At 56.5% G+C, this 51,649-nt stretch overlaps 1 protein-coding gene and 1 pseudogene across 1 annotated transcript; one reads left to right on the forward strand and one right to left on the reverse strand.

The window, feature by feature from the left end:
• Positions 1 to 7,191: 7,191 nt before the first annotated feature.
• On the forward strand, positions 7,192 to 11,080 carry MAP10 (microtubule associated protein 10). Its single transcript, XM_016163374.2, has one exon. The coding sequence runs from the start codon at positions 7,216 to 7,218 to the stop codon at positions 9,949 to 9,951; it is 2,736 nt and encodes a 911-aa protein (XP_016018860.2). The 5' UTR covers positions 7,192 to 7,215; the 3' UTR covers positions 9,952 to 11,080.
• A 3,284-nt stretch (positions 11,081 to 14,364) lies between these two features.
• LOC118613512 lies at positions 14,365 to 14,483 on the reverse strand (annotated as a pseudogene).
• Between the last annotated feature and the right edge of the window lie 37,166 nt (positions 14,484 to 51,649).

Raw genomic sequence — 51,649 nt, forward strand, 5'->3', positions numbered from 1 at the left:
CTCCCCCTCCCCCTGGGAACCGCCGTGCTGGTTGTGTTTCTATGGATTGGACTCGGGTAGAAACCTCACACACGGGGAGTCGCACAGTGCCCGTCCCTCTGTGACTGGCTTACCCTGCTCAGCATCATGTCCTCGAAGTTCGTCCATGTTGTAGCCTGTGTCAGAACCTCCTCCCTTTGGAAAAGGCTGAGTAACCGTCCTCTGTGTAGATACACCGCATGTTCTTTGCCGGGTCATCTGCCGATGGACACCTGGGGGGGCTCCCACTCTTGGCTCTCGCGAGGAGCACCGGGGCGAACGTGGGCGTGCAAACATCTGTTCGAGACTCGGCTTTCACGGGGGTCGCTAAGCCACATGGTAGTCCCATTTTTAATTTTTTGAGGAACCACCCGTGCTCGTCAGCTGGGACCGACTGGGCGGCTTGGACGACAGAAATTTATTTTCTCACAGTTCCGGACGCCCCGAGGCCAAGGTCAGGGGCCGGCATCCCCGGTTCCCGGCGGGAGGTCTCTCCGCGCTCCGGGTCCCCCTCGGCCTCTTCTCGCGGCCGCCTAATCCCGGTGCTGCTTTTTCTCCTCATGAGGACCCCGGCCCAACTGGATTTTGGCTCCACCTTAATGGCGCCATGTGGCGTTAATTACCTCCTTAAAGGCCCTGTCGCCAACAGTCACATTGGAGGTTAGGGCTGCAGCTAACGCATGTGAGCGGACAGGATTCAGTCCCAAGGGTGCCAGGCCTTCCACGGTGCCAGTGCCATTTCACAGCTCCAGCCAGAGTGCCGGGGCGCCTGAGTCTCCACAGCCTGGCCGGCGCGTGCCATGTCTGACAGCAGCCATCCTCACGGGTGGCCGGTGGCCGGCCCCCACGTGGGGCCTGGGGGCCGTGAGCTGAGGAGCCACGCGTGTGCGTTGGGTCCCCTCTACGGCGAGGCTCCGCGGGCGGGAAGGAGGGGAGCAGAACGGTGACATCGCATGGAGAGGGCAGGATGTGCCGAGGGCCCGCGGGGTCTGTTTGTGGCGGGCTGGGCGGCAGTCTCCTTCAGCCGTCACACGTTACGGGTGACTGGCTCACACTCCCGTGCTCTCGTTCTGCCTCGGCTGTGGCTGCAGCAGGGCACTGAGCAGCCCTCGGCGGCCGTTCACACCTGCCGCCTGACCCAAAGGGACGCTCCGGAGGAGCCGCACCCCGAAACCGCGTGGGGACAGGGGCACTGGATCCTGTTTGTTCGAGTCTCGCTGCCTGGGGCCTTGGGCTTAGTGACCGCGACCTCGGCGTGGAGGCAAAGTGATCGCAGTAGGCTCTCTGAAAGGGCCACACAGTCCACCACGTTGTCCTTGGTTCCTGTAAAGCTCTGTTCCACCCGAAGGACACCGCAAATGGGGGGGAATCAGAGCTCTCTTTAAAAACCCACTTCGTGAATTTTTAGCTCAGGATATTTTCCAAATTCTGCGCTCTGCCAGGCACGTAAAGGATTAGAGTCTTCGTTTATAAATACGTCAAATATATACAAATCCTGTGTGCAGAAACAAGGCACTGTGCTAACTGTCAGGAACATCATCGAGGCGCTTAGAACCAGGCGCAGTAACTTGCGTGCGGAAGAACAAATCTACAAAATTGAAAAACCATTTGCAAGAGATTCAGCGCCACTGGAAATGAAAGGTCCCTTCCACCAGGATGACCAGGAAAGACTTTCAAAAAGGACACGGTATTTCAGTTCGACTTTGAGGAGAGCTCAAGCCGAGACCTGTGGGGAAGAGTATGCTAGGCAGAGGGAAGGCGGAACATAAATAAAAACAGCACCGAGAACAGGACACCGGGTGCGTGAAAGAGGAACTCGACACGGTCCGACTTAGCCGGCAGAAATAAAGGTTGGGATCTGGTCTTGGAGGGTCCTGTGTTGTTATTTGAAACTAGGAAATGTCACTGTGTACTTAAGATTTTATGATGAGAGATAAATATATAAACTATGTAGTACCCACGGAGCCAATTTCCTTTTAAAGTTCCAGTTCCGGACATGATAAACACAAGCATATTAAAAACAACAATAACCTTTCAGGCTAATCGCGCCTGTTGCCCTCACACGGCTGCAGGAAGTGAGAGACGCAAATGAAAAGATCACACACGTACCAAAGGGGCGGCGGGGAGGGGGCTCTGCTTCGCCGTGCAGAACCCCGCTCGCCCCTTCCAGCGGCCACACGGAGACATGAGGCAAGGTCAGAAGGAACTGCACACATTCCTGGCCTTGAGGATCTATAAATAGGGGGCAGGCTATTTATATGTGACCTACTTCCAAATACACTTTATTTTAAGAGGCTGCTGGGGCAGCCACCGGCGCGCCATTCTGGGCGGTGCAGAAGCGCACGGCTCCCAGCGAGGACGCCTGGCCGCCCCGAGCCCGCGGCTCTGCCGTGGCACCGTCTTTATGGCGGACCTGGTACGAAACCTGTGAGACTCGACACACTCGCATTTTCATTGCGACAGGGTGCGAACATACACTAAGTGCAGAAAATAGCACAATGAACATACACTTACCTATTGCGTAGGTCTGGCCATCATCTCTGCCACGTTTGCTTTACCCATTCAATTTTTCGAAGCTCCCGAGGCACCGCGAAGCATTCCAGGCTTTGCCACCCCGTTTCCGCTGCTGTGCTTGGCCTCTTCCGCGCGAGTGAACATTTTCTAAAATAACCTTAATGACAGTGACACCCTCGAGGTTAACAGCGATGCTTCTGTGTCATCTAATTCCCGCTCGTAATCCAATTGCCCCTGTTGTCTTTTTCTTTTCTTTTCTTTTCTTTTCTTTTCTTTTCTTTTCTTTTCTTTTCTTTTCTTTTCTTTTCTTTTCTTTTCTTTTCTTAAGTTGGTTTGTTTGGATAAGAGTCTAAAGAGCCACACTTGACATTTGGCCGCCGTCCCTTTTAAGACTCTTAGCTAGGAGCAGCCCGCTCCCTCCCTCCCCTCTCTCCACGACCTCGACTTACTGAAGCCGGGTCCGTTTTCTCACAGGTCGTACCCCCTTCCGCCTCTTGTAGCTCCTGTGGTGGTATTTAACTGTTCCTCTGTACTGCAAAATACGTTTCTGAATCGAACATTGTCGGCGTTCCGCACATTAATATTCTCCTTGGGCAGAGACAAACAAGCTAAGGGAGTTTATTGGAATAAACACAAGCTTAAAAAAAAAGTTAATGCCAGCTTCGTCACTTATCGTGCTCATATTTGTATCCATCATTTAACTTCTCCAAGTTAGTTTCATTGTGAGCACCCAGTAACGTCCTGGGGTTACTTCCCGTGAGGACTAGGGAACTCGTAAAGGACCAGACGCGGCGACAAGCGCCGGCAGGAGGCTTGGCGGCAACGGCGCTCCGGGGAGAGTGGTCCTAGCACGCGCCCACTCCAGTTTGAGCTCGGAGCCTTCCCCGGGACTGGTGGGTGGGAAGAAGTTATCACGACTTTTGGTGTATTTCCCAGATTTCGAAAGATAGGTATCTCAGTCATGATGAACACAATGGCGGGCTCTTGGCGGAGACTTAGATAGACCGCTGGTCGCTTAAAATAAACCTATTCGTGGAAAAGCCGTCGGCATTAGTCCCGACGAGATGGTCTAGGCCAAAGGCCTAACAGCGTTTCGTTTTGCTCTTCCGCCGGCTTGATGACAATAACTTCCTACTTGTTACAGTTTATGACACCGACATAATGCAGCTGTCGCGATGCACCAGAAATGAGGGGCGGTCCTCAAGGACGAGTGGTGGGGCCCCCTGCATCAGAAGCATCCGGGACACTAGGTAAAATGCACACCTCCGGGCCCCGCTTCAGATCTAGTGAATCGAAATCTCCGGATGCAGAACCCGGGAATCTGCATTTTAACATGCGTGCTGCGGCGTGAGGATCCGTGGGATATTCTGGGAGGACACATCCCAGGGGTGATGAACCTGGCCCAGAGTCGTGCAGTTGTGAAACAGAGAAACCGATGTTTTAATCCTCATTTCTAACTGCCAGTGTGGTCACAGCTCTCATTAACCATGCCTACCAACACCACGCAGCATGCAGCTTACTGGCGAACCCGTCTTTGCAATGCCTTAAGATGCTGCACGATTTCTCTTTTTCATTCTTTTCTGGGAGAGAGATTCATCAGAGCAGGGTTTGGGCTCCTTTCCCCCCTTTACTCACTAGTAGTTCACTCCCCAGCCCCTACGCCCGCCCTATTCTCCGCACCCCCCCCAATGTTTGCCCTTCATAAGTGAAGAAATTTCTAAAATCGAGTCCTGACAAGTTTAAAATGAGAATTGAAAATGCAATGCAGAGCCTTGGTACCAATGTACAGAATTTCTTTAGATTATTTGTACTTACAACAGCTATTTTGTGTCTATGATATGAGAGGTGGTGATCATGGTTCTGATGCTAATTCTCTCCCTGACTTAATGACAGCATTATGCAAAAGCTACGATTCCCCTATGCAGAAATTTAGAAACAGGAGGGGATGAAAAGACTAGAAACAAACCACATACACACGCACACACACACACAGGTGTGGGGGGTGGAAAGAGATCCACATTTAAGCACTGCACGCATTCTGAGGGTTGAAGACATGTCATCGGTTTACGAATGTGTCGAGGTGTGTGCAGTTAAAGGTCTGGCTGTTTCTGGTGTTGAAGTTGTGTGTGAAGTCCAGTGGTAACCCCGTTAGGAGAGAGGAGGGCACTGGCTTAGACTCCAGAAGCCTCTAATGGGTCCTGGGGCAGGGCGCCTGCTTGGCTTTTATCTCATGTCCTGAATGATGATTGTGGGGGGTGAGCTTCTGAGGTCTTCTTGCCTCAAGAATACATGTGTATCTAGCGCCCCGAAGTACAAGCCTTTGGAAGACAACAGGGAGACTGTAAGGGCCAGACAGCTGTATCAGGACCCCCAGCCTGCCTCTCAAGCAATTCTCAGCACTAAGGTCCCGGACTTGCCAGAGGCGCGTTTGCAAGGGGTTTGTGACTACAGTAAGGGCAGAGGGCTTTAACTTGCCCTTTTTACATTTCTGTTCCTTAAGAGTGCAGAGCGTCTTTCCTGTATTTCTTCCATTTTCCTTTTTCTCATTTTAGCTCCTTATTTTTATTAAATCTTCCAGCATTTTGTTATGCTCTTTTTAATAAGCTTTTTTATTTTTTTAAAGCAGTTTTAGGTTCACAGTAACATTGAGCCAAAGGTATAAAAATTTCCCATGTACCCCCAGACCCCACATATGTGCAGCCTCCCCCATTACCAATGCCCCCCACCAGAGCAGTGCGTTTGTCACAGTGGATGAAGTCACATTGACACGTCACCCTCACCTGAAGTCCATAGTTTATGTTAGAGTTCACTCCGGTTTTGTTATTGAGTTCATTGTTGCATTTTTTTTTTAATACACATTTCCCACTTTTTTTCTCTTTGTAGGGAAGCTACTTTAATTAATTAATTAATTTTATGGTGACATTGGTTAATAAAATCCATTTCAGCTATACACTTTAACAGTGAAGCATATATATATTTACACTGTGTTCGCCTCCCATAGTTACATTTCTTTCTGTCACCACGTATTTGACCCTTTCTACCACATCTATCTACCTCCGGCTCCTCCCCTCTCCCCGATGGTAACCACTAGTCTATAGTCCGTGTCCATGAGTCTGTTTATCCTGCTCATTTGTTTTTAGGTTTATATCTCACATATAAGAGATATCATGCAATTTTCAACTTTTTCTGTCTGGCTTATTTCCCTTAGCATGATTATCTTGAGGTCCATCCATGTTGTCGCAAATGGCAGTATTTCGTATCTTCTTAGGGACGAGTAATATTCCATTGTATTTATGTACCACAGCTTCTTTATCCAATCATCTATCGTAGGACACTTTGGTTGCTTCCATGTCCTGACCACTGTGAATAATGCTGCTATGAACATCGCTGTGCAAATATCTTTTTGGATATGGGTTTTCAAGTCTTTGGGGTAAATACCAAGTAGAGGGATTGCTGGATCATATGGTAGATCAATTCTTAGTTTTGAGGAACCTCCATACTGTTTTCCATTATTGTTGCATTTTAAGAGTTCTTTGTATATTTTAATTCGCACGTTTTTATCAGATATGTCTTTTGAAAATATTTTCTCCAAGTATGTGGCTTTTCATTCTCTTGACTATCTTTTTAAAGTCAAATTGATGCCTCTTTAATTCTTCCTCTTTCGGCGGCAAAGTTTTCATCCGTAACTTCTCTCAATCACTAAATTCCAAATTCTGCTATTGCTAATGCCTCTTCTCTTACTTCCTTTTCATCCCCAAGGACCCGGATCACCGTCAGGCCGCAGTCATCTCTTGGACCACTGCACTAGCCTCCTGATAGATTACTCTAGATTCATTTCTTCTTAGAATCCATCCTTTGTATCTGTACGGCTTCATTTCCAAACACGGATATGATCGTACTACGTTCATTCGGAACAACTTATGCAGAGTGAAGCCCAGACTCTAACCCTGACGTTCAAGGCTCCTCGCGTGAGCCTGTTTCAACGCGGAGGACCAGCTCGCTGAGATCGAGTCTGTCTCCTCGAAAGTCGGGGCGCGGGCCGGAAGGTCTGCGCTCCCCACCCCCACCCCACGTGTATGTATTTGCCCCGTGAATGGAGAATGGACGCAGGCGCCTTACCCTCCCGCGTGGAGGCCGCGGGGCTGGCAATGCGGCCACCCTCCCTGCGCCGGGCCGCGCCGCCCTGTCACCACACGGAGGCCCCGGGCCGCCGGGGGCCGTGTCGCCACCTCCCGGGGGGACCCGCCGCCCGAGGGGGACCGCGGCCGGCGAAGCGGCTTCCTGCAGCCCGGATTCTGGGGAGGGCGTCCCGATTTTCAGGGGTCTTCGGAGCGATCTGACCTGACCGCAAAACTGCATGGGATCGGCGGTGATGGCAACACGGGCAAAACCCGAAATAGGATTTAATTTGTGTGCTTATGTACATGCTTCCTTGCCTGACTGACTGACTGATTGCTATTCATAGCGTTCGTGTTGTCATAAGCAACTGCGCTAATACCAGCCGGGGAGGCAAAACGCTTTCGGCAGCCAAGGTGCCCAGAGCCGCGGCGGCGCAGACCTCCAGGGCCGGCCCCTCAAGTATCGCGAGAGCAGGCCGGCGCCGGCTTGCCGCGTCTCTCGCGAGAACGAAGGGTTCGACTTCCGGTCGGGCGCGCCGCTGCGGCGTCTCCTGGGGCAACGGCAATGGCGGCCGCCTCGGCCGAGCGGCTCTTCTCGCTGGAGCTGCTCGTAGACTGGGTGCGCCTGGACGCCGGGCCGCTGCCGCCGCCCGCGGTGGCGGGCGAGGCGGGGGAGGAGGAGGAGGCGGAGGAGGCCTCGCCGCCGCCGCCATCGCGCGTCCTGTGCCCCGCCGTGGCCCTCCGCCTGCTGGACTTCCCCACGCTGCTGGTGTACCCGCCCGGCGGCCCCGCCGCGCCCGCCCCGGAACCCCGGCCCGGCCTGGTCAGCTTCGGTCGCGGCAAGTCGTGCCTCTTCCGCCTGCGCCCCGCCACGCTGCGCCGCCGGCTCCTCGCGAGCCCGCTTCACGCCCTGCTGCTGCAGCTGCCCCCCGGGCGCCCGACCCCCGCGCCGCAGCTGCTGGGCTCCTGCAGCGTGCCGCTGGCCGCCGCGGCCCGCAGGGTCCTGGGGCCCGCCGCCTCCGGCTGCTCCCAGGGTCACCGGGGAACTTTCTCCCTGCATAACCAAGTGGGGCAGCGGATCGGGGACATCGCGCTGGGCTACCGCCTGACTGACCTAGGGAGCAGCGTGCTGGGCCACCTCGAGCTGCCGATCACGTCCACAGGAGGCGGGGTGGACGGCGTGGAGGTGCGGCAGGCGGTTGAGATCAGTCCCCCAGCCCCGCAGGAAACACAGCTGCAGCGGCCAGGCTCGGAGCCAAGCCCAGATGATCGGCCCCCGGTGGGTTTGAAAATCGTGGAGGCACGGAAGGGTTTGAAGGGGGCAGTTTTCCACAGCAAGGCCAGCTCTGGGGACACAGGCCCTCTGGAGAATGGCAACACCAACTCTGTTTGTTCAAATGCCAGCGGCGTGGGAAGGGCCAGCCCCCCAAACCAGGACGTCACAGAGTTGGACATGGAAACTAACACCTTTTGCCCTCCTCCTCTGTATTACACTCATCTGACCCAAGAAAAGAGAACTCCTGCACTGGGTCAAATCACCATTAAGCCTCACATGAATATACCTGAGGAACTGGGTGGTACTCTTCCTGAAGAAAAACTTGTAAATCCCCCAACACGTACCGATTCTCCAAAACACACCAATTCTGCAACAGGTGAGAGTTCTCCAGGGCTTGTTAATCCCCCAAATGCTCAGAAAGTGGGAGCAAGTAATCAAAGTCCATGTCAGCCTGAAACTGAACAAAACAGAATCGATACAATAAGGCAGCTGCCTTTGCTAAACGCTTTGTTGATTGAGCTGTCCTTGTTGAACAACCAGCCGGTGGCAACCCCTGCTCACATACACCCTCACTTGGCCTGGTTATACAGAACCGAGGATGAGAAGGCACCGGAATCTTATGCCAAATCTACATGTCAATCTGAATCTAAGAAAGACAGCCTTCCTATGGGGGAAAATGAAAAGTCAGTGAGTCTTCAGTATAAAAAGAACCAAGTTGAAAATCTTAAGAAAGGCAAACATTTTGAAAAGGACAGTGGTGTTCCCCAAAAAAGAATTCCCAGGGGGAAGCTGCTCTATGGATTAACAAATACACTTAAACTACGTTTAAAGCAAACAAATCCTGGTATGTTGGTAGTACACGAAAAGAGAGAGCAGTATAGAAAAATGCAAGCACAGATGTTGGCTGCAAAATTCAGAATTCCATCATCCAAAGTCAAAGTGTTAAGCTTTGCAGAACATCAGAAGCCATACCAGCTGCCTAAAGATAAGTATTTAGAATCAGGTGCATCTTTTGCTGAAAACAGTGATAGCTTAAAGCAAATCAGTGCAGTTTTTGATGACAGCACAACTAAAGAAACTATGCTGAAGTGCACAACCGAAAAGACAGTTGACTGCGATGAAAATAGAACCAGTAATGGTTCATTGGAAGAAATTTTGAGTCCTGCAAATTCCATTGTTTCAGAAAGGTTTACTAATACAAACGATTTGGGAGGAAAAATGGAAATGAAAGTCCAAAGTCCATTTGTTTTCCAACAGGTTGCAGCTGTTGATAGAGTTGTAGTAGATAAAGCAATGGATGATAGCCGTGTCAAAACCATTGGTAATGACATTCTTACTGCTGATGTGAGTGAAAATAAACCAGGTGAAAAGAGCTGCTCTGAGAGCATCTCGGAACTGAAGTACTCCGATGACTTTACCAGCCCTTGCTATTCTGAAGATTTCTGTACTACTGAGGACACTAATGGAATTTTGCAAGCTCGCGATAAGAGTCCAGGCGCAGAAAATTCAAAACATAGCCAATGTACAAGGAAGTCCAGTGAAACAGGATCAGCCATGAGGAAAAATAGCAGTGAAAAGAGTTCTGTTCTTAGCCCACCTTACTCAGCTGGGTCACCAGTGCACTCGTGTAGAAGATCTCATCTTCCAAAGACTAGGCGTAAAAGTTTGGAGGAAGCATCTACTGTCTCTACCAGTGACTTATCTTCACATTGGACTGACGAGAAAGAAAACCAGAGAGACAAAAATAGTATGCATGGTTCTAAAGTCAGAAAAAGGGGTCAGAATGTCTCTATTAAAACAAGAACTGGTTTCAAGTCTTTAGAAAGAAGCCAGTCACCTCAGACATCTCAAATGAGTTCTTATCTGCCGTCTAATTTGTCAGAACTGGAGCTTAATGTCCTGGAGAACAGTACGCCAGATTACTTTGGAGAAGACAGCGATGAAGTTGGTTCACTGAATATTTCCAAGCAATGCAAAGATATATGTGAATTAGTAATAAATAAACTTCCAGGCTACACGGTGTAAAAACGTGCTTTTAAAAAACATTTAATTTTTTATAACCTGTGTGTGCTGTTAGTGAAACAATTTTAATAACTACATTATTTTTAGTATGTAAATTATGAAGTTTTTTTTTTATGAAATGTCATTTCTTTGCTGTTTAGTGTTCTACCATTAAACCTGACACTATTGATCATGAAATCACCTTATAACGTAGGTAAGATTTAAGATGTTTGATCTTATTAAAATAAAAGTGTCTGTTGGCCTAAATCCTCTCTCTCAAAGTGCCCTATAATATCGATCACCCTCCAGCTGGGTTCATGCACACCATTGAAAAAAGCCAGTTCATGAGGATAGCCTCACATTTTAATGGGAAGAAGTCACTTAAGTATGGAGGGCTTGCTGTGTGAGATGCAGACAGATGCAAAAATAAGTTAGAACCCCCAGTCAGTGCTTTTTACGTGTTATTTGTTTCTTTGTGTGATTTATGTGATTAATGTTTATCTTCTGTTAGGCCTGACTTGTGTGATGGGAGGGGCCGATGTCTTCTGCCCTTGGTACCTCTCACCTAGGTGTGCTCAGGGTGCAATAAAAGCAGTTGTTGAACAAGTTAATGAAGGCTATGCATTTAAAATACCTAACAGGAGGGAACAGAATTAAGCAGTAAAACCCAGCAGAAAGCCTAAAAACGAACTGCTGAAAATCTTTATTGGAGATATGGTTATTCACTGTGATATTTTTGTTTGCCTGGATATAAACAGCCCTCGGGTGGTCTCTGAAGTGTTTGGAGAAAGCTAAAAATGGCGTCTTCCTATACAATTCAGTTTATTGTCGTTTTAAGTTGTTCGGTAGTAATTTTTAATGTATGAAAGTTCGTTTTTATGAAGTCTAGTCATAATTTCATTAATTGTACACTCACAGCTTATTCTGTGTTCAAATATTTACATGTGTTTTATATTTTGATTTTTACACTCCTTACTATATCTAACTTTTTGGATGCCTGAAGTGAGGCCCTAATTTTCCTCTCTTATTAGGTAATTAATTATGCAGGCATCATCTTTGGAATGATCATAATAATCGATAGAATTTAGAGGATGTAAGAGATGAAAATGTTATATTTTGAAGAACAGTATGAATAAAAGGATAATGATGGGAATGAGCTCGACATTCATGGGATTGTGACTGGAATGGTAAAAAGGGAATTTGTTGAGTTCGAATAACATCTACTCAGTGTATAAATTGTTAGCAATTTCTCATTACCATGGAGGAGACAAAAAATAGAAGCAATTACCTCAGATTCACCTGACAAATTCCTTAAAAACCAACTGTTTTACTTATTTGAGAGTAAGTCATCGCCTGTGATGAGAGGTGAGGAAAGTGAAGAATTCAACGTGTCTGAGATACAACAAAGACTTAAGAACCGACGAACTTGAAATTGTAAAACTGAGTAGCCGAGTGAGCTGCTCTTTGTTATCCCATGAATATATTTCTAGAATGGGCTTTTCTAGCTCACAGGGAAAGTACTCATTGTCTTACACACATTTAGTACTTCCGATGTGTGTCTTGTCTTCAAATTCCACTTCATGTGTTAATTCTACAACCTATAAACTTAGTTTTTAAAGAACGTCGTAATAGCTGCTACTCCTGGAGCCTTATCTTCTTAATTGCTCACAATCATTAAAACGTGAAATAGTATTTCAGGGTCACAAAGAAGGGAGACCTGTCACTCGATTATAAAACTGAGCTGCTGCAGTCCAGCTTTTCTGAATACCATAGGTGTCAAAACTGCCGTGGGCAGAACAATGGGAGAGGGTGCAAGAGGCGCCGGGGGGCCGTGTGTGAGTGTGAGTGAGTGTGTGAGAGTATGAGTGTGTGAGAGTGTGAGTATGAGTGTGTGAGTGTATGAGTGTGTGTGTGTGTGTGAGTGTGTGCGTGTGTGTGAGTGTAAGTGTGTGTGTGAGTGAGAGTGTGTGAGAGTATGAGTGAGTGAGTGTGTGAGGGTTTGAGTGTGTGAGTGAGTGTGTGAGTATGAGTGTTTGTGAGTGTGAGTGAGTGTGAGTGTGTGAGTGTGAGTGTGTGAGAGTATGAGTGTGTGTGAGTGTGTGTGTGTGTGTGAGTTGGTTGCGGGGGGAGTCGTCGGAACTCATTTCTCTGTAGTAGCGGTACCTGCATTTAGTTTTCCGCCTGTACAAGCCATGCATTTATTGTGGAATTAAACACGGGAACCAAACTTTTATTTGTTGCCAACATAGGTCAAAACCATAAGTTAAAAAACAACCTTTTAATTACCAGATTGTGTTGTTGGTAAGGCAAAGAAATTTCATAGCAAAGAAAGCTACATGTAAATAAGATAAACAATATTTACATCTGTCCAGTCATTAACGGCCCTCGGGCCCAGAGATGTGGCCATCCTTCCAGCTCTCTGTGTTTTAGTTTGGACTGGGATGTTTAGAGTTGTGCCGAATGGCAGTTTGTCAGCCAAGACTGGCTGGGTCCATCTCCCAGAATAATACAAGGAACGCTGACTTGGTCAAGGACCAAGCCTTTTTACTGCGTTTCCCCAAAGATCTGTCACAGCAGGAAGTAACAGACTTCGCGAGGACCCCCATCGGGGCGGCTCCCCGAGCCACAGCACTGGGGGACCCCCCTTGCTCTCTGGGCACTGCCCGTGTCTCTGTTACACTAATTCATGTATTCCAAAAAAACAAAATTTAGATGAGAATTTTTGCTTAAAATCTTTTATTAAGGAAAGGTTATGGTCCTTTCCTTCCAAAACCCCACTGAACTGAAGAGGTGGAAAAATGAGTGTGAGCCCCTAGGGGCCCTGGGAAACGGGGGGTGCTGCTGGCGGACAGGACAGTCAGGAAGGGCACAGAGCGGGCGGGTTGGGCTGATGAGGAGGGGCTCAGAGGGTGGGGTGGCCCGATGAGGAGGGGCTCAGAGGGTGGGGTGGGGCGATGAGGAGGGGCTCAGAGGTCTCCTCTCCACGGAGCCCGGGGAGGGTGCCGCTGGTGAGGAGAGGAGACGGGGTCCTGCGCCTTCTCTAACAGCCCTGGGTCACTGCCTGCTGGCGCTGTCAGCAGGGGGGGGCTGCGCAGCCCCGAGGTGAGGGAGGCGAGGCCAGCCAAGGGAGGGGCTGGGGCTGGGCTAAAGGCCACCTGCTGGGAGAGGAGTCAACCTGGTATTTTTACTTTTAACCCTGAACCCTGTTAGCAGCGTCGTCCTCGGTTCTGCTGGGGGCACCTCTGACCCTAGTGGAAGTTGAAGCGCCGTGACCTGGTCGGTGGAGACTCAAGTGGCGTTTGCGTCCTGATCCTGCTGTGTGGATTCTCTGTTGTGGGACCGATTTCAGGAGTGGATCAAATTCGCTCTGTCCAGCGCACGGGGCAGTGAGCACGTGCGTGTGGGGCCGCGTGTCCCGAGGCAGAGACCCTCCCGTGGTGTGGCGTCTGCTCGCTGCTCTGGGGAGGTGCGTTTTCAGTTAAAGCCTCAGCCGGGAAATCCGCTCTTCCGTCCGAAAGGTTTCAACAACCTTCCCAGAATGTTCTGTCCAGGTCTTTCGTGTCTCGCCTTGGAAGGTACACAAAAATGCTTGTCCCTTTCCGTTGAATGCCTCGGGGGTGGGGGTGAGGCGAGTGGGGTAGGAGCTGCCACTGTGCATCACCACGAAAGAGCCTGAAGCATCTGTGTAGAGCGAGATGGGACCCAGTGGGATGTTCTGGGTTTTAGCAAAGAGTGTTTGCGCTCACTGGTCCAGGAACAGGCTCTGAGAGAGAGGAGACCAGGGCCGCAGGTCACAGGATGGAAAGAAGGACGTGGGTGGGGCCGGCTCGGCAGTTACCGCGGGATCGGACCCCCGCACCTGCCAGCCTGGCTGCTGAGGAAATTACATGCTTCATTTGCTCATCTTTTGTTTTCTCCTTGGTTATAACATGGTTCTTTTTGAAGGATCTCCTAGTTGAGCTAGAACAGGATTAGGAAGTGGACTTGGTTGTGGCTGAAATCCTAACGGGGGAGCAGCGAACGTAGGGAAAGACACAGGGGCCCTCAGCCCCCCTTTCTCCCCGGAGATCTCTGCGGCTCGTCTCCTAAACACCTTCGGGGCTTTGTCTCCGTTTCCTTCAGGGAAGCCGTCCAGTTACAGAGAGTCTCACACCCAACAACCGCCTGGAGTCCGGTATTTCACACCTTGTTTGGCGTCGGCCCGAACAGTGGGCAGTGGATTGGGACTGAATTCTGGACCCGGAATGACGTAAAAATGACCACTGCTTTAGCTATGGAGGAGCCGCCTGTCAAAAGATTTGGTCTGAAAAGTATTGCTTGCAAGTCCAGAATTCTTTTTTTTTTATTTCTTTTTTATTTTTTTAGGCGAGGCAACCCTTGGTTGACCTCACAGGTTGCAAGGACCTTGTCAGCTTATAATCCCTTATTTATTTTTTACGCCTACAGCACCTGGTCTTCCTAGGTGGTCTTCCACCCAAGTACTAACCAGGCCCGACCCTGCTTAGCTTCCGAGATTAGATGGGATCGGGCTTGTTCAGGGCAGCATGGCTGTAAGATCCAGAATTCCTAAGAGAATTCCTGGTTCTTTGAGATGGCGCTCGGGAGCCTGAGGGAGGTCTTCCTCCTGTCCTGAAAAGGTCCGAATGTGCGTGCCAGCCTCTCCCCAGCCAGGTCCTCCCTGCCCTGGGCCATCAGAAGAGCCGGAGCCAAGTGTCTGGGGGCGGAGCCTCTGCCCCGGGGAACTTGCTCCGCCCCCATGCTCCCTTCCTGGAATGTGAGCTGCTTGGTGCTGTCTTCCCACCTCACTGATCACACTGTCCACCTCTAAAAACTGGCATTGGAGACGCTTTTACTGAAATGACGGCCTGAAGCCAAAACAGCAAAGACGTCCCCGCGGGCTGTGACTGCCTCACGCGGGGCTGCTCGCGCCGAGTGACGCGCCCCCCCTCACTGCCCCGCACACCGGGGCTTCCTGCTGGCGGGGGCGCCAGCCACCGCCACGGACACGAACGGTTCCGCACATCGAAAGCGTAGGCGTCCTGGGCGCCCTCCAGTTCCCCGCGGCTCGCTTAACCCCGTGCAGACTGGCTCTCCTCTCAGCTTCCTCGGGTCAGAACGGGGGTTCGGTTCTTAGCACGTGTGTTCTGCTTGCATGCACGTAACGCAGAGAGGCCTTCGCAGAGCCGCAGGGCTTCGCAAGGGACTCTCCTGTGTCCCGTTCCAGGAAGGCCGAGGGAAGCTCTGGTTTAGTAAGACCGACTTTGCCAGGCGGCCGCCTCCAGGGTGTGTGTGGGGACTGTCTCCTGGCCCTGCGTGCCTCGGTGACACCGGCATCTCTCCCTGGCTTCCGCGCTTGCCTGCCTCGCCGCGTAGCCGAGGGCCCCCCTGCCATCCGGAAACCTGGGGGCTGGCGCTGGAGATGGCGCTCCGTGAAACCGGCCCCCCGATCCCCTGAGGAATAAATCCAGACCAGAGCCCCTCGGTGGGTGCCTCCCAGCAGTCCGTTTGGCTGACAGTCTCCGGTCCGCCTGGGCGAAGCGTGGGGGTGACCGCGGACCGGGGTGGGGGGGGGAGACCTTTGCGCGTCCTCGATGTCACCTTCGTCCTCTGAGTTTGCTCTCGCGATCGGTTATGCAACCGGGTCCCCGGGAGCCCGCGTGGCTTTCGCGCCAGATGCTCCTCGGGCTTATCACCGTCCCGACATATGGCGCCTCCTGAGAAGCCCAGCAGAACGCAGGATTCTGAGCGCCGAGCCTCAAGTGCATTTCCCGAAATAGCCTGGTTATAAAACACAAGCGAAGCTCCCGGTAGCTTCCAGAGTGTGAGGAGGAGCTAGACCGTGGCGGGCATTTAGACCCCTTCGTCCCTGAATCTACATTTTTAACATTCTTTCATAGACAACCAGTTTCGCTGTGTATGTTTTAAAGAGCAGAATGTAAATGACTCTGCTTGATCTCCAGTCTCTGCCCTCGCTCGCTTGTTTTTATTATGTAATATTTTAAACGTTCAGAAAATCAGTAATACAACGAAGTCCTGTGTACACATGCCCTGGATCTAGCCCATGCTGGCACGGTGCTGCGCTCAGTCTCTCTCTCTCTCGCCCCACCCCCCCTCCCTCTCACTCCTCTGCCTCTAAGCAAAACATACAGATAAAGAGAAAGCCCCTTTGCCGCCCCTCCTCCCGCTCACGGGGTAGCCACCATGCTGGGGTTATCGCGTTCCCTGCCCGTGCCCGTCGGGGGGGCACGTCGGTTTTTTCCAGACTTTCCTTGTTATCGACAATGCCGCCACTAATGCTCTTGCCCCGTGTCCACGTGAGCTTGACTCTCTAGGATGTCACGCCTAGGGCGGGACTCGCCAGCTTCCACGGCACGCGCGACTCCGGCGGTGCCCGGTCGCTCTCCAGAGTAGCCGAGTCCGCTCGCCGTGCGACCGGCAGCGCAGGCCAACTGCCGTGTCGTCACAAAAATTGGCAAATATTAGACGTTAAAGTTTTCGTTGCTGCGTTTTACTACTACATCGTCACAGGAGTGTTGTCAATGAAGGAATACTCAGCCTGAGAAAAAGCCTCATGAAAGTTTATTTGATCCAAATAACGATGACCAGGACGCGAGCGCAGTGGCTCGTGTGAACGCTCGGAGACCGGCAGCTCCGCAGCTTCTTTTGTACATTAGCCCGAAGGAGGAGACGGGAGCACGGCCACGTGACATCGGCGGGCGGCGGACGAGGGGGAGAAGCAAAGCCGGGAAACCCCCGAGGTCGGACGAAAAGCGACACATCAGTGGGAACAGCACGGCTGACAAGGAGCCGCGACGGCCCAGCGGGCCGGCATTCGGGAGCGCGGCCGCGGCGGGGCCTCCTGCCCTCGGAGGCGGTCGTGCCTCACGGGGTCTGGAAAGGAAAATTACGCGGACCGGACATTTCGAAGGCCCGTTAGGGTGGCAGCGCAGACCATGCGGAGGCGAGGTCGGACGCCTGCCGCGGAAGCCAAGGCCGGGGGCGCTCGGACCGCTGCCCGGGCGGCCTCGCTGGCCCTGTGCCCCTGGCTCCGGCTCCGGCTCCCCGGCCCACGCGGCCCTTCGGCTCATGGCGCGAACTCGCCGCCCCGGTCAGCGCGCGGCTCCCACGGCGACCGCCGCGGGCGTGGGGCGAGCGTCCCAGCTGGGACGTCCAGCTCGGCCGTCTGCCGAGTTCTGGTCTCCGAAGAGCGTCCCGGCTTTTCACCTCTACCCCAAACAGTTCCTCTGTGCGTTTCCCGCGCCGCCCGCGCCGCGGGGAGGGAGCGTGTCCGAGTGCGGGCCGCGGGCGCTGGCGGCCGCCTCCACCTGTCACTGGGAGGCACCGGCGGGTGCAGGGAGAGGGTCGGCGGGGCGCTGAGTCCCCGACGCCGGTCCTGTGGCGGGGGCGGCAGAGGCTGCATTCTGCTACGGGAAGAAGGTCGCAGTGCCCACGGGACATTCCCCCAGGGCTGGGGCTGCAAACGCACCGTCCCCTGTCCGTGAGTTCCAGGGACTGAGCGCGCCCCTCGCCTCCGGGCGAGGGACCGTAATGGGGCCCTGCCGCCGGTCCCGGGGTCCTACGGCATCCCCGGTGGTCGCCCTGGACCCTGCCACGTCATCACGTGAGCCCTCCCCCGTGAAACTCGCTCGGTTCCCTGTCTGCACGGACCCTCTGTCCCCTGCGGAGGTCCTGGCTGACGGGACCCCCCCCCATCCTCCGTGAATCGCCACCACCTCCCCACTGCTCAGGCCGCACAGCTGGCATCGCCTGCCTCCTGCTCACCTTCCACACCCAGCCCAGTGGCCTGTCCTGTCCGGGTGGCTTCCTGCGTGTGTCTGAGATCAACGTCCTCTCTCCTCGCCGTGACTGAGTCGCAGCCTCCCGGCCGATCGCCACGGGACTCTCGCTGCTTTGGATCTATCTACTGCATGGCAGGCAAAGTCATTTTTTAAAAAATACATAGATCATATTTCCTCCCTGCTTAAAACTCATTAATCTCCTTCTTAGAGCTTGAGTAGAATCCACGCTCCTTATCACAGGCCTACAAGGCGTCGCGTGATTGGCCTCCGCCCGCCTCTGCAGCTCATCGTACTGCACTCCGGCTTGCCCCGTGGGGCTCCGGGCACACCCTCCTCCCCGATCTAGGGAGTCATCCGCACCTCAGGGCCTCTGCTCACGCTCCTCGCCTTGCGCGGAGCTCTCGATCCCCTGCGTGGAACACCCCTCACCCCGCTCCTCGCGTGTGCTTTATCACCCTCCGGCTTTCGGTTTAAATGTCCTGCTTCGGCGAGGACTATGACGGTCCCATCGAGTCAGGCTTCCCCCCCGCACGCTGCCTCCTTCACTTCTTATCCTTGCACCTCATTTAGAATTTATTACAAGATGCGATTCTGTGTGTTAACAGTTTTTTCTACTGTTTTTTTTTCTCTCACCTACTTATTTCTGCCTTTTTTTGTTATGCTGTAACAACCTTTTTGATGACAGAAAGTTATGAGTGTTCTGTTCACCATTATATACCCAGCTTTTAGTACATTACTGTATCATGTCACACGATTGCGCTTGATAAATATTTGTTCAGCACACACTTAAATATTCAAGTGGGAAAAAAGCAAGTAGTGTTCCTTAAAAGGTTAACAACAAATAGCAATGGAAACTGAAGAGATAATTTTCTTAATGAGAGAGACAGAGAGAGACTGAGAGAGAGGGGGAGAGAGAGAGAGAGAGAGAGAGAGAGAGAGAGAGAGAGAGAGAGATTGAGCGGCTGAGAGAGAGAGACTTCACATATATTTTTCCCCCCGAGGGAACGATCATCATTTAGATGTTCTTAGCCTGTTGAGGATCCAGAAAAACCACTTAGCTGCAGAGGAAATTTCAATTACACAGAGGAGATTAAAGTTTCAGCACTCGTGGATAATTACAAAGATGTTTTCCATTATATATGCTCAAGGAAAAAAAGAAAGAAAGACATGAAAACCCAGTGGAGAAGCGTTTCAAGTGGTAATCAAAAGATGGCAACCACAGGAAAACCGTTTCAAAGCCACATCTCTGGGCCAAGCCCTGAAGAGAGTCACTTAATAACGCGGTTAAAAGCTCAGGAACCCAAAACCTTGGCCTGGGCGGGAGCATCGTGAGCCGCGGTGCCGTGCCGGAGCCATGGAACGAGGGGGGGCGGCGGCTGATCAGGCGAGCGCGCAGCGGGGGCCCCTCCCCTGGGACGCCTCTGTTAACCGTGTAACTAACCTACCGCTCCGAATTCTTAGCCGTTAGATGCGGTCATTTTCCCATGTAGCCGTGGCTTATTCCTCACGGCTGTGTGATGAATTTTGTGGCTAGGCACGTGTTTTAACTTCTTTTTATTGTCCAGATAATCTCCTGGAGGGCCGTCGTGAATGAACATCTATTAACCTCGCTGCTCAGAATCCATTCACTTACCTCAGGATGAGACGTGGACCACGCTCCTCCTCCGGCGAGGGCCCTGAACCCTGACTCTTCGGTGGTGTGGCTGGACGAACTTAACCCCGCCGCTCGCCGGACATAGTGCCGGGAAAATCCAGTGGAAAGAGAATTTTCCCACTGGGCAGTATATTGTTTTCAGAACCCAGAAAATGATAAGCTAAGTGTATTTGCATGGGAAAAAATTTCTCTGTTCAGCAATTCTAACTTTAAAAATGTGTATAGGAAGAGATTCAGAGCTAATGAATTGATTCGAGTGAACCTAAGCAAAAATCGATTTGGAAAACCTACCCTTAGATTAGCCTGAAATGAACATGGATGTGGCAGAGAAAAGGATGCAGCTGCGGAAGACATTAAGCTGATGCTTTGCTGACCAGAGAAATGAAGCTGTCACGATCCACCCTTCACGCTGAGAAAAGCCCTGAATATCTCCCAAAGTATGAATTTGTTTTGAAAACGCTAAGTGGAACCTGGTCTCCTCACGATATATCCATGGAAAGAAAGCACGGACGGGAGATCGCTGGAAATCGCCGCTCGGCCGACTCTCCCTGTGCCCATGTCCCTCTGCGGGGAGTTTGCAGAATGGCTGAGTCCCTCGCCCACCCCGTGACTCCCGCCAGGCTTGTGACTTGCGTTGACCGACGGAAGGACGTGGATGCGATGTCGCCGGCCCCAGCTCCAGTCCCGAGGGGCCGGGTGCGACCCGGTTCGGTCCCCTGTGCCGGGCGGTCGGCTTGGGCTTTCTGGGGAGGTCATGTGGAGGAAGCCAGGGCGCCCCGCCCACTGACAGGCACCCCCAGGAGCAAAGTCCCCAGCCTCCCCGCAGCTGGTTTGTCTGTCGCCTCGGCCACCTCAGGACCCCCGCCTGCCAGCCGGTCTCACGGGCAGTGGGGATGGTTGTCCGAGGTCTCGAGGTGGCTTTGACACAGCCATAAAAGCTGATAGTTCACCCATTTATAAAGAAATTCCACCCCCTTCGTTCTCAGAGAAATTCAGACGAAAACAGCAACGAAGGCCCCGTGGCGCCCCGTGTGTCCCCTCGTCGTCTGCCTCGCCGCGAACCGACTGTGGATGGGCCGAAATGCGGCTCTGCGAGGGCGGCCGGGCCCTGTCGGCCCTGCGCTCCCGCCGTCCTCCCCGCCAAACAGACCAGAGCGACCCGAAGGCCGCGCTGTGCATCCCCCGGCGAGACGCCGCCCGGGACTCGCACAGGCTCCGGGGTCCCATCCCGGTCAGGACGTGGGCCGGTCCGTGGCACCTGTGCCCGCCTCGGCTCAGGAGGGAGGGGGCGCGGAGGAACCGGCGGCAAGGCCAGGGACCCCCTGCCACACCCCTCCCCACGTGGTCCAGGCCCGGAGATCCCCGCGGGTTTGGGACACGACGGAATTCTGCAGGGTTGAAGCCGTCCTGGCCCGAGCTCTGTCGGGGCGGCGGGAAGAGGGGAAGGGCCCTTTCCTCCAGCGGGGCCCCACGAAGATCCCACGTGGGGGCCTCTAGAGGGCAGTTCTGAGTGTGGCCAACACACGGGACAGACAGTTTGCCGACTCGGCCGGGCGCGGCTTGCGGGGTCGTCCTCGCCCTCGACCGCAGCACTTACCAAAGGCCCCGGGGCCATAGACGTCAAACCACCAAGTGAAGCAGGCAGATGTGTCGTGAGAGTTTTCGGGATGTTTTACTTACATGCTTTTGTTCCCTTTATGGAGAAGCCAGGGGAAAATCGAATGGGGAGGGGTCATCGGAGGCTGGGCGCCTTCGTTCCCGGGTATTTCCAGCGAGAGAAAGGCCGGCGCTCGCATCCGACGGCAGCCTCTCGCCGTTGGAGTTAGGAACACGCGTGATGATTGTCGGCTGGAATTCAGTGACGATCAGTGAGATTAAGTGACGACTCGGGGTTAACGTAAATGCACAGGCTTAAGGTCAGCGAGGAGCAGATGTGTCTATATTTGCCCAAAGTCGAAGTATTATTGATGGTGGTACCAGTGATGTGACTAGGAATAATAGGTCAAAATTAAGAAACATCTTTACAGGAAGATAAGAAAAATCCCGTAGACGGGCAGACTCACTAGACTGTGAAATAGGCTTCCAGGTAAAGTGATGGAAACGCAGTCCCCGGAGACCCTCCAAATAGGAGGCATGAGCCAGGAGGGCCTTGGCGGGGAGGGGGCCCCGCTCACGGCTGCAGCGGGGAGCAGGGTGCGGACCAGGTGTGGACTGCGGCAGGGGCGGGGGGCTGCCGCCCGCCCCGGAGGAGGGAGGCAGAGTCAGGGTCAGCGGCGCGAGGAGAAACTCGAGTGTCAGATCTGGCGTGACACACAGGCGGGTGCCCCAGGCTCGGACGGGGGGCCGGCTGGCAGCAGCCCTCGGCCACGCAGAGGCTCGGGTTCACAGCAAAGCGGGCCGCGGTGGGAGACGTGCCATGTGCCCCCCAGACCCACGCCCCCCCAGCTGCAACACCCCGTGTGCCCCCGGCCCCCCCAGACCCATGAGCCCCACCCAATTGCGATACCCCGTGTGCCCCCGGCCCCCCTAGACCCACTCCCCCCAGCTGTGACACCCCGTGTGCCCCCGGCCCCTGCAGACCCATGAGCCCCACCCAATTGCGATACCCCATGTGCCCCCAGCCTCCCTAGACCCACCCCCCCAGCTGTGACACCCCCGTGTGCCCCCGGCCCCCGCAGACCCATGAGCCCCCCCAGCTGCGACACACCATGTGCCCCCGGCCCCCCAGACCCACGCCCCCCCAGCTGCAACACCCCGTGTGCCCCCGGCCCCCCCAGACCCACGCCCCCCCCAGCTGCGACACCCTGTGTGCCCCCGGCCCCCGCAGACCCATGAGCCCCCACAGCTGCAACACCCCATGTTCCCCCGGCCCCTCCAGACCCATGAGCCCCCCCTCCAGCTGTGACACCCCGTGTGCCCCTGGCCCCCCCTGACTCACGCCCCCCCAGCTGCGACACCCCATGCCCCGTGTGTCCCCGGCCCCCCAGACCCATGAGCCCCCCCAGCTGCGACACACCGTGTGTCCCCGGCCCCCCCAGACCCACGCCCCCCCAGCTGCGACACCCCAGTTCGAGGTTCGGGCATGGAGAACCGGCACGTGTCCACCGATGCGGCGCCGCGCAGAGTTCCTCGGGGGGGCCCCCGCCTGCTCGCCCCCGCCCCCTGGTGCCCCGCCTGCTCGCCCCCGCCCCCTGGTGCCCCGCCTGCTCGCCCCCGCCCCCTGGTGCCCCGCCTGCTCGCCCCCGCCTCCTGGTGCCCCGCCTGCTCGCCCCCGCCCCCTGGTGCCCCGCCTGCTCGCCCCCGCCCCCTGGTGCCCCGCCTGCTCGCCCCCGCCCCCTGGTGCCCCGCCTGCTCGCCCCCGCCCCCTGGTGCCCCGCCGGCTCGCCCCCGCCCCCTGGTGCCCCGCCTGCTCGCCCCCGCCCCCTGGTGCCCCGCCTGCTCGCCCCCGCCCCCTGGTGCCCCGCCTGCTCGCCCCCGCCCCCTGGTGCCCCGCCTGCTCGCCCCCGCCTCCCGCCGCCCTTCGCTGGCAGCCCGAGTCCGTCCTGTCGCCCCAGTTCTCCCTTCTCCCGACCTCGAGCGTTAAACTCGCGCGGCTCGGGGCGTCTCCCACCGCGCCGTGCGCCCCGAAGGGTCCTCCACGTCTGCTCACGGCCGATGGCTCATTTCCTTCAAACGCTGAATAACATCCCTTTGTCGGACTATGGTTTGTCCATCCATTTACCTCCTGAAGGACGCTTAACTGCGTCTAAGTTTTGGCAATTATAAATAAAGCTGCTGCAAACGTCAGAAAAAAAAGTGTGCTTGCAGACAGTAGGTCTGGGTCGGAGAGGAGCTTGACGCGTGACGGGGGTGGAGGCCTGACGTATGGGGGCGGGGTTCAAGGGCAGCCCTGAGCCGGGCTTCGCCCCGCGCCATCGACGCCAGGTCCCTCTTGGCCTCCGCTGTGGGCGGAGCGGGCGGGGGGCGAGGGGCAGGACGAGCCGTGTCCCACCTGCTTCCGTAAACCTCGTGTGAGTGAAGGACAGACCGAGTGGACAAGAGTCACGCGGGCAGAGCCCGGGCGTCATGGTCAGCTGTGCTGTGGGCGCAGGAGGAGCCAGAGGAAGGACAAGCCGGTCGTGACCACCCAGGAGCCCCCGGGCGTTTTGTCCAGGTGAGAACTGTGTCGTGCTGCGACTCAGTGTGCACACGTGCACGCTCGCCGACACGCCCGTCGCAAAATGACACACGAGAGGCGTGGCGTGCGACGTGGTCCGAAATGCCTGTCGTGTTGTGAGTCGTTTCGTCGTTGCCTTTTCGACGCCGGCTGGGCCGCTCCTGGCTGGTTCCGCGACCGCCTCGTGCTGAGTCACAGCCCGCGCTCTGAAGAGCGCTGGTCGGGAGGTCGGTGAGCGATGCCCTCCGGCCGGGTGGGACGCCACATCAGGAAACGTCCCCAAAGAACGCGGCGAAGCTCAGCTTCCCTTCGGCGGGAACCCCGAGCGCCGGGCCCCCTCAGATCGGGGCGGCGCCGGCAGCCGCGTGGCGCAAGGGCACCGTTGGCGCCGACAGACCACGAAGCCGTCCCTCAAACCAGGGCCCCGGCGGCTCGCCCTGGCCCTTTCAGAAACACAGACCCCACGGCGTGGCAGGAGCGGCCCGGGGACTCCAGGCGGCGTCCCAGGGGCTCCAGGCGGCATCCCGGGGGCTCCAGGTGGCGGCCCAGGTCGCTGCCCCCCGGGAAGTCTGGGTAACTCGGGACAGAGCCTGCGCCTGGCAGACATCGCAGAAGGACAGTTCTTTTTGTTTCTGGCAGAAGACGCGCTGTGAGCCTTCTGATCCAGGACAGAGTGGAAACGAATTCGCGGGTCAGACTTTAACGGCACGAAGCTCTCCTGTCCCAGACGGTTTCTCAAGGACAGCCTCTTCTCGTGGTTTTCACAATCCCCTGGCGTCCAGATCTCTTGGGTGCAGTTTTCTGTAGATCATCCTAGTTCTCTGCTGCTCTCCCTCCTGGGACACGCCAGGCCGTGTTCTCCTCCGGGGGGGGGGGGGGGGGGGGGGCGGCTCCTCTGGCTTCCTTTCCGGAAAAGGCATAGAGCGACCTTCTCTCAAGGGCACTCACTCTCCCTCTAGCCGAAGACGGTGCCCTCCTTGCCTCTCCTGTCCTTAGTGGACGGACCTGGCTGATAGCCCTGGGGGTCCTTTATCCACCTTCCTTCCTGGCAGCTTTTAAGAAAAGCACCTGAGCTCGCACCTCATCAGTCTCAGGAACTGTCTGTCCCCTGCGCCTCCCAGCCGGTCGCTCTGCCCTTGGCTTCCCCTCTCTGTCTTAATTATGTGTTTCGGAAAATTCCTCTGCTTTCTTGCAGACTCGCGCCTGGATGGCAGTGGAGGGGGTTTCAATGAATGGATCCGAGAAAAGAGACCTTAATGAGCCACTGCGCTTGTGTTTTTAAAAAGGCAACGCGAAGTAATTGTCGCCGTCTTAGGAACCGGTGTGGGTTCGCTTTGTGGGCTCAGTGGGGACAGGCCGTCCTTGGCCACCTCCTTTAAGAAGCGGGGCACGACAGTGTCGGGGCTTCGTGGAGCAGGGCCGGAAGGCCGTGGGTGGGGAGGCGGACACACTTGGGGGGCCGGAAGCCGTGGGTGGGGAGGCGGACACACTTGGGGGGCCGGAAGGCCGTGGGTGGGGAGGCAGACACACTTGGGGGGCCGGAAGGCCGTGGGTGGGGAGGCGGACACACTTGGGGGGCCGGAAGGCCGTGGGTGGGGAGGCGGACACACTTGGGGGGCCGGAAGCCGTGGGTGGGGAGGCGGACACACTTGGGGGGCCGGAAGGCCGTGGGTGGGGAGGCGGACACACTTGGGGGGCCGGAAGCCGTGGGTGGGGAGGCGGACGCACTTGGGGGGCCGGACACATTTGGGGGGCCGGAAGGCCGTGGGTGGGGAGGCAGACGCACTTGGGGGGCCGGACACACTTGGGGGGCCGGAAGCCGTGGGTGGGGAGGCGGACACACTTGGGGGGCCGGAAGGCCGTGGGTGGGGAGGCGGACACACTTGGGGGGCCGGAAGGCCGTGGGTGGGGAGGCGGACGCACTTGGGGGGCCGGACACACTTGGGGGGCCGGAAGCCGTGGGTAGGGAGGCGGACACACTTGGGGGGCCGGAAGGCCGTGGGTGGGGAGGCGGACACACTTGGGGGGCTGGAAGGCCATGGGTGGGGAGGCGGACGCACTTGGGGCTCAGCACTCCGACTGCCACTTATTTGCTTTGTGGCTTCGGGCCAGCGACTTAGTCACTCTGACCCTCAGCTTCTTCACCTGTAAAATAAACATCACGCTATTTACCTTAGCCAAGGGAGGAGGAAATGAAATCATGTCTGCTAAGTACCTACCGCAGCGGTGCGCACTCTTGGCTGTGCGTCATGACCACCTTCCCTGAGAAAGTAACCGAGAGCGCAGGAGCCCGCGCGGTACTGGTGCACTGGGCCGCGGCGGGTCCTCCGTGTTTTCACCAGGAGCCCACGTGACTCTGCGCACGCCAGAACGGGAGACACCAGCCGGTCCAGCCGGTCGGAGACACTCAGTATGTGTCAGCCCTTGGGCCCATTTTCACACTCAGAATTGTAGTCGAAAAGAATGATTTAAAGCGATTCGAAGGAAATTATTAATTTTGACTTAACTTTGACTTTCGAAGGCCAGAGACCTGGAGAGGAGAGGAGGTTCGTTGGGCATAAATGTCTCCCAGCTGTCGCCTCTGAACTGAGTTCTGGCTGGATCGCTCCGCCTAAGGCTGCAGATTCCTACTGGTGATTGTCATCTCGTGCATAGTGATAGGAAAGGATACTCTATAATTATGTAGCATTATACATTTAAAAATTAAAAGCCAAAATTAGTCTTAATTTTATTTTCATTAGCTGCCTTTCGTAGTTCGTACATTTACTATGTTATAGTTCATATTTCATAATATTTTTACAGCATGGCCTCTATGTTCTGTGACTCTTTGACCATATCAAAGCATCCTGTTACTAGTATCTTCAATAGCAGTATTGTTTTTTTTTGTTTTTTGTTTTTATCTATTCTATTTTATATCATGCCTCATTCCAGAACGAACCTGTGGCCTTCGGGCTTCTGCCGAGGCCGTGGCAGGCTGGAGGCAGAGACGCTCCCACTCTAACGGGAAAGTCAGAGAACCACGAAAGCGCAGCTTTCTCTGCGTCTGTGAGGGAGGCGAAGTGACAGGTGACCAGCAAACCTTGGGCGAGACGGGCGCCTCCGAGGCCGCGAGCCTGGCCCGCCCGTGAGAGAGGACGGCGCCGCGGAAGGGCCGAAAAGACCGGACGGGGTTAACGACAAGCCGCCGAAGGCCGAGCGCAGGCGTCGCGTAAGCGTAAAGAGCCCCCGGGAGTCACGAAGATTCCCCGAACACTTACTCCGTGCCGGGCACCGTGCTAAGTGCTGGGGACATGCTGCCACCTACGTGGCCTCCTTCCCCCTTGGGAAGTCAGCGGCAGGACACGGAGTCACCGCGGCGCCTCGCTCGCTGCCACGGACCGGCCTCCAGACACTTCCCGCGGCACAGCGCATCTCCGGGCAGCCGGCCGGCTCTTCCGCGAGGTGGAAAGCCTTTCCCGACGACTCCCCTGTGTTCCTCTCCGCTTCGCCGCGTGCCGTCTCTCGTCCCCGAGAATTCTGGTGCGGGCTTTCCGCGCCTTCTGCACACCGTGCACTGTCCCCCTCTGCCTAACTTCGTTTGTTCTTCCTCCCCCCTTCCCCCCGCCCCCAGGAGAAGCCGGACGGTATGTTTCCTCAGTTAAGTGGTCTGTCCCTTAAGTGTGGAGCACAGGGGGACGTGCTGGAGTAGAGAGCGAAAGCCACCACGGCGACTCCGGGACTTCCCTTACTCACCAAGGCCTGATACCTCGGGACTCGAGACTCTCCTTTCAGAAAGGTGTGCCTTCTGGCTGAGGTGTGAGTACCCCCGGGGAAGTAATTATTTTGAGTATCATAAGTTATTTCTGTATTGGGGTGACTGAGTTCATCTAAACTTTTTGAGAACAGGTTTTGGGTAGAAAAGATAGATAAATGGTAACTGAAATTATTAGGGGAGAAGGTGGAGAAGGAAGGTCAAAGATAACGATCATCACGAAGAAGAAACAAGTCAGCTTTTCAAGCTGGAATAAATTTTCTGTACTTTCGACCCGTATTGCTAAGTTCCTTTAAAATGCTCTCTGAAACATGACATTAACAAGTAAAGTGAGCTTAATGATAAGTATTAAAATTTCACTGATGATAGCACTTGGGGTAGAATGGCGCTTGGGCGTGTGAAGAGATTTGAAATTCCTCTCTATGTTCAACGCCTCGGAAGTATTCCTGCCTGCACCCACCTCCCGCCCAGTCCCAAGGGCGAGGACGCTGCCTTCCGCGTACAGAGCACGAAGTCAGTGGACTCAGCCTCAAGATGGAAGAAGCATGTACAGAGAGGCGTTGGACTGATCAAAGAGGCGTTAAACCTTTGAGACAGATCGCTCGCTGGGGGACGATGCACTCGGCGCATACTCTGCGCTCTCGTACGTCGATTTCTGCCTCACGTACACGGACCTGGAGGCTTCTGTGCAATATCCTCGCTGTCCTCAAGAACAAAGCTCAGGTTTTGATCATTAATTATTCTTCAGTTTCTGTACAACGGTTTCAATCATTTTTATAATTTCGATTAATTTTAATAATGGATTTACAGTCATATTAAACAATAAGGTTTTAATGTGAAAAAATGCCTTAAAAGAACGGAGCATTTAAATGAATGGCAGTTGTGTAAAACTGCGTGTGATGCCATCCAGGATAAAATATGTGGACATGACGATCACAGACCATCTGTTAAGCTGGCATCTCGCTTGTACAGGAATGAAATTTCAATTAAGTTTTATTATCAGGAAGTGTAAACGACAGATCCCATACGAACGTCCATAGCCAGTCAACTGCCTGAAGAAAGGGTGGATGTCACGCAGTTAATGAATTGGATTGGGTTCCGTGATTACACGGCCTGTGAGTAACGCGTTTGCTCACCAGCTCTGGGAAGCGAGTGCGCTTGGCGGCTGTCGTTAGAGCGATGCCCATGTGGAAGGCGGATTGGGGCGGCCGCGTGAGAGTCATGTGGCTCGTGTGGATTCACCGCTCCAGCGGGAGAGGCCGCCGTTAAGTCATTCATGAGACAAAAGCATCCTTGGAAGGGGGAGAAACAAAATCCACGTCTGCGGCGTCTCTGACAAACTCGATTCGCCAGAGTCGCGTATCGCGGCCCGGAGACCCGTTCACAGCTCCGAGGAGGTGACGTCGCTACACAGCAGAGGTCGGCCGAGTCTCCGGGCGTCGCCGGGGACAGCGAAGCCGTCCCAGGAAAACCAACGGGGCGTGGAGTGTCCGGCCGCGACCCCCGCCCTGCGACCCCGGGGACGAGGGCCTCACTTTCTGATCTGTCGCAGTTGTTAGTATCTGCCATTGCGGGGATAGTGGAGAAAAACGAAATCACACCAACGTTCTCCTTGCTCAAGCACTAACTTAGACAGTTGTCAAAAAGAAGCCTAATTTCCATTCCTGTAAAATAAGCTAAAAAATACTGCCAAGCCACTTCTCCTCAGTGAGCTTCGGAAAACGACTCAGTGAGCAGAGCCCTAACTTGTCACAGAGGCACGAGCCACAGCTGGGGACCCCTGGAAAGTTACTCAGACTCTCCCAGGACTTCTGCTGAGTACTGCGAGTGTGATTCAGTCGCTTGGGCAGGATTTGCCAGAGGCATCTGCCAGCCGGGTGACCTGTCCCCCTGTGAGCCCAGATACTGCCACGTTTCAAGGTTACTGATTGGGTAGCATGTCCTGGAGAGCGAATTCTCCAGTGACTGACTGTTAATGCAGCTCGTCTAGCTTTTAATGGAGAGTGGGCTCTTCCTTCCTTCTCTCCTTCCTTCTCTCCTTCCTTCTCTCCTTCCTTCCTTCCTTTCCTCCCTCCCTCCCTCCCTCCCTCCCTCCTTCCTTCATTCCTTCCTTCATTCCTTCCTTCATTCCTTCCTTCTTTTTATTCCTTTCTTTCCCTTTCTTTTCTTTCCTTTTTTCTTTTATTTTACTGTTTCTTCTTTCTTTTATTGTTTCTTTCTCTTTCTTTTATTCTTTCTTTCTTGATTGCTTGCTTTCTTTCTCTTTCTTTTTCTTTCTTTCTTTTCTTCTTTTTCTTTTTTTCAGAAAATATTTCTCCAGTGTTTGATACAGAAAAAATGGGATTGCGCAGCGTTCCGCTGCCCAGAAACCCTTCGGCCTCCGAGACAGGGCGAGTGCTGACGCTTGCGGTGCGTGGGCCCAGGGCCTTGTTAGTGGCGTGAGTCAGCGGGAGGGACGGAGTCACCGCACCAAGCTAGAGCGCGGAGAGGTGGCCTCCAGGAGCCCGCCTTGCCTCTCCTTACGGGCGCGAAGACTGTTTCCTTCTGTGAGGGTTCGGGGCTATCGAAAGTTATAAAAGAGCCTTCGCTGAGGAGAACTGCTTCGTGGGCCGGACGAAACAGCGGTGAGCCTGCGACGTCGTGGGTTAATTTTGGCAAACCTTTTCGAAGAGAAATGTTTAAAAATGGCGGAAAGAAAGTAGGTGAGAGAGATTGGGATACAAAATAATGGGTATAACAGAGGACTGTGACTCGAGCTATGAAGATTTCATTTTAATTAATATGTAATTGGATACATTTCAGAATGAAATGATTACTAAACAACTAGGTATTTTATCTTATGTCCTGTGTTGAATATGCAAGTTCAGTCTTACAACGGGGGTGTAGATGTGATCGTTTAGTTCATACTGAAAATTCAAACAACTGTACTCAAATTACAATGGAATTTACTGAAAAATGCTGAAGGATTGTAATTCCATAAGTATCTGCTCCTGTCCCACTGGGATGGGCTTGAGGAGGCCTGCCGGCATGGAGGGAAATCGCGCGTGGTGGCGCTGGGGGTGGTTAGTGGGGGCCGGACCGCTGGGCCACCTGCTGCACCTGGAGGCCGCCGTGCCTGCAGCCGGCTCTGCCCTGAGGCCCAGGCACCGACTCCGCTGCCGGGCGGAGTCCTCGGGGGGCTGTTACAGCTGTTGGTGCCTGGGGCCCGCTTCGTACCAATTAAATAGTATTTGGGGGGACGGAGAGCGAGGCATCGCTATTTTTCTCAAATCTCTTCAGGTAATTGCAATTTACAGGAAGAGCTGAGAATGGTCGCCCTTGGGAGAAGCCGCTCAGCAAATGACACCGCCCGTGGGGCCGACTGGGACAGAGCAGAGACGAGACCAGCGTGGGCGGAGGGGCCAGAACAACGAGCGCGCGAGAGAAAACGCGGCCGGTCTCCGACGGCGTCGCGCGTTGTCCAGAGTGGGAAGCGCCCGGAGAATCACTTGGCCAGCAACCGGGAGCCAGCGACGCAGCGAACGGCTGGGGTGCCGTCGGAATTCCCAGAACAGGGGGTCCCCGAGGAGCCGAACCGCAGTGGGCAGCGGTTCCTCAGACAAAGGTCTTGAGCCTCCGGAGGACCCTGACGAACAGAGGCGGAGGCGAACTGAGCGCGGAGGCCCAGGCTCCGCCCCAGCAGCAGTGACCGCGCGGGGCCGGCCACGAGGAGGCCGGGAGCACCGCGGGCCAGCGGCCCCCAGCGCGGAGCGGACTCCGGCGGCTGCCGTCTTCGGAGGCGTTTGCGAGGCCGACCTGGCATTCCATTCGGGTCGCCAGATGCATCATGGTTATCCAGATAAATCTGAAATTTGCAGAAACGATGAACTTTTTTTTAGAATTGCACTGTACATACTCACACTGAAAATTAGTGTGCTGGGTTTACCTGAAATCCGAATTTCCTGGGCGATCTCTGCTGTTATTTGCTAAATCTGGCAACTTTATTCCCAGTGACTTTCTAGTAATATTTTCTAAACTGCCACTCTAAACAGCGGGAAATCTCTGAGTAATGGAACCAGTCCCACCTGGGCGGCCAAGTGAACAGAGCCAGCTAAAAGCACTGTACAGCGGTGGCCTGATGGGAGGGACAGAATGTCCCCTAGGCACAGCCGTTAGTTTTCTCTGTAAGCACATGCCGGAAGATGGTTTTCCAAAGAGATGCCAGTGTCCCCTTCTAAGAAGACCTCACAAGCAGAAGGTGCTCTGGAGCTGTAGTTTCTGGTTGGCGGTCAGTGCAGAGGACGTGCTGCAGGCTCTGGTCCCGGGGGGCTGAACGAGATCCATTCGGGGCCGGAGCCAGCTGTGTGCCAGGGTCCTGGACTGGGGCCGAGGAGTAAGGCTAAGACTGGAGCTCGGTAAGTGTAACCGGGGAACGACACCAGGTCACCTTAGCCGCAGAGGCAGCTACGTACATACTCCTGCCTCTGCCTCCCTATCATCCATCATCCATCATCTATCTATCATCTACCTCTCTATCTATCATCTGTCTATAGATTATCGATCATCATCTATCATCCGGCATCATCATCAGCTCCTTAGACTATCACCTTGGGGGCCAGCCTAATGCTTCCTGCCTAGGACCAAGCGCCGAGTCCGCTGGTGAGGACGGCCCGGCTTGAGCCCCCGGGGAGGGAGTCGTCGTGGAGACCGGGATGGAGGGATTCAGTCTGGCGGAGGAGCCCGAGCTGGCAGTATCTCCGCGGGGTTCGCGGGCGCTTCGCAGAGCACGCCGGATGAAGTGTCACGATTCTTACGGCAGTTCGTACAGTTGCACGTCAATGTTCCGTTTCTCCGGGCTGAGCCCTGAATGCACAGGAATGCTCAGGGGCAGAGCGCGCCCGGAATCCCACCTGCCCGGCCCCGACGCGATAGGTGGGCGAGCGAGGGGCGGGGCTGGCGTCCATGCGGGGTGGCGCGTGGGCGACCTCGCTTAAAGAGGCCAGAGCGTGAACTCATGAGCGTCTGGAGAGGAGCTGTTCTTTTTGAGTGTCGTTCTGCCAAACGGCCTAATCCCCATTTAATCGGTAATTGTTTTATATTTACGGTTTCCGGCAGCCTGACAGTTCTGCGTTTTCCACACTGAATGCAGAGCCTTGTCTTCAGCCGAGAGGTTGAACCCCCAGAAACAGTGGAACGTGGATTCTAATCACAGTGTGTGTACAGGTTTTTTTAACTTCCAACTGCAGATATTAAGCAACGACTTACTTCTTTCTCCCTGTGAGACCACGATTCGCTAAGCTCTATATGAAATAAAGCAGGTTCACAGTCGTTCAGGAATCGACCCTGGGATCTCTCGAATCTCTAGAGTCCACGATGGCTTCTGAGCTGTGTCTGCATCGCTCTGCTGAACGGGCCGTTCAATGCAGATGATCGCTTTGAAGGGTCAGGTGAGTTAGCGGCGTGAGCTGAGGGCAGAGCGATCGATGAGCTGATCGAAGTGCTTTACTCCGGGAGACATCTTGCAGGGGGTACTTGGCTCCGTCCAGATTAGCTTCGTGATGGCATACGGTAGTATTGATCACATGAGACCTCATCGTCAGCTTTCGATACCTTTGACCTCTAATTAGGTAACTAAACATGAGAGATCCACTGGGGGTTTGTGCTAGGAGCATGTAGATTTCTTCCATATCGGTGCTTATCTTTAAGAATGGCACAGTTCAGTTCGCTTTATAATTCACAAGAGTTAAATGGTGGACTGTTTTCTGGAGTTACGTGGTAGGCGTGGCCTCGCTGCCTTGAGCTGAGCCAGCAGGAACCTGATCAAAGGGTGACTTAGGGTCGGGACAACGGTGGCCTTAGAATGAAGAGAAAGTCCTTAAGTTCCTTCACCATTTCTCTCACCTTTCTATCCACACACAAAGGCAACTCTACGGATTAGTTGTATATTTTTTTTATAACGGAAGTACCAAAAAAGCAAGTTCTGGCATCAGAAACCACCTCGTTAGCTTTCTCTGAGTATCCATCACTGTATAAACCAATTTAATAGGGTCTATAGTTGCCAAATTGTCTGATCTCCAGATTTTCTCAGCATGTCCCATCTGCTCACACAATAGCCAGAAGACGTTTGCTTTCCTGGATGGAGAATAAGGCCTTAAAACCGCCTGAAGGCATCTACTCGCCGGAGCTGTTTCAATAATAAGGTCATGTATGTAAAATATTCACCTCGCAGGCCACGGGCCCAGATGCTGTCTTGTCACTAGTCACCAAAACGGACGTTCACTGCGCTGGCCTCTGACGGCCGTTTCTGTGGATGGACCACGAGGGCTCCGGGCGCCAGGCGGCCTCGTCGCCGCGGGGCTTCTGCCTGGTGCCCAGGGCCGTGTCCGCCTCGCCACAGCTCTCCGTTTGTCCGTCCGTCTCGCGAGCGGCAGTTCCTTGTTGCCAGGGTATCTGGAGGCCGGTGGAGGCCCCGGGCTCCCGCAGGACACGCTCCGCCACCTCCCGCGTGCCCTCAGCCACTCTGAACACGTCAGTCCTGTTCTTCGTCCAGCGAGAGCCAGAAAGGAAGTTGCTGCTGAAATGTCTGCGCTGAGAAGAATCCCGCTTTCCGCTCTCGCCAGACGCCGATGCGCCAGCCCTGCTCGGGGCGGCCGGGGACGGAAGTCACGTCCTGCCCGGGGAAGAGTCCCTGGGCGCCGAAAGGCCGCCGGGCGAGTTTGATTTTGTGTCTCTATCGAAAGGCATCACTCAGATCCGGGACTCAGCGGAGAGAGATCATGCGACTGTAACGTCAAGATTGCGCTTTCCCAGAGGCCGAATTGTCTGTCTTCCTGGGCGCGGTGTTTCAAGTCGGCAGACGTATCAGATAGTGCCCGTGGGTTCCTGCTGCTGGCATCGCCGCGTGCACATTTACACACATTCACGTGTGTATACCCCAGAGGAAACTCACTCAAAAATATTCCTCTCTGGGTGAGTTCTGTTTCCTCCGATTTGTTGTTAGGTAGTTTAAAATTTTTTAACCAAGAATATGCTTTCCTTGTGCAGTAACTTTTTTAAATGTTGAAACGACCCTTTGTCGACTGCAAGCAGGATCTCTGGGTGGGCACGAGTGACGGGCGCCAACCCCGGTGACGGAAGCCGTGGGAACCGGGGCAGAGCTTGGCCTGGCTCCCCGTGGCGTGCTACACCGCGCCGCCGTCCCCCGACAGGCCCCGGCAAGCACGGGACGGAGTGCTGTTGGGGGGCCCTGCGACCTTCCCCTCTGGTTTCCTGAGAAAACAGCGGTGGGGGGGTAGAAACGAGCCACACAAGGGACGGGGTTCGGTAAGCGCCTCTTCGCGGTCTGGGTGTCGGACCGCGGGCCGGCTCGTTTTTCCCGCGTGGCCTGGTTGCGCCGCTGCCGCCGAGGCTCCCCCGGTGGCTCGTGGCAGAGCTGGCGCCGGCGCCGCCCCTGATACCCAAAGCTCTTTCCACTCTACCCCGCTGCTCGTGTCCCGATGTCTACAGAAAATTGGGCCAACTGACGTGACACAGGCGGCCGGCCAGTCGCCCGGGACCACTGTGTCTGCAGCGCTTTCTTCTCATAATTCCTTTTAAAAACGTTTATTCTGCAGTTACAGGTAACATTCCACATGATGTCAGTGCGCAGCACGGAGGCGAGGCCTTTGCGTACTCTACAAAGTGGCCCCTCCTGGGTGGAGCCGCGCCCGGCGCCGTGCGTGATTGTCACAATGTCGCTGACCGTTCCCTACGCCACGCTTCGCACCCCGTGACTGTTTTGTCATCGTCATTTCTCTAGACATTGAAGTAAATGCCGCCCATACCCCTTCTAAGGCCACCCATCCGCTTTGCAACCCTTTCAGTTCCAAACTCCCCCGATTAATAAAACGCTTTCGGACCTCTGACAAAACCCGGGCATAAATGCCGAGGACCCAGCGTGCGCCCTGCCGGCGTCTGGTACGCAGCTTCCTGTCGGGGAGGAGGGGGCATTCGAGGGGCGTCAGGAAGCCTCCGCTCCCCTCTCCCGACACACCGTGAAGGGATGTGTGTGGATGGGCCTCTGATCGCCTTTCCCGGCCCAGCTCGTTTGCACCTGGCGCCCGCCGACGTGCGTGGGAGGCGCCGGGGACCAGGCCGGTCCCGCCTCCCACGCGACAGCCGTGCCGGGGGCCGCCCGAGGGGCCGGGTCAGAGGCGGCCGCGGCGGCAGGTTGCAGGGTCACGCCCCAGCCTGCGACATGCCTTTCATCGACCTGCGACCTGCTTTCCCGCAGCGGCCGCTCCGAGAGGACAGACGGCAGCTCTTCCGGCGTGTGCCGCCGGCGCCCGGCCTCTGTCCGGGGATCCGCCCTGCGGGTTAGACGGGCGGTGGGTTTAGCGCCACCGAGGCGCGCGGCGGCCCAGGGCTCGCTCCGTGCGCCCGCATCGTCTCCGCGTCTTGCCCCCCCCAACCCCCGCAGTGGTTTCCCGACCCCTCCCGGCCCTCGTCGCTGTCGTGCAATCATCACGTGGCCGAAGCCCGACCAGGCGTGGCGCCTGCAATCTACAGTAGCCCAGGAGAGGCCGCGCCTCGCACCCGCGCCTCGCACCCGGTCCCCTGGGGTCGCCGAGGCGTGTGTCCCGTCCCGGCGTCACGAGTGCCAAGCTCGCTCCCTCCGGGTCCCCGCCCACCTCGCTCAAGGCGACGCGGTCGGTTCTCCCACCGGGCCTTTCGGCTCTTGTCTGCGTCTTCCGTAAGACTTCAGAGCCTGCTCCCCCGGGCCCTGTCCCTTTCCCGTTAAATGTTAAAGCACTATTTAAAATTCACAGTTCAGGATTCCGGTCAGGTCTAACATTCTAGGTTCTACGCTTCAGACCTGTGTTTTTCAAACCACCTTCCTTGGAATCACATGACACAATACTTGTGAAAATGCACACTCCCGTGTCCCCCCAAGCCTGAGTCAAGGTGTCCGGGCGTCCCCAGAAACCACAGGTGGATGAGTTCCTGCAGGCGGTGCCGTGCGCCCTGGAGGTTGCAGACACGGCTTCCTGCACTTTTCCTGAGTAGGACCGAACGTGCGCTCTGTCCCCGGGCCCGCGGGGCTCAGGGCGACGGCTCAGGCCCCAGCGCTTCCCACTGGGGTCCCCCGGCCAGCCCGTGCCTGCCTTGGGCTCCGCAGTGAGGGACGTGTGTGTCTCACCCGGAGCACGCCAGCATCTTGCAAGACTTGTTCTTACGATGAGCGGCTTCGCCTAAGCCCACCGCCGGTCATGCTGGCGAGGGTGCACAAGCAGCGACCGACAAACATGCTGCGGTCCTTGTGGCTTCCGGAAGGGCCAGGCCTCAGGGCGAACAGCCTCAGGGCGAGCTGCGGGCCCGCGGGTGGGCAGGGAGCCCACACGCCCGCGGCTTCCTCACGAGAATGCGCTCTTCGTGCTGGGGGAGAGCCGTGGCTTCCCCCGCCCCCCAGGCCCCCGTTTTGACTGTCGAGTTTGATGCTGTGACCCGAGGGGACGCAGTGGCGTCGTCCCCTGCAGCCATGTCACGGGCGGGTGCCCCACGAAGTGCCTGGAAGTCACGCTGGTCTTTGGCTTCGAGTTTCATCATGGGACAAGTTCCAACAGCCCTGGGGTCAGCACCAGGGGCCGCCGATCAGCAGAACGGGCCGCCCTGGTCCGGCGGAAAAATCAAGACAAACGCGCCCCATCGAGAATGATGCAGTTGTCTGAGTGATGCAGTTGCCAACGGTGGGTCGGATGCCCCCTGGTCCCATGGAGGACCAGACGCCCCATGGTGCCATGGGGGACCAGACGCCCCACGGTGCCACGGAGGACGTTTCAGCACCTTTCAGCAGGTATTTTATGGTTATTGTTGTAGACGATGACGACCGTCTGCTACCCACAGGCAAGGCTCCGGGGGGCCGAGCTGGAGCCGCTGACCCTCCTCTGCCTCCCGAGAGTGGAGTGCTAAGCAGGGGGTCATGTGCTCGCACAGGGAATGACAAAGAGATTGAGTGGGGATACAGCGACTGGCTGCCCGGGACGGAGCAGTCCCGTGGGGGAGCGGAGCCGTCCGTGACCTCTCCCCTGGCGCGGAGGGGGAACTAGAGTCCTGGGTGCCGTTTCCGCCACCCCGGGCTCCCGCTTGTCACCCTCAGAAGTTAGGGAGCCTAATTTTGAAAGCCAGCGCCTGGGCCGCAGCAGCCTTCTGGGGGCCGGAGGTGAATAATATTCGGGACGGGGTGGTGGCCCCCGGGGCTGTTCCCATGTCATTAGCACAAACGTAAGCGGAGGCGGAATGTCATGTCTTCGCCGCAGCTGCTGCTGTGACCTGTGTGTGGAGCCGGCCTACTTACAGCTAACTGCGAATCCCTGAGACTACGGGAAATGTGCCTCTGTTGGAGGAGACGCAGAAGAAAAAATGCTCATTATAAAACAATGTGATAACTCACATTCACGTTCCCTGAAGAGCCGCCTGACGTGGCGAAGGGCGGGGGGAGGGGAGCTTTCCTGTCACGATGCTCGCCGTGCCGTTATTAAAGCGATTCATCTTCTGGGAACACAGGATTTATGGTGTTTCCTATAAAGGCGCCAATTAGACTATGAAGCCACACTGCTTGTTAAAGGCCTAAGAAACTAGCAAAGGCAAGAACTCTGTCTTCACAGTCAGAGGAAGGGAGCGGTAACGGTACAATCTGAAGGCATTTGCCTCCTATTAAACTCACTCGCGATGTTGCTTTTCTTACAATACAGTGCAGGCATGGTTTTCTTTCATTTTCTTTTTTTTTTTTTAACTCTTAAAAAATTAAGTTTATCGGGGTAACATTGGTTACTACAATTAAGGCACAGCTTTCAAGTCCTAGCTACAAAATATCATGGTAAAATATTGGGATCGATTTTTTAATTTTTCAGGAAGCAAAAAGCTATTTAAGACAACTTACTGCATTCTCACGCTCAGCTTGAAGATGTAGAGCTTAAAACGTAAGCACAATGGAAATAGAAGAATGGAAGAAAAACTAAGCAAACGATATGGACCCCGACATCAAGAATTCAGACTTTTACTAGGGAAACTAAAGTATGAGCTATCTAATTCTCAGAAGAATCTTATACGTGTCGATTCGGGAGGAGCGTTCTGCTCGTTTTGAATAAATTTGCCTGATGACTTAGTCGAGGAAAAAGTTTAACTGGTTTTTTAATTTCCTAACTCGATTGGTTGTAGACATAATGATCAAATGAATTCACATTTTGGCAAACTCTGCCAATCCGGTGACAGGTCACGTGCCAAGACGACCTGTTTCCCTGTTTTGACGAATGGGTGTCACCCTCTGTGATAAGCAGACTCCGGGGGGACATTCGTCTCCAATACGACAGATCCCGAGTCAGATTCCCGCAGCTCGGAAGAGCAGGAATTGGGTCACGTGACGGTAGATGCTGTGTGGGTCACGTGACGGTAGATGCTTATCAGTCCTCCTGGCAGGTCCCTCGGGCTCAGGGGAGAGCCTGGCTCGCTGGGCTTCCATCCTGGCCGCTGTGAGTGGGCGGCGGGCCGGGAGCCAGGGCGAGTAAGGCCAGGCCGCTGGCCCTGGCGGAGGGAACATTCCGGCCCTCTTCCCCCACGCCCGGGGCCCAGGGCTGCACGGGCTGCTCTCCTGAGGCTGTGATGAGAGCGAGGATGGCAGTCACTGTGCCGGCGGAGTACAGGCGGGGGGACACCCTTTCAAAAGAGAGGCAGCTTCCGACGACCAGATTCGATCCTGTGACACTGACCGGTGTCACTTGCTAAGTCAGGCGCAGGCGCGGTGTGAGGCATCGATGAGGTTAAAGTTCACCGGGGGCCAGCCCGGGGCACGCCATCTTGTCCCGTCTTTTCCACTCGTATGTGGGCAGGGCACAGCCACAGCTTGGGTCTCCGGGAGTGGCCCAGCCACCCCTAATTCATGAGCACACAGTCCAGAGAGGAGGGAGGGGCCGGGTGTGTGTGGGCGGCTCCGCCCGGGCCATCTGACCAGGCTCACAGCAGCAGAGACGACCTCGGCCTCAGTGTCGCCTTTGGGCCCCGAAGACTCTTCGGGGGTGTCTGTGAATGTGGACGCTGTAATTGGGACGTTGGGCTGGGCCCCGAATTGGTTGTGGCGGAGAGAAAAGTGACCACGAGCCATTTTAATGGGGACTGTTTGTTACCTGACGTTGCGTGGGCCATTTACAGACCCCTGTGGAAGGCGTAAGGCTTCCGACCTTCTCGCCCCTGCTTCGGGACAGGCGCTCGTCCCTGTCTGTGACACGGCACCTCGAGTGTCAGGGCAGCTGTGTCTGCGTGAACAAGGACAGAGCGGCCCTGTCTGTGACACGGCACCTCGAGCGTCAGGGCAGCTGTGTCTGCGTGAACAAGGACAGAGCGGCCCTGCCTGTGACACGGCGCCTCGAGTGTCAGGGCAGCTGTGTCTGCGTGAACAAGGACAGAGCGGCGGGACCGGTCGTTCTGCCTCGTCCACGGCTGTTTCCGGGCCGTGCCCGGTGCATGATCGCAAGGACGAACCGCAGTGAATCGATGGCCTAGCGCTTCGGCGACACCTCTTTGGCCACACTCGCGTTTCCCAGACCACAGCACACGGGAGACGCGTAGGAAACATATGTCCTGCATGTCCCCGAGGCGGACGGTATGTCCCGCATGTCCCCGAGGCGGACGGTATGTCCCGCATGTCCCCGAGGCGGACGGTATGTCCCGCATGGCCCCGAGGCGGACGGTATGTCCCGCATGGCCCCGAGGCGGACGGTATGTCCCGCATGGCCCCGAGGCGGACGGTATGTCCTGCATCCCGCATGTCCCCGAGGCGGACAAGGACCATGCAGAGCTCACCAGGGTCCACTCTGGCAGGTCGCAATCACTTGCCCGAGGTCCCCGGGTGACTGCCGCCGCCCCGCGCTACCCGTCTGTGGAGAGACGCTGTGCCGGGCCGTGTGGGCGAGGCTGCAACCTGCTAACGGTTCTCGCCCTAGAAACAGGAGACACAGGAGCTGGACAGACCGCGGACGTCGCCGGGCCCGCCGCTGACTCGCACAGGTGCACGGCCACCCGCGGGAGGGTGACGACTTCCCCAGGAGCACGCGGCGACCGAGGCAGCGAGGGGCTGGAGCCGGGCGTCCGCCCCGAGCTCTGCGCTCCCTTCCGCGCTGCACCGCCCCGGGAGTCCCGGCGCGTCTGCCGTGTGCGCCGCTGGCCATGGCGGCAACTCTGCGCGACCCGCTGAGGGACCCGCGCTCCCTCCACCACCGAGGGAGCGGAAGGGCCCCACCGGGTGGAGACAGAACGACTTCCTGCAATAGGTGGCTAAGATCTCTGTCTAACAAGAGCCAGAAAACGAGCCCAGAGCAAAAGCATCGCAAAGCAAAACTCCCCCTTTCTGCAGACGTGGGCACCGCTTCGCAGGCCCCTAGGGCCACGTGCCTGTCGCTGTGCTTACAGCAGGTGCTTGCCGCTTCTGGAAGACGTCCCTGTGATGTGGTTACGGTTTAATTCCCCGGTGAAGAGGGGCTTGCTCAGATTCAACAGGACGGCTTAAATTCAAACCATGGCGCAGTGCCCGCTGAGCACGGGCGACGGCCACGCGTCAGCTCAGCGGTAGGGACCGTGGGCCTGCGCGCTCGCCCAGGGCCCGCGAAGCGCCGGGCTGCGGCGGGCGAGGCAGTCTGCATCTCATCCGCAGAGGCGCTGTGTTCGCTGAGATGCGGGGCCGTCCCGCGGAGCCCCAAGAGGCACTGGTCATCCGAAGCTCGCTCCTTGTCACCTGGCAGCTCAGACAGGACCGCGCTGGGACTGGAGCGCGAAGGCCAGACCGATATCGCAGGGAGAGACGCCGCAGCACAGCGGTTCACTGGGCGAGCAGCGTGTGTTCGCCGCGGGCCGGGGGGCGACGGGGCCCCGGGTCCAGCTCCCCAGGGGCGGGCACCCCGGGGGAGGCGTGGGCTTCACTGCATGGCACTCGCCTCTGCCTCGCATCCTCGTGCGGGGCATTCAATAAAAACCTCGGGATCTAGAGTCGAGCGGAGGGGCGCAGGTGCGTGAAGAGGCCGTTCTGCGCTGTGTCCCCGACGCGGGGTGGGAGGGACGAATCCCAGAGACGTGACAGCGAAGCGGAACCCGAATGAGCAGGAGGAGGTCTGGGGGACGGACGGAGGGGAGGCCTCCTGACCGGGTAGGGCCCGGGTGGGCTGGGCAGGAGCAGGGGCCGTGGGAGGGGAGCCCGGGTCGGCGGCCGGAGGCCACGGCGCAGCGCCGGGAGTCTGCCCTTGTCGCGATGACTGGACGCGAACGGCGCGTTCTAAGCTCTGCGGCTCGGGGCGCACAGGGCGACTTGCGTCTCTCCCCCGCTGGGCGCGTCCTGCCCCCTCAGCACTGCAGGGAGACGGCCGCTCCCCGGCGAGCCGTGGCAGCCTCGCAGAGGAGCGGAGGGTTTTCTCGCTTGGCCGGGGAGGGCCCCTGAGATGCACGGAGGTGACAGAATCACCAAGGTCACCCAGGAATCACCAAGGTCACCCAGGAGCCGCAGCAGAGGCTGAACGGTCAGCGCAGTCAGTGGGGGGGGGATGTGATGAGGGCACAGCGGTCGCACCGTCCAGGGGGGACCGAGCTAACGCACGGAACACGTTCTTCCAGTGATGTTTGAGAAACCTAGGTCCCCGTTGAAGCTTAATCAGGAGCGCACTGTGCGAGCTGGGACATCGGAGGTCCACGCTTTGGGGTTAGGCTCCTGCCCCGCTCACCCTGCCTCCCAGATGCGGCCGGCCCAAGAGCCGTGTGGCCAGGCAGCGAGGAGGAGCCCGAGCGCGACCCCGAGCCTTGAGACAGGAACGGCAACCCTAGCTCTCCGCAGCGTCTGCTGGACCAGCGACAGACAGTCTGCGGAGTTTTAGTTCTAGGGGAGGAACAAAAAACCAAAAGCCCAGGCTCAATTATGCCAAACCAGAGGGAGATGGTCCTGCCTTCTGGCTGATGATGGCGCCGCCTCGCAGGTCACAGCGCAGGGGCAGCTCGAGTGAGCGCGCGACACGGCGCTTAGGCCATGTCTGGCGTCCAGGAAGTGCTCGGTTCGTTAGCCGTCCGTCCCCAGTGCTGCCCTACGTGCCCCCAGCCGGAGACACGTGAAGGCGGAAGTGTCTTCCCAAGGCCCTGGCCGTCCCCGTCCGTGTCCCGTCCCCGGAGCTGGGCAGTGCCCTAGTCCTGCTGGAAGGGGGGTGGAGTGAAGCCAGCCGTGGGGCACATCCCCCTGTGCCACCACCCGGCTCGCAAACACAGCTGCCGCCCCTAACCAGGCACGTCCTCCTGGCCCCCGCACGCCCTCCCCCCACGCCCTCCCGGGCCCGCACGCCCTCCCGGGCCCCGCACGCCCTCCCGGGCCCCGCACGCGCGGTCCAGCGATGCCGGGATGCTCGCCGGTGACGAGCAGCAGAGCGGCCGTTCCGCTGGGCCCATCGGGAGCAGATGCTGAAGCGCGGGCGGGCGGGACGCCGCCCAGCTGGACCGCGCGTGGCTGCGCCAGCGCTGTTTGATAAGTAGCGGAGTTTCAACACTTTATTTGAAAATTAATGTTATCTGCACTCTAACTGATCATATAATATTTTTTTAAAAATCCCCGGAAAGTCAGAACTGAGGAGCTAATGAAAAGGGCGGGAAAACGCACCGGCCCGCACTTCGAACTCCTCCTTGTCACGGCCTGCGTTGGGGGACCTGTGTCGTCTCCTGGCCCCCGCGGTTCCGCCGACCCTTTATGCCAGTCGCTGGACCGCGGGCTCAGCGGGGCACGAAGACCCCGAAGGTCAGAGTTGGAGGAGAGGAATCTCCATAGTCGAGGCAATCCCTGAGGGTCTCTTCAGTCCGGCGGGCAAACGAGAGCGCCGCAGGCGGCCGGGAGGCGGCCGGGTCCGGTCCAGCCGCGACCGAGAGACGCGGCCGCGTCTTCGCAGGGCGTCTGGGCGCTGAGCGCGGGCGGCTCGCGGACGAGGGGCCCGGGGGCGCCGGCGCACGCGCAGTTACTCCCCGCCGCCTGCACTGTTTGGTTTCCTAGGTCTCCGGCGAGCGACCCCTGCTGGTTTCCGGGCGGTCACGTGCACGCGCTGCGCATGTGACGCGCGCACGTGACGCGCGCACGTGACGTGCCGCCGCTCCTCGTCTTACTGGGCGGTCCCTCTGTGCTGCGTCTCTGTACCGTATGGGTGGGAACAGCGCGCTCGCTTTGAACTCTCTGCTTTCCCACGCGCCTCGCCATGGCTTTGACCTCGCGGAGCCAGCTCTGCCCCCGGCTTCAGCCGTAACCAGAATGTACTTGCGTAATAATCTTGCTAAACTAACTTTTCTGCGGCCGTGGCAGGAGTCAGAATCTTACATTCATTCCAGCAGCAGTGGGCTCTGCCCGTGACCTCTCATCTGTTTTGGTCACAAAGCGCTCGAGCTGGTAAGTCCGACTCCCGTCTTACGCTCCGCCCACCTGCAGCGTGTCATCTTAGGTCCACCCGAGTTTAATTGATAATGACTTTACAGGTTTCCAGAATGTCTCATTCATGCTCTGTTCAAATTCTAGCGCAGCCAGAGCCAACAGTCGCTATCCATCTATTGAAGGATTTGCATCCGCTCTACGTAAAGAGCGATCATAACTCAGTAGCGAAGAGACAAGTAATTCAATAAAACAGAGGGAAAAAATTGAATAGACACTTTTCACAAGAACATTTATGAATGGCCAATGAGCAGATGAGAGAGGCTCAATGTCATTAGTCATCATGGAATGCAAGTTAAAAACACAGATGCCGTTTCATGGGGAGCATCTTTTAAAAAGCCCCGACGATGCCGCGCGTCGGCAAAGATGCAGAGCAAGTCCTGCGTTTTCGGGAGCGATTCGACAAGCACAGTGGCTGTAAACCTCCTATTTGTGGCAGCGTCTCATAAGGTAAACAGACCCAACCATTCCACCCCCAGGTTCTCAACCAAGAGCATCGGAAACACGTATCCCCGTGAGACATGTGTGCAGATGTTTATAGCAGTGAACTGGAAATAACTCAGATGTCCATCAACAGATGAACGAAGCCCAACGTGGCCGTGGAATAGGGTACTATACAGCAGCGAAAAAGAAACGAGAGGAATCGATCAAAAGTTTCTGGAAATCAGGTCACAGAAGTGTTTGTTTTTGCACCTTGTGTAGGATCAGGCCGTGGCTCTTTTTCCTCTTTATCTTCCCCAGTTTTGTAGTTTATGAAGATGCCCCAGCCCCAGGCCGTAACCCATGGAACTAAAAATACGGACATTATAAGTGAATACAGCCAAATACACACAGAATATATACCACGTGGCATTCTAAATAGGAACAACTAAACTAGTTTGATGGAAACAGTGTATCAGACTTGTTCGGTGCACGTGCGGTGGCAGGATTGTGTGGGCACATGCTCTCCGTCCGGCATTTGTCAAACGGGGGGAGGGTGTGTATCCTTTAAACGGGACGATGCCTGTAAAGCCTCACACATTGAGCCCAACACATAGTAGGTTCAGCTTCTGAACTCATATCAGAAGCTTCTGGTTTCAAAACGGAACCAGAATGAGCTAGAGAAATGCAGGTCTTGTAAAAGTTCTATTGGTTTAAAACTTCTCCCCAGATCCCAAAGCCTCGGGGGTTACGAAACTCTCCTAGAGCTTTTCGGAAATGAATTACGGGGTGAGGAAGACGGACAACAGCCTCTCTTCAAGACATAATAAGAAAGAGAAGATTCACTTTCTCTCCAACTTACAATACTGCCTTTGTGTGCGTCATTAAACTACCATGGATTTGTAAGAGCCAGTAGGTGGGCAAAGCGCACGTTGAGTATTTTCGATTTAACGAAACCTGTTTTAAATAACGTGAGAAAATCATTACTTATCAATTTGTTTGTTTTTCTAAATCGCGGTAGATGATGAGGTAGTTTAGTAAGCCTGGAGTCCAGTTTTCAAAAAAGGACTCCGGGCTTGCAGCTCGCGAGTAGCGTTCAGCTAATTAACGTCCGTGGAAACCTGCACAGATACTGAGACGGTCTGCGGCCGGCTGGGGACCGTGGGACAGTGCGGAGGCACCCAGGTCGGCCCGCACAGTGTGGGAGGGGGACTCGAGAGTGGTCATCCCGACCAAAGAGACGCAGAGACTTAGAGCGGAAGTCTGCATTCTGCCATATTCCTTGGGACAGAGGTGGTTCTGCAACGTTCTCGGAAATAAATTCGGTTTTCTTTATCTCTGAGCCAGCGTGGTGCCAGCCCGTGCTCCCTCTTCCTCTTTTTTTCTTTAGTTTTCGTAGCTGGGTTCATACAGATGATGCCCCCCCCCCGCCCCCCGAGATGTAGCCAAGACCACTCCAGGCTCTGAACCAGCCCGGGCTTGGTACTGTGCCTAGTCAGCTAGTCCTGGGGTTAAGGGCTCGGGGGTGCCCTGGGGCCCATTGGAGGCACGTGACGTCCTCTTGCCGGCGGGCATGGCGTGCCCTCCCGCACAGCGGCGCGAGCCCGGGGGCCGCGGGCAGACAGGGCAGACCCGAGACGGCACTGTGAGCTCAGTTCCAGGGGCGGCAGGTCAGCAGCGCTAAGCTGCAGATGGCGTGGTTCACAGTGGGGGCCGCGCTTTGCCGACTGCGCAGGGTTCCTTCGCGGACTCCCGCGGTTGGCTACTCGGCCGCTGTTTTTTGGGGCTCGATCGTTACAGGAGGTGTAGTGCTGAAGTCACCTTTAGGCCGTACGTGCCAGTGGGAACCCCGCGTTCCCTGGGGGCTCGGGGGTCCTGGCGTGCTGGGGTCAAGCCGAGTGCCAGGGTGATGGCTGGCAGAGCCAAGCGGTCGGTCGTCAGGGCCGCCTGACCTGCAGTGCCCCTGGCTTTAGTCCCGGTGTCCCCGGGGCCTGAAACAGCTGGGCACCTACTGTGGTCCTCTGTATGTGTGGAGACGCTCCGTCCGGTGAGTGGAAGTCGCAGCCGAGTCGCCACCGGGCTAGTACAGGCCTCGGTCCGTGTCCAGGGCGAGCCGGGTCGGGTCCAGCCCAGGCCGGGGCTGCAGTGGGGCAGGAGACAGGCGGGGCGGACAGGAGGCGCTCCTCAGGGCCGGGCCGGGCCGGGCCGGGCTCCCGGGGCCGTCGGGACCTGCGGACGGCCACCTTGCACCCTCTGGCCGCGTCCCAACCCTGCACACAGAGCACCTATGAAAGGGAGGGCAGGCCCCCGAGGAAGGGCCCTGCTCCACGGCCAGCGGCTGCAGACCTTCCTCCAAGAGGCCTGTGGCGTTGCCCCACAAGACCGTATGGCAAAGAATGGCAAATAATCGGACTTCTCAGCTATTACAAGACACGAGGTCTAAGCCGAAACGAACTTCCGGAGCCAGAAGCCACCGAGCGCCGCTAGTCAGCACGGCGGCCAACTCAGTCGGTGACCGGCGAAGCTTTGCTGTGACTGCTTCGCGGAGGGCCCGGGGCATATTGGCCCCACCCTTGGGAGAGTCCCTCGTTTGGAACATTTGGAACGGAAAGCCAGGACAAACTGACTCAGCAACAGGCAGATGCCCCGCCCTGGTTCCCTGGACTCGGGCCGAGGGGTCGTGGCGGGGAGGGCTGCTGGCCAGGGGACCCGCGTGTGGTGGAGGCCGGAGCCCTCAGCCCCCTGCCGACCCCCTGGGAGCCGGCTCAGCACCCCCTGGACGTACCAGCAAAGCCCAGACTGGGCGACCGTATGGGGAGCCATCGCATCTGTAATGAAGAAATGACAGGAAACGAGGTGGGCGGGTCCCTCACATTAAACACAAAATGTTTCAGCCAACGACAATGGGTGAACCCTGGGGAGGTCCTACTCAAACAAACTGAAAAAAAAAAAAAGAGCTAATTAGGAAAATTCGAACCCCGAGTTGGTATTTTATCGTATCACAAATAATATTTGGGGCGCGGCAGTGATGCTGCGGCATGTTAAAATATTTACCGACGGGACGATGTGGCGCTGGTATTCTGCTTGAAACACCGCAGCGCGGGTTTCGGGCGGGGCGGAGAGGAAGCGGATGGGCCCTGAGCTGATGGCGGCTGAGGCTGGGTTTCCGTCCGTGGGGCTTATTCTTTCATTCCCTCTGTATTTTTCCATGTTTGAAACCTCACACGATAAGAATTTAGAAAAAGAAGTAAAAGCAAAAAAGCCCTGGAGAATGAAAACAGGTCTCAGGACTGCTTCTCAGAGGCACTGTGGGCGGTGACTGGGCGCCCGGCTCGGGGCTCAGGACTTCTCCCTGGGCGACGGCGCTTGTCCTCACTGCACACCCCAGCATCCTGCGGGCCAGCATTTTAGTTTTATTTCCCGGTGATGGGCACCGAGGCCCGAAGGAGCCCAATGACTTGCCGAGGGTGAAATAAGAGTCTGGTGTCTGGTCTCGGCTCAGCGGCCTGAATTCCCAGTCCTGCACCTGTTCACGTTTCCAAATGTTTATTTATTTCTGTCAAAAGTGGCCGAGCTCAGCCGTCGGTGCGTGCGCCTGTGGGGGTGGGAGCCGACGCCGAGAGTGGGTCTGGGGTTCCTGCCCCGAGTGCCGAAGACAAGAAGTGTCACCACCGCCGAGCTTCGGGTCTGCGGGGGCTGACGCCCGGGGTGGGGTGGTGGCTGGGAGTGTGTGCGTGTGCGTGTGCGTGTGCGTGCGTGTGCGTGCGTGCACGCGGTTGCATGTAATTAAGTGAAACCGATCTGGCTTTTACACAGCCGAACTCTCCTGGAACCGAGGTGCCGAGTGCCATCGCGTCCTCGGAGCCAGGCCCTCCCGCCTGCCTTCCGCCCTTGCCCCCGCCGGTCCAGCCTGCACACGGGGACATGCAGCCCTCCGCGGCCATCTGTCAGCCCTTTAGACAGGCTCGGACTTGGGGCAGCCGCAGGAAAGGAGCAGAACGGGGCTGAGGACAGCCCTGGGGCTCCGGCAGTCTGTGCTGGGGGCGTCTAGCTGGGGCTCCTTCCGAGGGACAGAGGGGACACGTATCTTCTTCGCGGCCAGGCCCGCGGGGCCGCATTAGAAGCCCTGGAGCCTCTCCCCTCCGGGCCCTCCCCAGCCCCCAGGGTCAGGAGCCGGTTTGCCAGGCCCGGGTTCCAGCTCCAGCTAAAGCCCTTGCTGGGCAGGACATCTGCCCTGGACGTGGGCTCGTCCCCAACAGCCCTCTCCCTCCTGGCTCCCGGCCCTCAGCTGCCCGCCCGCTCGAGTGGGGTGGCCTCCGGGCCCAGCCAAGCCGCCCCTCCCCGGAGCCCGCCTGGGAGCGCACCCGCCTTTGGCGACCTCTCTTCTTCTGCCTGACTTTCCACATGTTGACTGAAGAACATTTTTTAATTGTGGTAAAATACACGTAACATAAAAGGCACCGTCTTCACTGCGTTCACGTGCGCGGCTCAGTGACGTTCAGACACACGCTGTCGTGCGGCCGTCACCACTGTCCGTCCCCCGGGCTCTTCTCGCCTTGCAAAACTAAAACTCTGTCCCTGTTAACCAATCACGCCCCTCCCCCGCCTCCCCTCCCCAGCCCGTCACCCGGCCTTCTCTCTGACTACGGCTGTGACCCCGCCAGCGACCGCCCGTAAGTGGAGCTAGACAGCGTTTGTCGTTTTGGGCCCGCCTCACTTCACGTGTGTTAGAGTTTCCGTCCTCTTTAAAGCTGACTGACATTCCGCCGTGCGGACACACGACATTCTGCTTCTCCGTCCATCCTCTGATGGTCGCCTGGGGCCCTCCCGCTGCCGTGGGCGGTGCTGCTGGGGGCGGGGGCACAGGGCAGCGCTGTGAGCCTCTGCTTGCCATCCGCTCGGGTACGTTCCCAGAGTGCACCCCCGGGGCTCTGCGGTAACCGTGGCTTTTGGAGGCGCAGGCACACTGGCCCCGCAGCCGCTGCGCCCTTTTGCGCGCCCACCAACAGCGCACAGGCCTCGCGATTTCTCCACGTCCTCGCCGACACTTAGTTTTCTGCTGCTGTTGTAAGGAGCAGCCGTCCTCACGGGTGTGAGGGGTTCGTGATCAGAGCATTGACCTTTATGTAGGTTTTATTTGTGTCAGCGTCGAACTGGGTTCTGTGTGCTTGTTTCCGGACTGCATTATACATATTTTTAGGGCAAAGGTTCTGTCGTGCGCATGCTTCGTTACCCTAGAACACTTAGTGAACCCTCCGCAAACAGCAGAAGTGATAAACGCGCTTGAGACATTGAGCTTTTAGTTCTTCGAATGCCGACAGGGACAGCAGGCTACTACTATTCGTTTGTATTCCTTTCCGAAATATCTTCACCATGGAGGAACATTTTCAAAAATCTTCCACTGAAAGATAAATTATTGAGTCAGAAATTTGTTTATTTAGCCAGCATTAATTGAACCTAAGTGCTGGGGTTGTAGTGGTGAATGAGGCTGATTTGGTTCCCTCTCGGAAAGCTGTTACTCTGCCAGAGAAGTAATCATTAAATAAATTTGAATAACTAACAACTCAATTACAATTGCGGAAGATGAAATGAACTACACGTTCAGTTCAGGGAGCTAAGGGAGCATATGTCAGGGACACTTGGCGTGTTCGGGGGACGGGAACGGTGAATAAACGTCAGCCGGGGGGAGACGGTGATGGAGGAAGCCGGGAGCCGCGGAAGCGGCACCTGCAAAGGCCCCGCGGTCCCTCCGGGCGTGTCAGAACTTTCCGCCTCTCCTCCTTCCAAGCGGAGCCCTGGGAAACGGGTCGGCCCAGTCCTCCCACGGGGCGGAGCCCTCGCCTCCACTCCCCTGCCCCGAGGTGGCATGGGGCATTCTCAGTACGGAGCAGGACGGCCCAGGGGCCACTGTCCTCAGCTCCTCAAACGCTGGGGTCCGCGGACAGTGGGCAGGACCGGGCGTCCGGTCGCTTCCTCTCCCAGCACCTCTACCCCGCTCCTGGCCCGGCTCGGGGCGCCTCTGAAATGAGGGCAGGGGGAAGGGGCCTTCGGGCGCAGTGGGCTCTCTGTCGCATCTCTGAATCTGCTCTATCTCACACCGCGGACCGAAATCAAGAATCCGGGATCTTCGGTTCCAGCCAGCGTGAGGCTGTTCACAGCGGGGAAGCACAGCCCCTGCCTTAAAAATGCCCCAAATCGCGTATTGGTCTGTCACGATGTAACGCTTCCTCCGTCTGCCCTGTGCCTTTCAGCTGTCTCGGTGCTGGGAGGGGATGGCCGAGTTTCCCTGGGGACGGGAATCAGTGCGTGTGGCCCCTCCGGGAAGGTCAAAAATATGCAATAAAAGGAAGATGAATTTTTCCTGAGGCTTCCGCTTGGTTTTCAGTCGGCAGGACCTCCGTGGATGGATGGATGGATGGATAATGGCCGGTGGGATGGAGCCCTTAGGGATGCAGGCGAGGGGGTGAGGTTGGGGGGTGTGTGGGGGGGTGCGGCTCCTGAAGGGTGCACGTGGCCCACCGCAGCCCGCAGCCCACTGTGCCTGGGCCACACTGTGCAAACAGTTCTTGGGCTGATTTATTTCGACCAAATTAAAAAGCGATTAGCGTCCCCTGCAAGTGATTTATAGGGAGGGATGATGACCCTTGACTAAAGGCCATTGAGCTGGGGAGAGAGACTTCCTGAAGTCGCTGAGCTAGCTGAGAGGCGGGCGCGTCTGCTTCGCTCGGCAGGACAGCGGCAGGGGCCCGGCAAGGCCCGCCAGCCCACACCCGAAGTGACCGGGGTGGAACAGCATTCCTGCTCGGCCCACTCCATGGCCAGTTCACCCAGGGGGCTCCGTTCGCTGGTCTGCAAGGTCGTATGTGACAGCCGCTGTCATTCTAGAAAGCTCCGGGGAGAAGAACGAGATTCCGGTCAGGCAGAGGAAGGAAGGAAGGAAGGAAGGAAGGAAGGAAGGAAGGAAGGAAGGAAGGAAGGAGGGAGGGAAGAGAGTAAAAAAGAGGGAGGGAATATTAAATAACCAGCTCTATTTATATCAGCTGTTGAATATTCATTAGATGCAGTGGTTTATTTTTTTTTGGTTCTACCCATCAGAGGCAGATTCAAACCAGAACAAGCGTCAAATTATTTTGCAAATAATAGATTCTCCGCTGATGGGCTCTGAGCGGAACGAACATGAACCCGAACAGAACAGCTGTGTGGTGTTCGCATTCGCAAGGAGATGACGCAAAGCCTGGAGCTGCCCCTTGTCCCGGCGCCTCTCGGCCCGCCCTGGGCCGGTCGCTCTCGCCGCCCCCTCCTCTCCCATCACCTGCGGCATTTGCCCTGAACGAGTGCCTCGCTCCTCAAACGCTCCCGGCCTTTACCTGTAGGATGGCCGACCCCCTAGGTTCTCCTGGAACTGAGGGGGCTTCCAAAGGCGCGGGACGTAGTTTTAAAACTGGGATGATCCTGGCAAATCACAGGTAGCAAAACAAGGAAAACCACCGAGATTTTG

This window comes from Rousettus aegyptiacus, unplaced genomic scaffold (assembly GCF_014176215.1).
Source record: "Rousettus aegyptiacus isolate mRouAeg1 unplaced genomic scaffold, mRouAeg1.p scaffold_m13_p_18, whole genome shotgun sequence".
In the NCBI taxonomy this organism is placed as follows: Eukaryota; Metazoa; Chordata; class Mammalia; order Chiroptera; family Pteropodidae; genus Rousettus; species Rousettus aegyptiacus.

What these genes read in the sequence shown, in the direction of transcription:
- MAP10 (XM_016163374.2), top strand. Translation starts at nt 7,216, where the DNA reads ATGGCGGCCGCCTCGGCCGAGCGGCTCTTCTCGCTGGAGCTGCTCGTA.